This window comes from Salmo salar, chromosome ssa21 (genome assembly GCF_905237065.1).
Source record: "Salmo salar chromosome ssa21, Ssal_v3.1, whole genome shotgun sequence".
Lineage (NCBI taxonomy): Eukaryota > Metazoa > Chordata > Actinopteri > Salmoniformes > Salmonidae > Salmo > Salmo salar.
This window is the reverse complement of record NC_059462.1, coordinates 28,435,408-28,505,973: the sequence shown is the minus strand read 5'-3', so window position 1 is coordinate 28,505,973 and position 70,566 is coordinate 28,435,408. Positions and strand designations below refer to the sequence as shown.

Below are 70,566 nucleotides of genomic sequence, written 5' to 3'. Positions count from 1 at the left end.
CCTATCTTTCCGATTTGGTCCTGCCGTACATACCTACACGTACGCTACGGTCACAAGACGCAGGCCTCCTAATTGTCCCTAGAATTTCTAAGCAAACGGCTGGAGGTAGGGCTTTCTCCTATAGAGCTCCATTTTTATGGAATGGTCTGCCTACCCATGTGAGAGACGCAGACTCAGTCTCAACCTTTAAGTCTTTACTGAAGACTTATCTCTTCAGTAGGTCCTATGATTAAGTATAGTCTGGCCCAGGAGTGTGAAGGTGAACGGAAAGGCTGGAGCAACGAACCGCCCTTGCTGTCTCTGCCTTGCCGGTTCCCCTCTTTCCACTGGGATTCTCTGCCTCTACCCCTATTACAGGGGCTGAGTCACTGGCTTACTGGTGTTCTTCCATGCCGTCCATGGGAGGGGTGCGTCACTTGAGTGGGTTGAGTCACTGACGTGGTCTTCCTGTCTGGGTTGGCGCCCCCCCTTGGGTTGTGCCATGGCGGAGATCTTTGTGGGCTATACTCGGCCTTGTCTTAGGACGGTAAGTTGGTGGTTGGAGACATCCCTCTAGTGGTGTGGGGGCTGTGCTTTGGCAAAGTGGGTGGGGTTATATCCTGCCTGTTTGGCCCTGTCCAGGGGTATCATCGGATGGGGCCACAGTGTCTTCTGATCCCTCCTGTCTCAGCCTCCAGTATTTATGCTGCAGTAGTTTATGTGTCGGGGGGCTAGGGTCAGCCTGTTACATCTGGAGTATTTCTCTTGTCTTATCCGGTGTCCTGTGTGAATTTAAATATGCTCTCTCTAATTCTCTCTTTCTCTCTTTCTGTCTTTCTCTCGGAGGACCTGAGCCCTAGGACCATGCCTCAGGACTACCTGGCATGATGACTCCTTGCTGTCCCCAGTCCACCTGGCCGTGCTGCTGCTCCAGTTTCAACTGTTCTGCCTGCGGCTATGGAACCCTGACCTGTTCACCGGACGTGCTTGTTGCACCCTCGACAACTACTATGATTATTATTATTTGACCATGCTGGTCATTTATGAACATTTTAACATCTTGACCATGTTCCGTTATAATATCCACCCGGCACAGCCAGAAGAGGACTGGCCACCCCTCATAGCCTGGTTCCTCTCTTGGTTTCTTCCTAGGTTTTTGCCTTTCTAGGGAGTTTTTCCTAGCCACCGTGCTTCTTTCACATGCATTGCTTGCTGTTTGGGGTTTTAGGCTGGGTTTCTGTACAGCACTTTGCGATATCAGCTGATGCACGAAGGGCTATATAAATACATTTGATTTGAAATTTGATTTGACTATAAATAAATATTTCTAATTGGTAAAAGCTACTCAAATACAGTACCGAGAGTAGTTGGTGGGACTTGCCACAGCAAAAGTCCCATTCTAAATCTTTGTCATACTTTAGCATGCAATTTTTAGTACACAGTTTAAGCGGGAAATGTCATTCAAACTTTAAATTGTACAGACCAGTCTGGAATACGTTGCTTGTATACAACTTTTTGATATTGTTTATACTTTTTAAACTATTGTGCTTGCCCTCTTTGTTCCTCTTCATCTAATAATGGGATTTCTTCAACATTCTAAAGATCCCATGACTTCCAACACTCTATGCACTGTAAAATCTGCTACTTTTCACCACTTTCCCAACATCTTAGACAATAACTGAGAGTGCATGAAAACTTAGTCGACATCTCTGCTATTCATATCTGAAACCAGAACAGAAATAACTTCTACCAATCAGATGATACAGCCATTTTAGTAACTGCAGCAACTACATTTTCGTCCATTTTTACAAATAACTGATATTGACTACTTTCCAAAAAAGTTTGACAAACTTAGAGCGTATTAAATCTTTATCTACTTCTCTGCTTTTTAAATCAGAACACTTCCTCCACTACCACAAAAATACTTTAAGAGCTAAAGCAAGTCCCACAGTTTTAATTCATGTAAAATGACCATCTAGTTGTAATTAGTTACTTTAGAAGTCTGGACTGTCACGCTCTGACCTAGGAGAGCTGTGTTTTCTCTGTTTAGTTAGGTCAGGGTGTGATAGGTGGGTGGGCATTCTATATTTTTGTTTTCTAAGTTTTGGCCGGGTATGGTTTCCAATCAGAGGCAGCTGTCTATCGTTGTCTCTGATTGGAAGACATACTTAGGCAGCCTGTTTTTCCCTTTGTGTTTGTGGGTAGTTGCTTTCGGTTTAGTTTGTATTTACCTGACAGAACTGTCATTGTTTGCTTATTTGTATAAGTGTTTACTTTAATTAAAATTACAAAGATGAGCACTCAACACGCTGCGCCTTGGTCTCCGCTATATGACGGCGGTGACATGGACATTATATCAATTCCACACAATAGTCCAATCCACGATTGCTAATGTTTTTGTTTATCTAGCCACTGCCATTAAATTCTAGGTGAAATCATTCACTGACAATTTATGCAAGAGATGATTTGGACATGAATGTGACAAAGACAGTTTGTTCAAGAAAATGATAAGTATTTGTTGGTCGTGGACAGTTAAAAAAAAAATCGGAAAATTGAAAAACCTGAAGATGGAAGTCACTACCTGCTTTAAAGCCAGACTCAGTTAGTACAATATAAAATATAGCATTTTTAATTTTGGTTTATATCTCTAAAATAAGAGATTTGAAGTCTTCATTTTACTTGTTCAGTGCCTTGACGCCACAGCATTGGAAATACCAGAGCTTTTTTCCATTTACCCCTTCAGGTTTGTTTACATTTTGCAGCTGATTTCTCAGCCAGGCGACATGACATTGAGCTCGCGTAGCCAAAATGTAATCTTGCTCATGTGCTGAGTGATGTTTACTACTCAACTGTCACTGCCATAGTGCTAGTTAGCCTTGCAGTCAATCCAGTCAGATTATAGGCAAAGATACTGGTAAGAGTACTTTTTGGAATAAAACATTCAATTATTTTATGTAATTAGCCATCATCCGTTATATTGTACCATTTTTTATTAGCCATCATCCTTTATATTATACTTTGTTCTGTTTTGGAAAATAGCTTGTTTCTGCCAACCTGTTCTGCATGTTCTGTAGTGTTTAGCTGTGTTCTGCCTGTTGTTGGCTACACAAGGCAGCTACTAGTAGCTTGCTGGCTAAATTAGTTAGCTTGCTAGCTAGCAAAATAACTGTTAGCTAACCTTAAGCTCGTCGAAATCAAAAATCCTTGTTTTCATTTCATGTATTTGCAAAACATTGAGTATATTCATGTTAGCTAATTTGTCATGTTTGTCTTCCTTCCACAACATAAATCCAAAGAGCTAACGTTATCAGAAATGTCAGATCACGTCGAGGTAATATAGATAATATCTAATGACCATATGAATGTATCAAAAGTTGTAGCTAAGTTAGCTATCAGTCATAGCTAGGTCTATGAAATATTTACAGCAAATAAGATTACCATCTAATTGCTATTCTTACATAGAGTATATTTTCTGTCAATTGCTGGCAGCACCATTTCACCAGGTCAAATTTCTGACGCAGGTAAAATGTACTTGGCAGATAAAAGGTGATCCTGATTCTTGAAATGATTGCTTTTGGGAGAATCTGCTGCCTGAACATGGCACACATAGAGCCAGGGGCAGAGGTCCAAGGGTCCGTGGAGGACTACTGAGGCCCAGTGTCAAGACGGGCCCATATAGAGGGCAGGGCAAGAGGATCAAACAGGGCCAGGAGAGGGAACAGGGGGAGAGGTAGAAGGGGCAGAGGCAGAATCTGGGAAATATCCATGGCTGACAGGGAGAGACTTGATCATCATCCTCGAGATAGACTTGCACAGGTGAAGGTTTGTAAGCCACATTACACCATGTCTGATTAGTCTAAACAGAATCTAGAACAGATTGTCAACTCTGGTTCTCATGTCAACCAGGAAATATTACTTTAGGTGTATCATGAACAGCTGTTCGAGAGAAAGAGGCATGGTGTCTTGATGATGCTGGAGAGGACACCAGAAGCAGTTTGATGTGGTCCATCTCATCCAGGGAGGTGGTGGAGGTGCAGAAGGAGGCCATTTTTGGTACACCTGTTGGCAAGTGTCGAGAAATGCCAACTGACATGGAGAAGTGCTGTGGTGGGGGGCCAAATACCTGCATCAGTACAACACTGCACATACACTTACTGTCTGGAGGCTGGAAACATCAGGGTTGATAGTAATGATCTATTAGCTCTGGATGAGAGCACAAAACAGGGAGAAGACCATGCAGTGTACAGGCATACTGCCTATCAGCAGTTAATCTGTTGGCAGCATGGCATGCTTTCGGCAGGGCCACAGAATTGTTATTCCAAGCTATTGCGCATCAGAGACACTTTCCCTGACCCTAATGGCCAGTATAAAGGATTCACTCCTGGCAGACTGACCTAAAGAATTGTCCATGTATTTTGAACTGTTTTGTTTGGTTATTTTTGTATATGTGTTAGCTAAAGCACTGTTTAATAAAAACAACTGATGTTAGACAAAGGTTGAATATAGTGTAAGTGTACTTTTGTTTTTCCACAAATAGTTCAAAATGTTTATATGAAACAATCATAGAACAAATAAGACTAACTACATTTATTTAGACATAAGACAACATATATAAGTGACAAAGTATTCATAAGGTATATTTATAGGTGGTTTGAGTAGAGGCGACTGCATAAAACATTATCAATAACATGAGGTTATTTACAATTGCTATTAATAAGAACATTTGGTATATTTAATTGAGTAGATGGGACTGTACAATAACATAATGGTTATTTGTAATTGTTATTTACAAGAAACTATAGGAACTAATAGTTAGCTATTGGTATTCAGTGTGTATGGACATGGGGTTTCCAGTCATTGTAGCTGTTCAGATCCTAGGGAGAGGGAGGAAAAGATACATCTCGAAACACTCCGTTTGACCGTACTTTTTAAAAACACTATCGTATCACTCATACATAGCCCTCGGCTGACATGTGCCTGAACCAGCTCCTGGATGGGTGGTGGTGTAATGTTAGGGTGTCACGCCCTGACCTGAGAGAGCCTTTTTTATGTCTCTATTTAGGTTTGGTCAGGGTGTGATTTGGGAGGGCATTCTATGTCCTTTTTTCTATGCTTTGTATTTCTTTGTTTTGGCCTGGTATGGCTCTCAATCAGGGACAGCTGTACATGGTTGTCGCTGATTGGGAGTCATACTTAGGCAGCCTGTTTTCCTTTGGGGTTTGTGGGTAGTTATTTTCTGTTTTGTACATTTTGTGACCTGACAGAACTGTTGGCTGGCGTTCATTTTCTTGTTTTTGTTTGAAGTGTTTCTTATTATTTAATCCTTAATATGAACACTCACCACGCTGTGCCTTGGTCTACTCTTTCAGACGGCCGTTACACAGGGAGAAGGCCAAGATTACTTGGGTCACTGGCTACACAAGGGATGATCCTTGGCATTCCTACGCTGGATGCCAACTTCAGGGATGTAACTGTTGGGTTTTACTGGCCCTGCAAAAAATAAAATAATCTGTAGTAGCTGAGGGTATAGAACACAGAACAGCAAAGAAAGAGTAATTACTATTACAATATCAAGATATAACCAATAGGCAGTAAAATGTGCTGATGCACTGAACAAGTTTGGGCAGGTTTTGGTTCTGACTGGAGATGTACATAATATAAAATAATTTTTATTTTTCCAGAACATTAACCATGTGTGTTCTCTTGTTTTGACTGTTCTGTAGTTTCAACCCAATGATTCGTCTGACAAAAATAACTTTGCATACCCCAGGCCCAGGCATGGATCAAAGCTGGCGAGACGTTCAATGACATCATCAAGATATATGCTGGACCCTATGTCAGAGAGGTGTTTTTGGGACCACATCGTGTCTATTGTCCTGCTAATAGCCCTTGTGAAAAACAAGTGTTTGTGTCTTGGTAGGCCGTCATTGTAAATAAGAATTTGTTCTTAATTTACTTGCCTAGTTAAAATGCAATAAAAAAATTTATATAATATCTCAGGAATTTACCTGGAGTAGGAGTGATGCATTTGTTGCTAATGTGGATGAGGCAGCGGCTCAAGTGTTTCCACTGTACAAGATATCTGTGGAATGGTTACAGACAGTATACAGGTCAGAGGTCAAAAGTCTTATATGCAAATAACAGGATTGGGTTGTGCAACTGAAAGTGGCTCGCTCAATCTTTACATACATCCCTCCTTTCTCCCTCCCTAGAAGTAATCACTTATTAGAAATTACTAGACAGGTAAAAGCCATGTAATGGAGCCCTTGGCTTCACCTGCCCAATCCTGTCTAAGCAGCGATTACTTTAAGGAGGGAGGAAGGAGTTGCTCAGTAATTCATACCAAACATCTCAGTTCTCCCAAAGTGCACCTGTTCTCTGCATGAACAGGTAATATGGTGCAAACTCCTTTTAGGCCATGCATACGCCAATCTAATGCTTTTACATTTGTGGGGAATAGTGCATGTGTGTTGTGGCAGATGAATCAGAATTAGTTGGGTAACATAGATAATTAAGATGTTTTATTTGCATAATATGCTTATGTGAGATACTTGTCATTAGAATGTATCCCTTTGGACTTTGGTGTTGGCAGTTGTACTTTTCCCTTAGCTAGGGCTCAGTCACTTGGGGCCCAGAGAGGGGAGAGGTCAGGCTTGTCTTTCACATGTCCCTGGAGCTATGCAGAATATCAGAAAGGGAGAGGACAGAATGGAACATTGTCTTCATATGTGAATGTGTCTTTACCTATTCTTAAACCTTGTGAAGAGATGGCGTGATTAATGGGGAACCAATTACTTGTCTCCACAATGTCTGTGCGCACTTCACTCCCTCCTTTTCTATTGGGGGGAGGTGTATGGCAGTGTCTGGAACCATTGTATGTCTTCTCTCAGATCTTGCACTTATCCTGGGATAGTGTATGACCTAGAGGCTCACTCCCCTCAGTAAGCTTGTCCAGGAGTGGGGTCAAGAGGGGGTTTGCTTGAGATGGGAGTATCTAGAATTGACAATTGATATATGCCATTGGATGAGTTGGTGTTTTTGTACTATGAAGTACCAGGAACGAGATTAGAACCTCGTCATAGGGACCAAACTGAACGATAAGTTATAGCGAATGCTATCTGGCTATGGATACTCCTCTCTCAAGTAAAAGTCTTTCTTTGTGAACAGTTCCTAAATATCTGTGGTTTGTCATGTCAAAGGGGGGTGGATCTTTGCTATAAAAGATCTCAGTAGCCATTGTGTTGACACTCTCAACGGTTCATTAGAAATGGAGAATCGTTGAAAGTCAAGTGCTAATGCAACACTCTTATAATTAAAGATGTAGTTTAAGTATAACTCTGACTGGTGTGTGAAGTTTGTCTCTCCTCATTTGGTAATACAGAAATTAGCAACCACAGTGTCCTTCAGGAGAAATTAGAGTTTGATGGAATCACATGTTATAATGAATAACATGTGATTCCTTAGACATCCTACCAAATGATCTTATAATAATATATAGTCATGATACCGTCCTCTATACTCATGTATAGTCATGTTACCATAAGAATGACTTAAAATGAAATATTTCACTCACATATTATACTTATCCAAAGTATGTCTACATGAACATGCATAGTGAATGATATGTAGAATAAATGAGACATTTCAATTGTCAGGGATTGACATTTCCCCTCATCCCAATTCACATTTCATGCCTACATCATGTAGAACCTTTCCATTTAACTGCGTAGTAGGCCAGACAACATGGGACAAGTGCTGGGGAAAAACAGTCATGCTAGATAAACAATGATATGAGAACAAAGTTCAGCAGGATGTCATACTGAATATTGAAATGTAAGCCCATTTCCAAGGGGTCAAAGGTAAGAATGGGGCAAAATGGGCATAATGGAAAGTATCACCCATAAACAGAGACTGGATTCATTAATAGTATGTTTGTATACAGTTACGCTTTAAGACCAGCACATACACAGAAAAGATCCGGTTAATTTTTCAGTCATTAGTTTCAATGTCTCTGCCTCACACTGTCAGATCCTCAAGTTAGTGCTTGTTGTTCGTGAGCATCTTTAACACTGTATGAAAAGTTGTGGTTAGCCAATGACCTACTTTGACCAAATTGGAGAAAGAGCTTTTGTATATGCTTGACTTAAAGCATAATACATGACAAAAGTAACTAAATGTTTTCTGATATGGTCTACTACATCATCTGAGAATGGTCTTTGGTGGTGCTGCAGACCACCAAGGTAGCTGTCACAGGTGTCGTAATGTAGAGACCAAGGCGCAGCAGGTTGCGTGCTCATAATTATATTTATTATAGCGAACACGGAAAAACAATAAACAAAGAACGACAGCTAACAGATTTGCAGGCTATAACTACAAGCAGTGCAAATACAACTACCCACAAAATAACCAAACCAAACACACACCTCTATATAGGACTCTCAATCAGAGGCAACTAGAAACACCTGCCTCCAATTGAGAGTCCAACACCCAATCCTAAACATAGAAAACTAAACTAGACAGACCGTCGAAATGCATACACAACACAACCCCTCTGCCACGCCCTGACCAAAACTAATACAATTACTCCCTCTGCTGGTCAGGACGTGACAGTAGCAGAAAACATCAAGCTTTAATGTTTCTGCATATTTTGTTTATTTTTTATTTAGTAATTTTAGCAGACGCTCTTATCCAGAGCGACTTACAGTAGTGAATGCATACATTTCATACATTTTTTTTCTGTGCTGGCCCCCCGTGGGAAACGAACCCACAACCCTGGTGTTGCAAACACCATGCTCTACCAACTGAGCTACATTCTATATTCAGGACACTCTCCACCTATAACGTGATCTTCACTCTATCATTTGATCTAGCATGGATGACTGACTGCCTGCAATAAGACATTTTTCCAGCATTTTGTCAAAAGTGGATGATCTAGAATCAATTCAAATGTGGGAATGGACTTGGAATTACAGAGCAATCCTATTTGAATTCTTCTTGTGCCTCCGGCAGACCCTTTCAACACTCCCTCCAGTCTCCCACTAACCTCATTTACCACGTGATTTTCTTATTCAAGAAATGACATTTCAGGGATGTGAAGCTCTAAAATCTGTTACGTTCTCCAGCAAGAAAAACAAAAAAGTTGCTCAAACAGAACAGAAGGGGGAACTAACAAAGAGTCACTGACAACAACCAAAGTGAAACAGGGGGGGTTTTACGAGAGGTTCTGAAAAACACTCATGGGCTATCCACTGAAAGTTGACTAGCAACAACTGGAACCAGAAACCCACCATGAGCACCCACTAAATGTACCCACTAAGAGGCAAACAAAAGAAAAACACACATCAAACTTAAAGACAGGAAGAAAACCAAAAAGTTTGGGAAACCTAAAAACAGAGAAGATCTGACAAAGGAATGTTTTTCTAGAAATCAAATAGGGAAAGCCAACTAAACGGTGTTGACCCTCCACATCTCTCAAGACAACTGGATCACTGAGCCAGCCACTCTTAAATATCACTTCGCCAGCACAGGCAAAATACCTTTCAACTAACAAGATGGACAAGCCAGCACTGGTGTAACACATACTTACTAACAAGGTGACACCAATTGGTGCACCATACGTGCTAAAGTCCAAACTCAAAACAAATGGAAAAAACTAAACCTGTAACAATCTAAGTAGGTGAAATGCTTTCATTACACTACTGTTGAAATGTGAAGATAAGTCTTACATTTTAGACTGTGGGGTAACATACTTTCACTTCCAATTAAGTTGCCGGAGACTTTAATGCATGGAAATTTAAATCAGTTCTACCAAATTTCTATCAACATGTTAAATGTGCAACCAGAGGGAAAAAAATTGTAGATCACCTGTACTCCACACACAGAGACGTGTACAAAGCTCTCCCTCGCTCTCCATTTGGTAAATCTGACCACAACTCTATCCTCCTGTTTCCTGCTTACAAGCAAAAATTTAAGCAGGAAGCACCAGTGACTCGGTCTATAAAAACGTGGTCAGATGAAGCAGATGCTAAACTGCAGGACTGTTTTGCTATCACAGACTGGAACATGTTCCGGGATTCTTCCGATGGCATTGAGGAGTACACCACATCAGTCACTGGCTTTATCAATAAGTGCATCGAGGACGTCGACCCCACAGTGACTGTACATACAGGGGCGGAAATCCCGGGGGGGACGGGGGGGGACACGACCCACCCATCCTGGGAAAAATATGATTTGTCCCCCCAATATATCACTGAAACATAACTATGTAATTTAAATAACATTAATAATACGCAATGAAAGCAATTGTGCTGATATAGACACTTAATAGCGCATTTTTAAGTTTCAAAAGATTGCGACCCCCCCACCCTTTTCCTCACAATGGTTTGATCCACTGGCAAGGTAACAGAGGGGTCTTGTCTACTGTCTGAAAGGCACTCAATGAACGTAACTGACGTAAAGTTAATTCAGTCAATCGTGCACACACACTAGCTCAATATGCAGAGCTAGCGCGCAAATATTAACTATTAAGCTAGCTAGTACCTATTCCATTTATGTGGCCTCGTCAAAGATGGAATCTTTGCTATCGTCAATTTATTCCGAGATCAGCATGCAGATGATGTAAGTTAGTGCTTCAAAGTCCCTGTGATAAGGTTAGCGATAAACTGAAGTCCAAACTGAACAGAACTACACTCTTCTTCTACCATTGTCTTAAATATATTTAATGGTCTCGTTGCAAAAGCTAAATTGTCGCAAGGGAACTTTTATTTATTTATTTTATTTAACCCGGGTAGCAAAGATTATAGCAAACACCACTGAAACGGAATTGGTGCTCGCTTGCTTTGCAAATTCAGCTATTGTTGGAAGCTAGCCAATATGAAACAAACTATTAAAATTACAAAAGGTTGCAGCATATGTTGTGTAAATGGTGAACTCATACAGCTGTCAACTCTTGTCACTGCAATCCATTTCACATTTGCTAGCTACCTTTTAGATCGAAGCCCAAATAGAATGATAAAAGATAAGATGATAGAAGCCCATCTCCTACTGTAAATAACCTATGTGTGTGTAACCAGCCTGTGTGTGTGTAGCCAGCCAGCCAGGTAGAAAAATGGCAAAAAAATAAAAGACGGACATCAGAGTACTTTTCAGTACACCAAAACGCAAAGTAAGAACCCTAGTAGCCTAATCTCTCAAAGACTAGTTGATAAAATGTTCATAAGAAAGAAATGAAATTCTAATGGAAATGTTTCACAATGATGTCATTAGGCAGAGCAGGCAACAGATGGCACACAGACAGCAGAGTTGGGGACAGATATGCAGGGACAGACTGGCAGAGATGGAGTCTCAGGTAAGTTTGTTGAGTCTTTGTTTGGCAACATTATGAAAGGTTCTCAATTTTTTTTACTTGTAAAATAGGAACATAATTGGAAAATGCCATGGATTCCCCCACTCTCAACTTAAACTGGTGACTGAACTAAGATTTGTTAAAGGCAGTGGTATTGCTGTTGTGAGTAGTTGTGTAGTTTTGGGTACCGGTAGTTAGGAGTACGGCAAACACCTTATTTCTTTGGTTCCTCAATATACATTTACCATATTACAATGTAGGCTATGTGTTACAGCACTACTTTTGGTGTCCCCCTCAGAAATTGCTCTTGAGAAAATTTCATGTAATTGTCCCCCCCAAAGTTGATATCAGATTTTCGCCCCTGTGTACATACATGCCCCAACCAGAAGCCATGGATTACAGGCAACATTCGCACTGAGCTAAAGGGTAGAGCTGCCGCTTTCAAGGTGTGTGACTCTAACCCGGAAGCTTACAAGAAATCCTGCTAAGCCCTTCGACGAACCATCAAACAGGTAAAGCGTCAATACAGGGCTAAGATTGAATCATACTACACCGGCTCCGACGCTCGTCTTATGTGGCAGGGCTTGCAAACTATTACAGACTACAAAGGGAAGCACAGCCGCGAGCTGCCCAGTGACACGAGCCTACCAGATGAGCTAAATCACTTCTATGCTCGCTTCGAGGCAAGCAACACTGAGGCATGCATGAGAGGATCAGCTTTTCCGGATGACTGTGTGATCACGCTCTCCGTAGCCGACGTGAGTAAGACTTTTAAACAGGTCAACATACACAAGGCTGCAGGGCCAGATGGATTACCAGGACGTGTGCTCTGGGCATGCACTGACCAACTGGCAAGTGTCTTCACTGACATTTTCAACATGTCCCTGATTGAGTCTGTAATACCAACATGTTTCAAGCAGACCACCATAGTCCGTGTGCCCAAGAACACAAAGGCAACCTGCCTAAATGACTACAGACCTGTAGCACTCACGTCCGTAGCCATGAAGTGCTTCGAAACATTGGTAATGGCTCACATCAACACCATTATCCCAGAAACCCTAGACCCACTCCAATTTGCATACCGCCCAAACAGATCCACAGATGATGCAGTCTCTATAGCACTCCACACTGCCCTTTCCCACCTGGACAAAAGGAACACTTATGTGAGAATGCTATTCATTGACTACAGCTCAGCGTTCAACACCATAGTGCCCTCAAAGCTCATCACTAAGCTAAGGATCCTGGGACTAAACACCTCCCTCTGCAACTGTATCCTGGACTTCCTAACAACACATCTGCCACGCTGATCCTCAACACTGGAGCTCCCCAGGGGTGCGTGCTCAGTCCCCTCCTGTACTCCCTGTTCACCCACGACTGCATGGCCAAGCACAACTCCAACACCATCATTAAGTTTGTAGACGACACAACAGTGGTAGGCCTGATCGCCGACAACGACGAGACAGCCTATAGGGAGGAGGTCAGAGACCTGGCCGGGTGGTGCCAGAATAACAACCTATCCCTCAACGTAACCAAGACTAAGGAGATGATTGTGGACTACAGGAAAAGGAGGACCGAGCATGCCCCCATTCTCATCGACAGGGCTGCAGTGGAGCAGGTTGAGAGTTTCAAGTTCCTTGGTGTCCACATCAACAACAAACTAGAATGGTCCAAACACACCAAGACAGTTGTGAAGAGGGCACGACAAAGCCTATTCCCTCTCAGGAAACTAAAAAGATTTGGCATGGGTCCTGAGATCCTCAAAAGGTTCTACAGCTGCAACACCACAACACCACAGCCACTGCTAGCTAGCCAACTTTACCAACTAGCAGTACTGTAGAAACTAAATACATTACAACGGAATGTTTTGATTAGTGTAATGTTAGCTAGCTACATAGTTGTCTTTGTATCAAAGATAAAGGTAAGATAAAGATAAAGGTAAATGCAGCCATTGCTAGCTAGCCAACTCTAGCAGCTAGCAGTACTGTATCATTTTTAGTCAATAAGATTTTTGCAATGTAAGCTTAACTTTCTGAACTTTCGAGTTGTGTAGTCCACTTGTGTAGCTAGCAGGACTGACTTTGTGTTAGCTAGTCAACGTTTAATCACTTCTGCATTATGAAAGGAACTAGACACGGACACGTATGATCCACTGGTAGTTTGTTGTAACCAAGTATTGGTGCTAACATTGTTTATTGGTGCTAACCGTGTGTTATTGGATGCTAGCATGCTAGTTAGCTACGGAGTCATAGGACACGGTGCACTGGGTGGGTTTCACAGAAGAATACTGTACCAAGTTATCTAGCTGAATAAACTAAGTTTGAGCCTATTCCTGGAAACATTGAACCACTGTAGTTTACATCAATTATATTTCTAAAGTGGAAGTTGGAAAAGTTATATGAGTGTTTCAGTGAATAGTTAGTGAGGTAGGCCCTGCGCTCTCGCTCCCCCAGTTGTTTAGTTCATTTTCATTCCAATCTCCTTTGCATTAGCGTAGCCTCTCCTGTAGCCTGTCAACTATATGTCTGTTCTATCCTCTCTGCACAGGCCACACAAACGCCTCACACCGCGTGGCCGCTGCCACTCTAACGTGGTGGTCCCAGCACGCACGACCCACGTGGAGTTCCAGGTCTCCGGCAGCCTCTGGAACTGCCGGTCTGCGGCCAACAAGGTAGAGTTCATCTCAGCCTATGCTACCCTCCAGTCCCTCGACTTCTTGGCGCTGACGGAAACATGGATTACCACAGAAAACACTGCTACTCCTACTGCTCTCTCCTCGTCTGACCACGTGTTCTCGCATACCCCGAGAGCATCTGGTCAGCGGGGTGGTGGCACTGGAATCCTCATCTCTCCCAAGTGGACATTCTCTCTTTCTCCCCTGACCTATCTGTCTATCTCCTCATTTGAATTCCATGCTGTCACAGTCACTAGCCCATTCAAGCTTAACATCCTTATCATTTATCGCCCTCCAGGTTCCCTTGGAGAGTTCGACGCCTTGATAAGTTCCTTTCCTAAGGATGGCTCACCCCTCACAGTTCTGGGTGACTTTAACCTCCCTACGTCTACCTTTGACTCATTTCTCTCTGCCTCCTTCTTTCCACTCCTCTCCTCTTTTGACCTCACCCTCTCACCGTCCCCCCCACTCACAAGGCAGGCAATACGCTTGACCTCATCTTTACTAGATACTGTTTTTCTACTAATCTCACTGCAACTCCCCTTCAAGTCTCCGACCACTACCTTGTATCCTTTTCCCTCTCGCTCTCCTCCAACACTACTCACTCTGCCCCTACTCGGATGGTATTGTGCCGTCGCAACCTTCGCTCTCTCTCTCCTGCTACTCTCACCTCTTCCATCCTATCATCTCTTCCCTCTGCTCAATCCTTCTCCAACCAATCTCCTGATTCTGCTTCCTCAACCCTCCTCTCCTCCCTTTCTGCATCCTTTGACTCTCTATGTCCCCTATCCTCCCGGCCGGCTCGGTCCTCCCCTCCTGCTCCGTGGCTTGACGACTCATTGCGAGCTCACAGAACAGGGCTCCGGGCAGCCGAGCGTAAATGGAGGAAAACTAGCCTCCCTGCGGACCTGGCATCTTTACACTCCCTCCTCTCTACATTTTCTTCCTCTGTTTCTGCTGCTAAAGCCACTTTCTACCACTCTAAATTCCAAGCATCTGCCTCTAACCCTAGGAAGCTCTTTGCCACCTTCTCCTCCCTCCTGAATCCTCCTGCCCCTCCCCCCTCTCTGCAGATGACTTTGTCAACCATTTTGAAAAGAAGGTTGACGACATTCGATCCTCGTTTGTTAAGTCAAACGACAGCGCTGGTCCTGCTCACGTTGCCCTACCCTATGCTCTGACCTCTTTCTCCCCTCTCTCTCCAGATGAAATCTTGCGACTTGTGATGGCCGGCCGCCCAACAACCGCTTGACCCTATCCCCTCCTCTCTTCTCCAGACCATTTCCGGAGACCGTCTCCCCTACCTCACCTCGTTCATCAACTCATCCTTGACCGCTGGCTACGTCCCTTCCGTCTTCAAGAGAGTGAGAGTTGCACCCCTTCTCAAAAAACCTACACTCGATCCCTCTGATGTCAACAACTACAGACCAGTATCCCTTCTTTCTTTTCTCTCCAAAACTCTTGATCGTGCCGTCCTTGGCCAGCTCTCTTGCTATCTCTCTCAGAATGACCTTCTTGATCCAAATCAGTCAGGTTTCAAGACTGGTCATTCAACTGAGACTGCTCTTCTCTGTGTCACGGGGGCTCTCCGCACTGCTAAGCTAACTCTCTCTCCTCTGCTCTCATCCTTCTAGACCTATCTGCTGCCTTTGATACTGTGAACCATCAGATCCTCCTCTCCACCCTCTTCGAGTTGGGTATCCCCGGCGCGGCTCACTCTTGGATTGCGTCCTACCTGACAGGTCGCTCCTACCAGGTGGCGTGGCGAGAATCCATCTCCGCACCACGTGCTATCACCACTGGTGTCCCCCAGGGCTCAGTTCTAGGCCCTCTCCTATTCTCGCTATACACCAAGTCACTTGGCTCTCCTATCATTACTACGCAGACGACACACAATTAATCTTCTCCTTTCCCCCTTCTGATAACCAGGTGGTGAATCGCATCTCTGCATGTCTAGCAGAAATATCAGTGTGGATGACGGATCACCACCTCAAGCTGAACCTCGGCAAGGCGGAGCTGCTCTTCATCCCGGGGAAGGACTGCCCGTTCCATGACCTCGCCATCACGGTTGACAAATCCATTGTGTCCTCCTTCCAGAGTGCTAAGAGCCTTGGCGTGACCCTGGACAACACCCTGTCGTTCTCCGCTAACATCAAGGCGGTGACCCGATCCTGTAGGTTCATGCTCTAAAACATTCGCAGAGTACGACCCTGCCTTACACAGGAAGCGGCGCAGGTCCTAATCCAGGCACTTGTCATCTCCCGTCTGGATTACTGCAACTCGCTGCTGGCGGGGCTCCCTGCCTGTGCCATTAAACCCCTACAACTCATCCAGAATGCCGCAGCCCGTCTGGTGTTCAACCTTCCCAAGTTCTCTCACATCACCCCACTCCTCCGCACACTCCACTGGCTTCCAGTTGAAGCTTGCATCTGCTACAAGACCATGGTGCTTGCCTACGGAGCTGTGAGGGGAACGGCACCTCCGTACCTTCAGGCTCTGATCAGTCCGTACACCCAAAGAAGGGCACTGCGTTCATCCACCTCTGGCCTGCTCGCCTCCCTACCTCTGCGGAAGCACAGTTCCCGCTCAGCCCAGTGCTCTGGCACCTCAATGGTGGAACAAGCTCCCTCACGACGCCAGGACAGCGGAGTCAATCACCAACTTCCGGAGACACCTGAAACCCCACCTCTTTAAGGAATACCTGGGATAGGATAAAGTAATCCTTCTAACCCCCCCCCCCCCAAAAAAAAGATATATATGTACTATTGTAAAGTGGTTGTTCCACTGGATACCATAAGGTGAATGCACCAATTTGTAAGTCGCTCTGGATAAGAGCGTCTGCTAAATGACGTAAATGTAAATGTATTTCTGTTTTTTTATATTTCATATATTTGCAAAAATGTATAAAAACCTGTTTTCACTTTGTCAGGATGGGATATTGTGTGTAGATTGCTGAGGTTTAAAACCTCTTGGGGCTAGGTGGGACGCTAGCGTGCCACCTGTGGTGCACTCCATCAACAGCAGGTGCATTTCAAGAGCGGCAAATTTGAATCCAAATAAATGTCAAAATTCAAATTTTTCAAAAATACAACTATGTTACACCATTTGAAAGATAAACATCTCCTTAATCTAACCACGTTTTACGATTTCAAAAAGGTTTTACGGCGAAAGCATAAATTTAGAGTATGTTAGGACAGTACATTTACAAGAGTTGTGTGTAATGTTTTGTCAAGTCAAAGACAGGGTCACCAAAACCATAAAACCAGCTAAAATGATACACTAACCTTTTACAATCTCCATCAGATGACACTCCTAGGACATTATGTTAGACAATGCATGCATTTTTAGTTCTATCAAGTTCATATTTATATACAAAAACAGCGTTTTACTATGGCATTGATGTTGAGGAAATCGTTTCCTCCAATAACCGGCAGTCAAGTCAGCGTCAGAAATTAAATAATTAAAATTAGAAAACATTGGTAAAATATTATATTGTCATTTAAAGAATTATAGATTTACATCTTTTGAACGCAATCAACTTGCCAGATTTAAAAATAACCTTACTGGGAAATCACACTTTGCAATAATCTGAGCACTGTGCCCAGAAAAATACGCGTTGCGATACAGACTAGACGTCATGTTGGGGAGATCTAAAATCGAAAATACTATGTAAATAATCCATTACCTTTGATTCTCTTCATCAGATGTCACTTCCAGGTATCACAGGTCCATAACGAATGTAGTTTTGTTCAAAAAAGCTCATCATTTATGTCCAAAAATCTCCGTCTCGTTAGCACATGATGTAAGCCAGCCGGACTTCTCGTCATGAACGAGGGGAAAAAATATATTTCCGTTCGTTCAAACATGTCAAACGTTGTATAGCATAAATCATTAGGGCCTTTTTTAACCAGAACATGAATAATATTCAAGGTGGACGAATGCATAGCCTTTTATAACGTATTGGAACGAGGGTACCCAACATGAAGTAGCGCGCCAGGTGTCTAATGGGACATCACCGTTCCATGGCTCTTGTTCGGTCAGATCTCCCTCCAGAAGACTCAAAACACTTTGTAAAGGCTGGTGACATCTAGTGGAAGCAATAGGAAGTGCCAAAATATTCCTAAACCCCTGTGTTTTTCAATGGGAGAGGTTTAAAGTCAATACAACACATCAGGTATCCACTTCCTGTCAGAAAATGTCTCAGGGTTTTGCCTGCCAAATGAGTTCTGTTATACTCACAGACACCATTCAAACAGTTTTGGAAACTTTAGAGTGTTTTCTATCCATATATAATAAGTATATGCATATTCTAGTTACTGGGTAGGATTAGTAACCAGATTAAATCGGGTACATTTTTTTTATCCAGACGTGCAAATGCTGCCCCCTAGACCCAACAGGTTAAAACAAATCTATTTTAGAATAAGCCTGTAATGTAACAAAATGTGGAAAATGTCAAGGGGTCTGTATACTTTCCGAAGGCACCGTATATAGTGTTTGTTGAGATGTTCTTTTGTCACAGTATCTAACGAAGGTGGCACCCCTCCTCGGTCGGGCGGCGCTCGGCGGTCGTTGTCGCCGGTCTATTAGCTGCCACCGATCGTTGTTTCTGTGTCTTTTGGTTTTGTCTGTCTATCCCGCACCTGCTTTGTGTCTGTCATTAGTGGGGGGTTATTTAGTGTGTATTTTCAGTTGGGGTTCTCGTGCAGGATTGTTTATTGTCTACTCTAGACAGTTGCGAGTGTAGCTGTTTTTTCGCTGGTTATTGTCCATTGTATTGCCGGGCTGCGCCCCGTGCGCTTTTTCCAGAGTGTTTATTTTTGGGAATGTGTTTTCCCCTGGCGGACTTCGTCACGAGCCCTGTGCCCTACGGCTATTGCGTTTGCCATTATTATTAAAACACTGTTGCTCCGGCCCTCTGTCTCCTGCTCCTGATTCCACATCTCCACTGGTCCTAGACAGTCGTGACATCTTTGTTGACAAACGGAGTAAAACAAGCTTATATTTTGGGTTTGCAAGGGGTGTTTAACTGGCGGCAGAGAAGTCAGACGCAGGAGAGAAATAACTGTGTTTCCAACGGCGCAGTTTATTACAAAAATCCCACCGGAAAACATAATCATAAAAATCAATGGGTAAACATAACCCAATGCACACCAGTACAGACGTACACAAACACTTACAATAAACATTCTCCGACAAGGATATGAGGGGAAACAGAGGGTTAAATACACAACATGTAATTGATGGGATTGGAACCAGGTGTGAAGGAAGACAAGACAAAACCAATGGAAAATGAAAAATGGATCAGTGATGGCTAGAAGGTCGGTGAAGTCGACTGCCGAACACCGCCTGAACATTGAGAGGGACCGACTTCGGCTAAAGTCGTGACAGTACCCCCCCATGACTCGCGTCTCCAGCAACGCGTTGGCACCGACCTCGGAGACGACCCGGAGGGCGAGGCGCAGGGCGATCCGATGCAGACGATGGAAATATCGCAGCATAGAAGGATCCAACACGTCCTCCACCGAAACCCAGCATCTCTCCTCCGGACCATACCCCTCCCAGTCCACAAGGGAGGGGTATGGTCGTTGCTGCAGGTCGTTGCTGCAAATGAGAACGTGTTCTCAGTTAACTTACCTGGTAAAATAACAGATAAATAAAAAATATAATAAAACTGGAACGAGAGACACATGGAACGAGGGGTTAACCTGTTTAGGATAGGGGGCAGTATTTTCACGGCCAGATAAAAAACATACCCGATTTAATCTGGTTATTACTCCTGCCCAGAAACCAGAATATGCATATAATTATTTGATTTGGATAGAAAACACCATAAAGTTTCTAAAACTGTTTGAATGGTGTCTGTGAGTATAACAGAACTCATATGGCAGGCCAAAACCTGAGAAGATTCTATATGGGAAGTGCCCTGTCTGACCATTTCTTGTCCTTCTATAGCCTCTTTATCAAAAATAGAGGATCTCTGCTGTAATGTGACATTTTCTAAGGCTCCCATAGGCTCTCAGAAGGCGCCAGAACGGGGAATGATGACTCTGCAGTCCCTGGGCGAAAAACAGTAGGCGTTTTGGAAAGTGGTCGTTCTGAGAACAATGACACTGACGCGCGCGTGCATGTGAAGACTCCATTTTCTATTTTCAGTGTTTGAACGAAAATGAGGTCTCCCGGTCGGAATATTAGCGCTATTTTACGAGAAAAATCGCATAAAAATTGATTTTAAACAGCGTTTGACATGCTTCGAAGTACGGTAATGGAATATTTTGAAATGTTTTGTCACGATACGCGCCGGCGCGTCACCCTTCGGATAGTGTCTTGAACGCAAGAACAAAACGCAGCTATTTGGATATAACTATGGATTATTTGTAACCAAAACATTTTACATTTACATTTAAGTCATTTAGCAGACGCTCTTATCCAGAGCAACTTACAAATTGGTGGATTCACCTTATGATATCCAGTGGAACAACCACTTTACAATAGTGCATCTAAATCTTTAGGGGGGGGGGGGGGGGGGTTAGAAGGATTACTTTATCCCATCCTAGGTATTCCTTAAAGAGGTGGGGTTTCAGGTGTCTCCGGAAGGTGGTGATTGACTCCGCTGTCCTGGCGTCGTGAGGGAGCTTGTTCCACCATTGGGGTGCCAGAGCAGCGAACAGTTTTGACTGGGCTGAGCGGGAACTGTGCTTCCTCAGAGGTAGGGAGGCGAGCAGGCCATTGGGTGTTGAAGTAGAAGTCCTGGGAGTGCATTCTGACGAAGAACAGCAAAGGTAATCCAATTTTTCTTATAGTAAATCTGAGTTTGGTGAGTGCCAAACTTGGTGGGTGTCAAAATAGCTAGCCATGATGGCCGGGCTATCTACTCAGAATATTGCAAAATGTGCTTTCACCGAAAAGCTATTTTAAAATCGGACACCGCGATTGCATAAAGGAGTTCTCTATCTATAATTCTTAAAATAATTGTTATGTTTTTTGTGAACGTTTATCGTGAGTAATTTAGTAAATTCACCAGAAGTTTTCGGTGGGTATGCTAGTTCTGAACGTCACATGCTAATGTAAAAAGATGGTTTTTGATATAAATATGAACTTGATTGAACAAAACATGCATGTATTGTATAACATAATGTCCTAGGTGTGTCATATGATGAAGATCATCAAAGGTTAGTGCTGCATTTAGCTGTGGTTTTAGTTTTTGTGACATTATATGGTAGCTTGAAAAATGGGTGTGTGATTATTTCTGGCTGGGTACTCTCCTGACATAATCTAATGTTTTGCTTTCGTTGTAAAGCCTTTTTGAAATCGGACAATGTGGTTAGATAAAGGAGAGTCTTGTCTTTACAATGGTGTAAAATAGTCATATGTTTGAGAAATGGACGTTTTTGGATTTTTGAGGAGTTTGTAATTCGCGCCACGCTCTATCATTGGATATTGGCGAGGCGTTCCGCTAGCGGAACATCTAGATGTAAGAAGTTTTAATGCGGTAATCGGGGGGAAGCTGTAACCTGTAACATACCTCGTTCACTCTCCTCAGGACTTTAAATGGCCCCACAAACCGCGGACCCAGCTTCCGACAGGGCAGGCGGAGGGGCAGGTTTTGGGTCGAGAGCCAGACCCTGTCCCCTGGTGTGAACAGCGGGGCCTCACTGCGGTGACCCAGTCGTCCACCACAGGAGCCTCGGTCTGACTCTGATGCCAAGGAGCCAGAACCGGCTGATACCCCAATACACACTGGATGAGAGAAAGGTTAGTGGAGGAGTGGCGGAGCGAGTTCTGGGCCATCTCTGCCCAGGGCACGAACGCTGCCCACTCCCCCGGCCGGTCCTGGCAATAAGACCTCAGAAACCTACCCACATCCTGGTTAACTCTCTCCACCTGCCCGTTACTCTCGGGGTGAAAACCTGATGTAAGGATGACCGAGACCCCCAGACGTTCCATGAACGCCCTCCAGACCCTCGACGTGAACTGGGGACCCCGAACAGACACTATATCCTCAGGCACCCCTCCGCAGTCTGTAGGGCCGTAGGGAGACCGGGCAAAGGGAGGAGACGACAGGACTTAGAAAAACAATCCACAACGACCAGGATCGAGGTGTTACCCTGTGAAGGAGGAAGATCAGTCAGGAAATCCACCGACAGGTGCAACCATGGCCGTTGTGGAACGGGTAAAGGTTGTAACTTACCTCTGGTCAGGTGTCTAGGAGCCTTGCACTGGGCGCACACCGAGCAGGAGGTAACATAATCCCTCACGTCCTTAGCTAAAGTGGGCCACCAGTACTTTCCACTAAGACAGCGCACCATCTGACCGATACCAGGATGACCAGAGGAGGGTGACGTATGGGCCAAATAGATTAGCCGAATGCGGACAGCAGACAGTACGTACAGACGCCCAGCCGGACACTGAAGGGGAGCGGGTTCTGTACGCAACGCCTGCTCAATGTCTGCGTCCAGCTCCCACACCACCGGTGCCACCAGGCAAGAGGCCGGAAGTATGGGAGTGGGATCCATGGGCCGCTCCTCTGTGTCATACAGCCGGGACAATGCGTCTGCCTTAACGTTCTGAGAGCCTGGTCTGTAGGAAAGGGTAAATACAAAACGGGTGAAAAACATGGCCCACCTTGCCTGGTGAGGGTTCAGTCTCCTCGCTGCCTGGATGTACTCCAGATTGCGTTGGTCAGTCCAGATGAGAAAAAGGTTGTTTAGCACCCTCAAGCCAATGTCTCCTTGCCTTCAAGGCCTTGACGACAGCCAACAGGTCCCGGTCCCCCACATCATAAATTCACTCCGCCGGGCTGAGCTTCTTCGAGAAGAAGGCACAGGGGCGGAGCTTCGGTGGCGTACCCGAGCGCTGAGAGAGCACCGCTCCTATCCCAGCCTCGGACGCGTCCACCTCCACTATGAACGCCAAAGATGGATCCGGATGGGCCAACACGGGAGCCGAGGTAAACAGAGCCCTCAGGTGACTAAAAGCCCTGTCCACCTCAGCTGACCACTGCAAGCGCACCGGGCCCCCCTTCAGCAGTGAGGTTATGGGAGCCGCCACCTGACCAAAACCCCGGATAAACCTCCGGTAGTAGTTGGCAAACCCTAAGAACCGCTGCACCTCCTTTACCGTGGTGGGAGTCGGCCAATTACGCACGGCTGCAATCCGGTCACTCTCCATCTCCACCCCTGAAGTGGAAATGCGATACCCTAGGAAGGAGACGGACTGTTGGAAGAACAGGCATTTCTCAGCCTTGACGTACAGGTCATGCTCCAACAGGCAACCAAGCACTCTGCGCACCAAGGACACATGCTCAGCGCATGTAACGGAGTATATCAAAATGTCATCAATATACACCACTACACCCTGCCCGTGCAGGTCCCTGAAAATCTCGTCTACAAAGGCTTGGAAGACTGATGGCGCATTCATCAACCCGTACGGCATGAAGAGGTACTCATAGTGCCCAGAGGTGGTCCTGAAAGCCGTCTTCCACTCGTCTCCCTCTCGGATACGCACCAGGTTGTAGGCGCTCCTGAGATCTAGTTTAATGAAGAAGCGCGCCCGTGCATTGACTCTATCGCTGTGGCCATGAGCAGTAGCGGGTAACTATACCTCACAGTGATCTGATTCAGACCCGATAGTCAATACATAGGCGCAGACCCCCCTCCTTCTTCTTCACAAAAAAGAAACTCGAGGAGGCGGGTGAAGTGGAGGACCGAATTTATCCCTGATGCAGGGATTCGGAGACATATGTTTCCATAGCCTCCGTCTCCGCCTGTGAGTGGGGATACACATGACTCCTGGGAAGTGCAGCGTCTACCAGGAGGTCTATCGCACAATCCCCCCATCGATGAGGTGGTAATTGAGTCGCCTTCTTTTTTGAGAAGGCGAGAGCCAAATCGGCTTATTCAGGCAGAATGCACATGGTGGAGACCTGGTCTGGACTCTCCACCGTTGTAGCACCAACGGAAACCCCTAAACACCTACCTGAGCACTCTCGTGACCACGCTGTGAGAGCCCTCTGTGGCCAAGAAACAGTTGGGTTATGACAAGCTAACCAGGGTAGGCCCAGCACCACGGGAAACGCAGGAGAGTCAATAAGGAAGAGAATCATTCTCTCCGTATGACCCCCCTGCGTCACCATGCCCAGAGGCGCGGTGACCTTCCTAATCAACCCTGACCCTAATGGTCGACTATCTAAGGCGTGAATGGGGAAGGGCACATCCACGGGAACAATGGGGGTCCCTCAACTATGAGCTAACGCTCTATCAATGAAATTCCCAGCTGCGCCTGAATCTACGAGCGCCTTATGCTGGGAATGCGGGGAAAACTCAGGAAAAGTGACAGACACAAACATATGTGCAACATAGGGCTCTGGGTGAGAATGGTGCCGGCTCACCTGGGGTGACGCCAGAGCGCCCTGCCTGCTGCCTCGATTTCCAGAGGAACCAACCCGGCACCGACCAGCAGTGTGACCTCTGCGGCCACAGATGGTGCACGAGCGGGAACCCCCTCCGGTCTCCCTGTGCACCGCCCCTCCCAGCTCCATGGGTATCAGAGAGGGGGTGCGAGAGGATGGAACCACCAGACCCTGATCTGGACGTCTGCGAGTAGCCAGCAGGTTGTCCAGCCGGATGGACAGGTCCACCAGCTGGTTGAACGTGAGGGTGGTGTCTCTGCAGGCCAGCTCTCGACGGACGTCCTCACGCAGACTGCAATGGTAATGGTCGATCAGGGCCCTGTTGTTCCATCCCGCGCCGGCAGCCAGGGTCCTAATCTCCAGGGCGAACTCCTGGATGCTCCTCATCTCCTGCCTCAGATAGTAGAGGCGTTCACCCACCGCTCTACCCTCGGGCGGGTGAACTCCTCAAACTTGTCCAACGCCGCATCTCCCTCTCTCCACACGGCGTTGGCCCACTCCAGGGCTTTTCCGGTGAGGCACGAGACGAGTGCCGACACCCTCTCACGACCCGATGGAGCTGGGTGGACGGTGGCCAGGTAGAGGTCTAATTGTAACAGGAACCCCTGGCAGTTCACAGCCCTCCCGTCGTACTCCTGGGGCAAGGAGAGGTGAATCCCACTGGGTTCAGGCGGGAAAGGGGCACTCAGGGAAGACCCCGGCTCCCTGTCTCTCCCAGCGGTCCATTGTCTGGACAACGCGGTCCATGGTGGTGCCAAGATGGTGTAGTATTGCTGCATGCTCCTGGACGTGCTACTCCACTCCTATTGCCGGGGTACCGTCTCCTGCTGACTCCATAGTAAGGTCGGAGATTCTGTAAGGGGTGTTTAACTGGCGGCAGAGAAGTCAGACGCAGGAGAGAAATAACTGTACTTCCAACGGCGCAGTTTATTACAAAAAACCCACCGGAAAGCATAATCATAAAAATCTATGGGTAAACATAACCCAACGCACGCCAGTACAGACGTACACAAACACTTACAATAAACAATCTCCGACAAGGACATGAGGGGAAACAGAGAATTAAATACACAACATGTAATTGATGGGATTGGAACCAGGTGTGAAGGAAGACAAGACAAAACCAATGGAAAATGAAAAATGGATCAGTGATGGCTGGAAGGTCGGTGACGTCGACCACCGAACACTGCCCGAAAAAGGAGAGGGACCGACTTCGGCGGAAGTCATGACAGGGTTCTATTGAGGTACAACAGTTGAACTAAGGTCATGAAGCATTTATAACTTATATTCTTCAAGAATTAGTGGATACATATAATTAATTTATATGTCCAAAAATGGATGTAACAACTGCTGATTGCCCCCTTTAAAGTCTGCACATTAGACAAACGATCTATTAATGCCAATTGGAGACTACCCCACTGGAAGAAGAGGTCAACCACCTCAGCTGTCAACTGCCTGTCTCTGCCAACTCAGAAAAAGCAGTGCCTTGCCCACACTAAGGTAGTGACAAGGGAGAGGGAGGCAAGAACAACAGTCAAGATCTCGGTGGAAAACTGCTGGAAGACCATGCCAGAGATGCCTACAACAGAGAACTTCGAAACATAGGCCTATATTAAAATACTTACGCAATAAAAATTTAGCTTAAGCCATGATATTGGATAGCCTATTCTTATCAAGTATCTATTTGCATAGTGTGAATGATATAGAGTTACAATTGTTATCTAATTATTTATAGGACTCTGGAAGGTACCTGTAATGGTGTTCTGTAATGACTGTATTTATGCTCTGCAACTACATTCTCTGTGTCCACATTCATAGGTCATGGTCAGGGCACACCAGACAGGGCCCACCGGACCTAGAGCCATCTTGGGTGGTGTACACCCCAGACTGGCAAACCTGGATAAGGTGTTGTTTGTCCTTAATGTGATGTTCCCCAAGGTGACATTCTGAGTATATCCACCCTACTACCTGGTGATTTATTATGTCTGCATATCATCAGTCTACCATAATTCTATCTACAGTATAACTGCATAATATCCTACTAAAGCAAATTTGATGGGTAGCCAGGCTGGGACTCCCTGTTACAATCAGGCCAACAGCTTTGTTCAGGGGTGCAAACTAAACTTCTGGAGGGCCCCGTGTCTATTGGGTAATTTCCTTTGAATTTGTGTTAAATTAAGACCTAGAAAACCAGGCGAGAAGAGTTCCAAACGAATAATCCAACAGACACTCGCCCCTCCAGGAACTGAGTTTGACACCCCAGTCCTTACACCAAAAGGTCTGAGCTTAACAATATATTTTAAATGTCCGAATTCGGGATCAATTGGGCTTCAAAAAATAATATGGTCGCTGGGATAGGTTTATTTTGATTGCAGATTTTCCGAAAAAAATAAGTTATACATCTGAACAGCAGCTGTGCACCGATTTTAAGTCCCAATGAGGGGATTAAATTAAGCTGGCCCAGGTGCCCGGGGAGGGGGTGGAGATTTCACCGGGTGAAAAGTGATTGCATTTGTTTTGAAACTGGTAAGACAAGGGGTGAGGGTCTATGTATATTTGTAAACAACAGCTGGTTCACGATATCTAAGGAAGTCTCAAGGTTTTGCTCACCTGAGGTAGAGTATCTCCTGATAAGCTGAAGACCACACTATCTACCAAGAGAGTTTTCATCTATATTTGTCAAAGCTCAGGAGAATACCCAGATGCAGATAGTTTCGAAGAAGCAAAAGTGTATTACTCAAACGGGGGGCAGGCAAATGACAGGTCAAGGGCAGGCAGAGGTCAGTAGTCCAGAGCAGAGTCCAAAAGGTACAGAACAGCAGGCGGGCTCCGGGTCAGGGCAGGCAGAGGTCAGCAATCCAGGGTGGTGTGGCAAGGTACAGAATATTGTCATTCAAAGAATTATAGATTAACATCCCGTAAATGCTACCGCATTGCCAGATTTCAAAATAACTTTACTGGGAAATCACACTTTGCAATAAACGGGGTGCTATGCTGAGAACAATAAGCTAGGCTATACAGGTTAGCACCATCTTGGAACCATCTAATATCAATAATACTATTGTAAATATTCCCTTACCTTTGATTATCTTCATCAGAAGGCACTTCCAGGAATCCCAGGTCCACAACAAATGTTGTTTCTTTTGACAAAGTTCATAATTTATGTCCAAATAACTCCAAGTTGTTCCATGTTAGCGCGTTCAGTAGGCTCCTCAAAATGTAGGGCGGGGGGTGGGGGGGGAAAGTCACGACGAAAAGTACAAAAAAATCTATTTACGTTCGTTCAAACATGTCAAACGTTGTTTAGCATCAATCTTTAGGGCCTTGAGAACGTGAAACGGATAAATATTTCAACAGGACCTCTCCTGTGTCTTGATAAACGTTTGAAATACAAAGTCTCATCTCACATGAACGCGCATGTGCGCGCAATAATGAAGTGACGACATCCCAGGGACGTCAACTTCCCTTCCTTGTCATCCGGTCTCTGTTCATCATAGATGCTTCAAACAACTTTATAAAGATCGTTGACATCTAGTGGAAGCCGTAGGAAGTGCAAAATGAATCCTTTGTCACTGTGTGTTCTATTAGCAATGACTCGAAAATAGTACAGCCACAAAATGTTCATTTCCTGCTTGTATTTTTCTCAGGTTTTTGCCTGCCATATGAGTTTTGTTATACTTAGACACCATTCAAACACTTCCCTCTGCAACTGGATCCTGGACTTCCTGACGGGCCGACCCCAGGTGGTAAGGGTGGGTAACAACACATCTGCCACGCTGATCCTCAACACGGGGGCCCCTCAGGGGTACGTACTCAGTCCCCTCCTGTACTCCCTGTTCTCCCCTGACTGCATGGCCAGGCACGACTCCAACACAATCATTAAGTTTGCCGATGACACAACAGTGGTAGGCCTGATCACCAACAACGACGAGACAGCCTATAGGGAGGAAGTCAGACCTGGCCTTGTGGTGCCAGGGCAACAATCTCTCCCTCAACATGATCAAGACAAAGGAGATGACTGTGGACTACAGGAAAAGGAGGACCGAGCAGCCCCCATTCTCATCGACGGGGCTGTAATGGAGCAGGTTGAGAGCGTCAAGTTCCTTCACGTCCACATCACCAACAAACTAACATGGTCCAAGCACACCAAGACAGTCGGGAAGAGGGCACAACAAAACCTATTCCCCTTCAAGAGACTGAAAAGATTTGGCATGGGTCGTCAAATCCTCAAAAGATTCTACAGCTGTACTATTGAGAGCATCCTGACTGGTTGCATCACTGCCTGTTATGGCAACTGCTCGGCCTCTGACTGTAAGGCACTACAGAGGGTAGTGTGTACGGCCCAGTACATCACTGGGGCCAAGCTCTCTGCCATCCAGGACCTCTATACCAGGCGGTGTCAGAGGAAGGCCCTAAAAATGGTCAAAGACTTCAGCTACCCTAGTCATAGACTATACTCTCTGCTACAGCACGGCAAGCGGTACCGGCGCGCCAAGTCTAGGTCCAAGAGGCTTCTAAACAGCTTCTACACTCAAACCATAAGACTCCTGAACATCTAATCAAATGGCTACCCAGACTATTTGCATTGCTCCCCCCCCTCTCCCCCCTATTTTACACTGCTGCTACTCTCTGTTTATTATCTATGCATAGTCACTTTAATAACTCTATCTACCTACTCTATGTACATATTACCTCAATTACCTCGACTAACTGTGCACCCGCTCATTGACTCTGTACCGGTACCCCCTGTATATAGCCTCGCTACTGTTATTTTACTGCTGCTCTTTATTTATTTGCTACTTTTGTTTCTTTTTTTGTTGCCATTTTTCGGGGTATTTTTTCATAAAACTGCTTTGTTGGTTAAAGACTTGTAAGTAAGCATTTCACTGTAAGGTCTACACCTTTTGTATTCGGCGCATGTGACAAATAAAATTTGATGTGATTTGATTCGAGAGTTTTAAACCAATGCATCAACCATACCCATTGTTTACAAGGCTAGAATACATCTTGGACATGTTGTGGTGAGAGATGAATGACTGTTTGCATTTCATCATTAACCCTACAACACAATATAACACAGGGTGGCACTGTCTGCAACACTGTTCTACACTTTCTTGCCATGCACATATAAAAATAAGTGTGACAATGTTTTGAAGCTGCAATATGTAACTTTTGGGCAACCTGATCAAATTCACATAGAAATGTGAGGTCTATACTGAACAAAAATATAAACGCAACATGTAAAGTGTTGGCACAAATTTGTTTACATCCCAATTAGTGAGCATTTCTCCTTTGCCAAGATAATCCGTCCACCTAACAGGTGTGGCATTTAAAGAAGCTGATTAAACAGCATGATCATTACACAGGTGCACCTTATCCTGGGGACAATAAAAGGCCTCTCTAAAATGTGCAGTTTTGTCCCATAACATAATGCCACAAATGTCTCAACTTTTGAGGGAGCATGCAATTGGCATGCTAACTGCATTGAACGTACACCAAAGCTGTTGCCAGATAATTGAATGTACATTTTTTTACCAATGTCATTATAGAGAATTTTGCAGTATTGCATGTCCAATTGGCCTCACAACCGCAGACCACGTGTAACCATGACAACCCAGGACCTCAACATCTGGCACCTTCACCTGCGGGAACATCTGAGGGCAGCCAACTGGACAGCTGATGAAACTGGGTTTGCACAATCAAAGAATTTCTGCACAAACTGTCAGAAAACGTCTCAGGGAAGCTCATCTGCGTGTTCGTTGTCCTCACCGGGGTCTTGACCTGACTGCAGTTCAGTGTCGTAACCAATTTCAGTGGGCAAATGCTAACCTTTGATGGACACTGGCACACTGGAGAAGTGTGCTCTTCACGGATGAATACGGTTTCAACTCTACCGGGCAGATGGAGAAGTGCGCTCTTCACGGATGAAACCCAGTTTCAACTCTAACGGGTAGATGGAAGACCGCATGTACGTCGTCATGTGGGCAAGCAGTTTGCAGATGTCAACATTGTGAACAGTGTCCCATGGTGGCGGTGGGGTTATGGTATGGGCAGGCATAAGCTACGGACAATGAACACAATCACATTTAATCGATGGCAATTTGCATGCACAGAGATACCGTGACAAGATCCTGAGGCCCATTGTAGTGCCATTCAACTGCTGCCATCACCTCATGTTTCTGCATGATAAAGCACAGCCCCATGTCGCAAGGATCTGTATGTACACAATTCCTGGATGCTGAAAATGTCCCAGTTCTTCCATGGCCTTCATACTCACCAGGCTTGTCACCCATTGAGCATGTTTGGGGTATCTTTAAGGTAGTTGTGACCAACAGATGCATATCTGTATTTCCAGTGATGTGAAATCCATAGATTAGGGCCTATTGAATTGACTGATTTCCTTATATGAACTGTATCTCAGTAAAATCTTTGAAATTGTTGCATGTTTCATATTACATATTGTGTTAGTATAGATCTGTCATTCTCATTGAAAGCAAGTCTAAGAAGCAGTATATCTGTTGTGTGTGCTATTTCTATGCTTCCCGTTCTTAAGTTTCCTTTTTGCATATTTTACTTTTGGTTTTGTACACCAGCTTCAAACAGCTGAAAATACAATACAATTTTGTTTGTAGAAAGTATATTTCACAGCGGTTTAGATGGTGCAATGGTTTTCTATACAATTACTGCTCGTTTTGTCACATAAACTGAAATTAGGCAAACAATTAGAATTTTTGCAACCAGGAAATGGCAGTGATTTCTGCATATTGCTCCTTTAATGTATGAAAGTATATTACCTAATAAGAAGGCAATGTTTTTAGTTTAATTGTTTTACTCTTACTGTACATTTGAGTGTAATTCCATAGCCAGAGGAGAGAGTAGGTTTACACACATTCCTAATTTATTTACATAAATAAGGTCTTTATGAGGTATAGGTGAATTCACTTTAAAGGGGAAATCTGCAGTAGCTTTGTCAATTTATACATTTGTGATATATACCCATTGATTCTTGAAGAATATAACTTATAAATGCCTCATGAACTTAGTTCAGCTGTTTTACCCTATCAGAACTCGATATATAAGAATATTTTACTCCAATGTTTGCAAACAAACTAAATGTAAACAAACATGGTGCCTCAAAACATGGTGAAAACTATAATTGTTATATAATCAGTCCTTGCATCCATAGCTCTGTCCAGGAATTTGAGAGTGGTTACATTTCTCCAGCCCCATCCTTCAGATTTTTACCAAAACAGGTGGGGAGTGATTTGTTATTGATTCAACTTCTGATTGCTTCTGATGTGTTCAGTAATGTCCGTAGACTGAGTTGAATCTTTCGAAGTACTGACTCCGCTGGCGTTGTGCTCTTTGGGCAGCGTGACCTTGAGATGGGGCATTGCTCTCCTGGAGAGAAGAGAGGTGAGCAGAAGAGAGGAGTGAAGGAGAGAAAAATGAAGATAAGAGATCAATGAGAGGTGAAAAGAGGGGATGAAAGGAGGGAGTTAAAAGATGTAAGACAAAAACAGAAGTTAATGTGACAACGTGAAGAAACGTGACAACATGTGAAGCAACATGTGATAACAAAACTACACATGACAACATCTTAGCACATGTGAGAACATGATCTCATGTGAAATAAACAACATGACAAAACAGGAGGCCAAATTTCAACATATGATCCCATGAGTTGGATACTATTTTTACAGCTAAACTAAGGTGTTAATACTGAAGGACAGTATGCTGCTGTATAATGTTTACCAGGATTTGAACTAACAACTTCTTGGTTGCTAACTACCTGAAGTTCCAGCTGTGCCACCAGGTCTGTGGACATAATGGTGATAGAGTATATATTTATTGGCAACAATACATTTCTGCGCTTTGCCTAAAATTCCAGTAAAAATAAAGTAAATATATACAAAAACATGAAGGTGTTATTTCTTTAAATTAACAGTATGCTACTGTATTCTGATTTAAATTACTATAAAATCTTGTACTGTGATGACAATTGGGATTTAACTTCTTGGTCAATAGCAATCTATAATGTCCTGCTACTGTGCAGCTCCACCACCAGATCTGTGAAAGTAAAAGATATAAGGGCCACAGACTTATTGGAAACATCTAACTGCATCTGGAAGTAACGTCAGCACATTAACTTTGTGAGATGGGAATAGCCGCACACAAGCCTTAGATTACCATGTGCAATGCCAAGCGTCGGCTGGAGTGCTGTAAAGCTTGCCGCTATTGGACTTTGGAGCAGTGGAAACGTGTTCTCTGGAGTGATAAATCACTCTTCACCATCTAGCAGTCCAACGGACTTATCTGGGTTTGGGGGATGCTAGGAGAACGATACCTGCCTTAATGCATAGTGCAAAATGTACAGTTTGGTGGAGGAGGAAAAATGGTATGGGAATGTTTTTCATGGTTTGGGCTAGGCCCCTTAGTTCCAGTGAAGGGAACTCTTAAAGCTACAGCATACAATGATATTCTAGACGATTCAGTGCTTCCAGCTTTGTGGCAACAGTTTGGGGAAGGCCCTTTCCTGTGTCAGCATGACAATGCCCCTGTGCACAAAGCGAGGTGCATACAGAAATGGTTTGTCGAGATCGACGTGGAAGAACTTGACTGGCCTGCACAGAGCCCTGACCTCAACCCCATCGAACATCTTTGGGATTAATTGAAACGGCAACTGCAACAATGTCCCAACATCTAGTGGAAAGCCTTCCCAGATGAGTGGAGGCTGTTATAGCAGCAAAGGGGGGACCAACTTGACATTAATACCCATGATTTTGGAATGAGATGTTGGATGAGCAGGTGTCCACATACTATTGGTCATGTAGTGTATATTCACATGTCACCAAAAAGTTGAATAAAACATTGTTTTGCAATGAAGGCCCACAGTAGCCTTAACAGCACTCTTCGGGGTAGCATCATTGTGTAGCCGGAGGAAGGCTAGTTTCCATCTAACTCTGGTTACATTGACTTGAATACAAAACCTAGGAGGCTCATGGTTCTCATCCCCTTAGACTTGCACAGTAATTATGACAACTTCCGGAGGACGTCCTCCAACCTATCAGAGCTCTTGCAGCATGAACTGACATGTTGTCCACATGTTGTCAAAGGATTAGAGAATTAATCTAGTACTAGCTAACACTGCAGTGCATAAAATGTGGTGAGTAGTTGACTCAAAGGGATAGAAAGACTATAGTTGAACAGTTATGAACAAATAGATTTCTTAAAAAATGAAGGAGAAGCAAGAGCAAAATTGAGAGAGAGAGAGAGCTAGCTATGTTTTGATGTATTTTTTCCACTTTCACTTTCACTTACTTAGCTAGCGAATGCAGCTTGCTAGCTTAGCCTTATCAAACACCCCGGCTCAAACAGACAGGGATGCTATGTTAGCTAGCTGGCTATGGCTATCCAGCACCGGAATTCTTCCAAGTCAATGTAAGCTTTTGGTTTTATTAATTTATTGCCACGGGACCTGCCAGTGTAACTGCTAAACTGCTTTCTGCCTGTACACTGTACTGCATGATTGAAGCGCGTTTACTAACATACTGACCACACCGCTTCCGTCACGTGCTCGAGCACCGGGTGCGCGAGCGTTGCAAAATACATTTACACATAAATGTTATTCAGTCATTGCACCCATGCTGATCGCTAGCGTCTGCGTAGCCAGGCGCTAAAATAGAACTTGGTTTTATTTGTGACGCTTGACGCACTGCAAGTCCCGCCTCTCCCATCTCCTCACTGGTATTTAGGAGCATATACCCATGTGGGTGATTGAAAGATGAACTGAGGTCCATACTCAAGTCCAGTTGGTGGTGGTAATGCGCCTTAAAGTTGGTTGCCAACCGCCATATAAAATCCAAAGACTGCTATTGTTATGTGGCTGCTATGAAAGTAACCATCTGAAGGCACTGCTGAAACATTAATACACTCCAGGCCAAAAGGTTGCAAGTTCAAATCCCGACAGCATTTATGCACACTTAGGGCTAGATTTTAGCGGACAAATCAAATTGTATTTGTCACGTGCGTCGAATACAACAGGTGCAGGTAGAACTTACACGGAAATACTTACTTACAAGCCCTTAACCAAAAATGCAGTTTTAAGAAAAATAAGTGTTAAATAAAAAATACAAATAGTTAAAGAGCAGCAGTAAAATAAAAGTAGCGAGGCTATATACAGGGGGTACCGGTACAGAGACAATGCGCGGGGGCACAGGTTAGTCGAGGTAATTGAGGTAATATGTACATGTAGGTAGAGGTAAACTGACTATGCATGGATAATAACCAGAGAGTAGCAGCAGCGTAAAAGAGGGGGTGGGGGAGAGGGGCAATGGAAAGTCTGGGTAGCCATTTGATTAACTGTTCAGGAGTCTTATGGCTTGGGGGTAGAAGTGTTCAGAAGCCTTTTGGACCTAGACTTGGTGCTCTGGTATCACTTGGCGTTCTGTAGCAGAGAGAACAGTCTATGACTAGGGTGTCTGGAGTCTTTGATAATTTTTAGGGCCTTCCTCTGACACTGCCTGGTATAGAGGTCCTGGATGGCAGGAATCTTGGCCCTGGTGATGTACTGGGCCACACGCACTACCCTCTGTAATGCCTTGCGATTGGAGGCCGAGCAGTTTCCATACCAGGCAGTGATGCAACCAGTGCAGCTGTAGAATCTTTTGAGGATCTGAGGACCCATGCCAAATCGTTTCAGTCTCCTGAGGGGGAATAGGTTTTGTCATGCCCTCTTCACAACTGTCTTGGTGTGTTTGGACCATGTTAGTTTGTTGGTGATGTGGACGCCAAGGAACTTGAAGCTCTCAACCTGCTCCACTACAGCCCCGTCGATGAGAATGGGGGCATGCTCTGTCCTCCTTTTCCTATAGTCCACAATCATCTCCTTTGTCTTGATCACATTGAGGGAGAGGTTGTTGCCCTGGCACCACACGGCTATGTCTCTGACCTTCTCCCTATACGCTGTCTCATCGTTGTCGGTGATCAGGCCTACCACTGTTGTGTCGTCTGCAAACTTAATGATGGTGTTGGAGTCATGCCTGGCCATGCAGTCATGGGTGAACAGGGAGTACAGGAGGGGACTGAGCACGCACCCCTAAGGGGCCCCTGTGTTGAGGATCAGCTTGGCAGATGTGTTGTTACCTACCCTTATCACCTGGGGGCTGCCTGTCAGGAAGTTGAAGAGGGAGGTGTTTAGTCCCAGGTCCTTAGCTTAGTGATGAGCTTTGAGGGCACTATGGTGTTGAACGCTGAGCTGTCGTCAATAAATAGCATTCTCACATAGGTGTCCCTTTTGTCCAGGTGGGAAAGGGCAGTGTGGAGTGCAATAAAGATTGCATCATCTGTGGATCTTTTGGGTGGTATGCAAATTGGAGTGGGTCTAGAATTTCTGGGATAATGGTGTTGATGTGAGCCATGACCAGCTTTTCAAAGCACTTCATGGCTGCAGACATGAGTGCTGCGGGTCTGTAGTCATTTAGGAAGGTTACCTTAGTGTTCTTGGGCACAGGGACTATGGTGGTCTGCTTGAAACATGTTGGTATTATAGACTCAGTCAGGGACAGGTTGAAAATGTCAGTGAAGACACTTGCCAGTTGTCAGTGCATGCTTGGAGTACACGTCCTGGTTATCCGTCTGGCCCTGCGGCCTTGTTAATGTTGACCTGTTGTAAGCTCTTACTCACATCGGCTACGGAGAGCGTGATCACACAGTCGTCCGGAAAAGCTGATGCTCTCATGCATGCTTCAGTTTTGCTTGCCTCAAAGCAAGCAAAAAAATAATTTAGCTCGTCTGGTAGGCTTGTGTCACTGGGCAACTCACGGCTGTGCTTCCCTTTGAAGTCTGTAATAGTTTGCAAGCCGTGCCACATCCGACGAGTGTAGGAGCCAGTGTAGTACGATTCAATCTTAGTCCATTATTGACGCGTTGCCTGTTTGATGGTTCGTCTGAGGGCATAGTTGGATTTCTTATAAACATCCGGGTTAGAGTCCCGCTCCTTGAAAGTGGCTTCTGTACCCTTTAGCTCAGTGCGGATGTTGCCTGTAATCCATGGCTTCTGGTTGTGGTATGTACGTACGCTTACTGTGGAGACAACATCATCGATGCACTTATTAAGCCAGTGAATGATGTGGTGTACTCTTCAATGCTTCTGGAATAATCCCGGAACATATTCCAGTATGTGCTAGCAAAACAGTTAGCATCTGCGTCATCTGCACACTTCTTTATTGACCGAGTCACTGGTGCTTCCTGCTTTAGTTTTTGCTTGTAAGCAGGAGTCAGGAGGATAGAATTATTGCCAGATTTGCCAAATGGAGGGCAAGGGAGAGCTTTGTACACATCTCTGTGTGTGGAGTAAAGTTGGCCTAGAGTTTTTTCCTCTGGTTGCACATTTAACATGCTGGTAGAAATGAGGTCAAACGGATTTAAGTTTCTCTGCATTAAAGTCCCCAGCCACTATGAGCGCCGCCTCTGGATGAGCGTTTTTCTGTTTGCTTATGGCCATATACAGCTCATTGAGTGCGGACTTAGCATAGCAGTTGTTTTGGCGGTGTCGGAGGTGGAACTGCGTTAGAGCTATCAAATCAACAAGCAGCTCCTGGCATTATACTGATAGCAGACATTGTCATTGTCTATGATTGGAGAAAACTGAGGATGGAACAACAACATTGTAGTGACTCCACAAGAATAACTTATAGGATGAATGCAAATACACAGAATAAAAATATTCTTAACTTCTTCGGGGTAGGGGGCAGTATTCCGAAGTTTGGATGAATGAGGTGCCCAAAGTAAACTGCCTGTTACTCAGGCCCAGAAGCTAGGATATGCATATAATTGGTAGTATCGGATAGAAAACACTAAAGTTTCTAAATCTGTTAAAATAATGTCTGTGAGTATAACAGAACTGATATGGCAGGCGAACACCTGAGGACAATCCATCCAGAATGTTTTAGCTCACCACTGATTACAATGCCTTTCTATGGAAATATAAAATAAATACCATATTGCAGTTCCTATGGCTTCCACTAGAAATCAACAGTCTTTAGAAAGACTTTCAGGCTTGTTTTTGGAAAAATGAGCTAGAAATTGTTGTTTTTCTAAGTGGCTCCTAGGTCTGTGAGAGCCGGAATTCTTAATGGTTGGAAGGTGATCAAATACTTATGTCATGCAATAAAATGCAAATTAATTACTTAAAAATCATACAATGTGATTTTCTGTATTTTTGTTTTAGATTCCGTCTCTCACAGTTGAAGTGTACCTATGATATAAATTACAGACCTCTACATGCTTTGTAAGTAGGAAAACCTGCAAAATCGGCAGTGTATCAAATACTTGTTCTCCCCACTGTATGTCTGCGTATTGGAGTGTGCCCCTGGCTATCGGTAAATAGCAAAAACATCTGGTTCGCTTAAAAGCAATTTGAAATGATTTTCACTTTTGATACTTTTGATTTTACTAGGCAAGTCAGTAAAGAACAAATTCTTATTTTCAATGATGGCCTAGGAACAGTGGGTTAACTGCCTTGTTCAGGGGCAGAACAACATATTTTTACCTTGTCAGCTCGGGGATTCGATCTTGCAATTTTTCACTTACTAGTCCAACGCTCTAACCACTAGACTACCTGCCGTCCCGTACTTAAGTATATTTAAAAGCAAATACATTTAGACTTTTACTCGAGTAGTATTTTACTGGGTGACTTTCACTTGAGTCATTTTCTATTAAGGAATCTTTACTTTTACTCAAGTATGACAATTGAGTACTTTTTCCATCACTGGGGAGGGCCTTGTATGCTTGCTTTATCATCTACACACCTACTCACTTATTATTGATATCTACGTAGTCCATTGATGTGAATCACACTGCTCTCTCATTTAGCTATTTGCACCTTACGGATTTTGGTGGTTGTGGATGGCTGTTCACAAATCTAAATGTGTATTTGAACCCAATAATAATGGAATTCAAGAAGTTTAAGCTGCCTATCAATCATTGTTTTTTAAACCACAACACAAACAATACCTCACAGTGATGGGGTGCAAAGAACTGGACTAAATAGTGTGTGATAATGACATACAAGTGTGTGAACAGGTGATTAGAATTCAGGTGATTGGGATCTGGAGAGTGAGATGCATTCAGGGGATCTAGCTGTTTGAGGGTGTGAGTTGGAAGCAGATGTTACAGTACCCCCCCCTCCATGGGCGGCTCTTGACGGCCTAGGAAGCTGAGCAGGGGTCCTTCACCTGGGGCGTGGAGCTGGGTGGTCAGGATGGTTACGGTGGAAAGCCAGGATCATGACTGGGTCGAGGACATCCTGGGTGGGGACCCAGGACCGTTCTTTCGGTCCGTACACCTCCCAATCCACCAGATAGCGGATGCAACCAGCCAGGTGCTTGGAGTCAAGGAGGGCTCGGACGGAATAAGCCGGTGCACTGCCGACGTAAAATGGAGGGGGTGCGCCACAGGAGGATGGAGAGGGCTGTACCTCACAGGCTTGAGAAGGGACACATAGAAGGATGAGGAGATCCAGTAATGGCGGGGCAACTGGAGACGGTAGGTGACAGGATTGATGCGGTGTGTTATTTTGAAGGGACCAATGAACCGAGCACTGAACTTTTTGCAGGGGTCATGAAGCCGGATGCCCAGGGTAGAGAGCCACACACGTTGCCCAGGGTGGAAGAGTAGAGTAGGTCAGCGACGCTGGTCAGCAAACCTTTTCTAGGGAGAGGGAAGCTTGATGGAGGTGCCGATGTGCGGTCTCCCAAACCTGCTCGCTCCGTCGAACCCACTCGTCGACGGCAGGCACAGTTCCGGGCTCTGTCTCCCATGGGAACACAGGGGGTTGGTATCCGAGGACACACTGAAAAGGAGTGAGATGGAGTGAGGAATGCAGCATGGAGTTCTGTGCGTATTCGGCCCAGGCTAGATAGCGACTCCACTCGTGTAGTTGGTGGGTGCAGTGTTGGCAAAGGCACTTCCCTATTTTCTGATTCAGGCGTTCCGTCTACCCGTTGGTTTGGGGATGGTATCCATAGGATAAGCTGATGGAGACCCCCAGTTGGTTGCAGAAGGCTCGCCACACCCTGGAGACGAACTGGGGTCCCTGATCCAAAACAATGTCTTCTGGGATCCCATAAGGACGAAACACCTGTTGGAACATGCACTTGGCCATTTCCATGGCATTGGGTAGATGCAGAAGGGGGATTAGTTGGCACATCTTGGAGCACCGGTCCACTACAACTGAAAAAGTCGTGAAGCCTGAAGAGTAGTCGTGAAGCCTGGCAGATCCGTGAGGAAATCCATGGCGATGTGGGACCATGGTCTATGTGGTGTAGGTAAAGGTTCGAGCTAACCGGTAGGTAGTTGGCGAGGGCTCTTTGCCCAAGCACAGACAGGACAGGAAAGAATGTAATCTCGGATGTCGGCTGTTAGGGATGACCACAAGAACTTGCTTGTCTGTAGGGGTCTGACGGACGCAGGGACATAGGTCTTCTCGGAGTGAAGGAGGCCAATCTGAAGGGTGAAACTTTCAGTCATGCAAGTCACAAGACCAATTCCGAGAGGTTGTCCATCCAGCGCATTAATCCTAAAGGGAGAATTAACAGGGATTAGCTTGACTCGTAACTGTTGTGCCAATTGTTCATCAATGAAATTTCCTGCAGCTCCCAAGTCCCTCCACAAACTGAGTGACCCCATTAGCAGAAAGAAGAGCCGGGATCCCAAACTGCCTTTTGGTAATGTTCAAAAACGTAGAGGTGCTTACCTGGGCGGAAGTGGAGGGGTTGTGGTCACCCCTTCGTGGGGGGCGAATCAGACAGCTATTGAGTTAGGTGGTTACTCTCTCCACAATAGAGGCACAGATTCACGTAACCTCCGGTGTCTCTCGGCAGGCATGAGAGGGGCGTGGCCGAGTTGCATGGGTTCGGGGCTATTGGACCTTGTTGGACGAGAGAAGGGTTTGGAAGACTTGCAGGCCATGGATGACTGTATAGGTCTGCGGTCCACCAGCAGGTTGCCAATGGATATGGACATCTGGATGTATTAGTTTAGTTTAGGTTCACGACGAAAAGTAAAAAAAATTATCTATTTACGTTCGTTCAAACATGTCAAACGTTGTTTAGCATCAATCTTTAGAGCCATTTTTAACGTGAAACATCAGTAATGTTTCAACCCGACCTCTCCTGTGTCTTGAAAAATGTATTTGAAAAATGTATCGCATCACATGATTGCGCAGGTGCAGCCAATAATGAAGTGACGACATCCCAGGGAGGTCAACTTCTCTTCCTTGTCATCCGGTCTCTGTTCATCATAGACGCTTCAAACAACTTTATAAAGATCGTTGACATCTAGTGGAAGCCGTAGGAAGTGCGAAATGAATCCTTTCTCACTGTGGTATCTAATAACAATGACTCAAAAAAAATAGTACAGCCACAAAATTATTTTTTTTTCTCAGGTTTTTGCCTGCCATATGAGTTTTGTTATACTTAGACACCATTCAAACAGTTTTAGAAAATTCAGAGTGTTTTCTATCCAAATCTGATAATAATATGCATATCCTAGCTTCTGAGTTGGTGTAGGAAGCAGTTAAAAATGGGCACATATTTTTTTCAAAATTCTCAATACTGCCCCCTAGCCCCAACAGGTTAACTTCGTCCCACCTACATAACAGCCAGTGGAATCCTGTGGCGTATTATTGAAATACCTTAGAAATGCTATTACTTCAATTTCTCAAACATATGACTATTTTACACCATTTTAAAGACAAGACTCTCGTTAAGCTAACCACACTGTCCGATTTCAAAAAGGCTTTACAACGAAAGCAAAACATTAGATTATGTCAGCAGAGTACCAAGCCAGAAATAATCAGACACCCATTTTTCAAGCTAGCATATAATGTCACAAAAACCCAGAAGACAGCTAAATGCAGCACTAACCTTTGATGATCTTCATCAGATGACACACCTAGGACATTATGTTATACAATACATGCCTGTTTTGTTCAATCAAGTTCATATTTATATAAAAAACCAGCTTTTTACATTAGCATGTGACGTTCAGAACTAGCAAAACCCCCGCAAACTTCCGGTGAATTTACTAAATTACTCACAATAAACGTTCACAAAAAGCATAACAATTATTTTAAGAATTATAGATACAGAACTCCTCTATGCACTCGATATGTCCGATTTTAAAATAGCTTTTCGGTGAAAGCACATTTTGCAATATTCTAAGTAGATAGCCCGGCATCACAGGGCTAGCTATTTAGACACCCAGCAAGTTTAGCACTCACCAAAGTCAGATTTACTATAAGAAAAATGTTATTACCTTTGGTGTTCTTCGTCAGAATGCACTCCCAGGACTTCTACTTCAATAACAAATGTTGGTTTGGTCCCAAATAATCCATTGTTATATCCAAATAGCGGCGTTTTGTTTGTGCGTTCAAGACACTATCCGAAAGGGTAAAGAAGGGTGACGAGCATGGCGCATTTCGTGACAAAAAATTTCTAAATATTCCATTACCGTACTTCGAAGCATGTCAACCGCTGTTTAAAATCCATTTTTATGCAATTTTTCTCATGAAAAAGCGATAATATTCCGACCGGGAATCTGCATTTAGGTAAACAGACGAAAGAAAATAAAGCATGGGGTCGACTCGGGCATGCGCCTAAGCCCATTGTCCTCTGATCGGCCACTTGCCAAAAGCGATAATGTGTTTCAGCCAGAGGCTGCCTCAATATCATTCAGCTTTTTCCCAGGCTTTGAGAGCCTATGGGAGCCGTAGGAAGTGTCACGTTACAGCAAAGATCCTCAGTCTTCAATAAAAAGAGCCAAGATGAACAACAACTTGTCAGACAGGCCACTCCCTGTTCAGAATCCTCTCAGGTTTTTGCCTGCCATATGAGTTCTGTTATACTCACAGACACCATTCAAACAGTTTTAGAAACTTTAGGGTGTTTTCTATCCAAAGCCAATAATTATATGCATATTGTAGTTACTGGGCAGGAGTAGTAACCAGATTAAATCGGGTACGTTTTTTATCCGGCCGTGTCAATACTGCCCCTACCCCCAACAGGTTAACTTCTTGCGGATCAGTGGGACGCTAGCGAAATTGCAGAGCGCCAAATTCAAAATAAATTACTATAGATATTAAACTTTCAGAAATCACAAGTGCAATACATCAAAATAAAGCTTAACTTGTTGTTAATCTAGCCGCCGTGTCAGAGAGTCATTATTGTCTTTACTGGAGAAAAATACCAAATAACGCACTCTCATTCACACGCTTGGAAACACTAGAGCCAAAATGGGAGCCACCTAGAAAAACGACAATTTCTGGCAAATGTTTTCAAAAACCAGCCTGAAACTATTTCTAAAGACTGTTGACATCTAGTGGAAGCCCTAGGAACTGCAATCGGGCACGATTTCGCCCTATTATAAAAGTGCCAGCCATTGAAATCAGTGGTAGGATGATTTTTTTGGGGGGGGGATGGTTTGTCCTCGGGTTTTCGCCTGCCATTTTAGTTCTGTTATACTCACAGACATTATTTTAACAGTTCTAGAAGCTTTAGAGTGTTTTCTATCCAAATCTACCAATTATATGCATGTCCTAGCTTCTGAGCCTGAGTAGCAGGCAGTTTACTTTGGGCACGCTTTTCATCCGGACGTCAAAATACCGCCCCCTATCCCAAAGAAGTTAAACCTCTGCAGGCCAGTTCGGTCTGTAACTCCCGATTAAGACCCCTCCGGTAGACTGTAAGGAGAGCTGGTTCACTCCATCCGCTGCCGGCAGCCATGGTACGGAACTCAAGGGCATACTCAGTGGTGGAGCGACGGCCCTGTCGCAGCTCACATAACAGGTCCCCATTGTGACGACCTGAAACTGAATGGTTGAACACTTCCTTGAAGAGGGCGTGGAAACGTGATTCAGAGGACAGATCAGAACTTTGAGCGGGCCACAGGGCTGTGACCCAATCCAGAGCTTTGCCTGTGAGTAGGGAGATGATGAAGTCCACCCTGTCTTTGTCAGAGGTGAAGTCAGCGGGGTGATGGTCTATGTACAGGTTACACTGCATGAGAAATACTTGACATATTAGGCATGGATATGGGGGGAGATGAACGAGAGGAGGCTGTGGCATCTGATATGGGGAAGCAGGAATGGACTGGCGAAGGAGATTGCAGAGTGCATCGATTCGTTCCTTTTGTCGGGCCAGACGTAGCTGCAGCTCCGCTGAATCCATCTGTCGTTTTTTTGGTGAGGTTTCAAACACAGGGCGCAGCAGGTTTATTGCAAAGGACCACAGGCTGAGGCAGGTAGCTTGATCCAGGGGCAGGCAGAAGGTCATACACAGGGGGTCCAAAAGGGCAACAGTACAGGCAGGGTAAAGGCTAGAGGCCTCGTTAGTGAGGCAGGCAAAAACTATCATACACTGGAGGAGTACATCACGGGAAAACCAGCACTCTGAAAGACGTGTGTCACAAAACAAACAATACCTCACAGTGATGGGGTGAAAAGAACTGAACTAAATAAATAGTGTGTGATAATGACATACAGGTGTGTGAACAGGTGATTAGAATTCACGTGATTGGGATCTGGAGCGTGAGCTGCGTTCAGAGGATCTCTCCTTCATAACTGTTTGAAAAGCATTCACTGGGAAACTTGTTGAGAGAATGGAAAGCGTGTGCAAAGCTATCATGAAGGCATAGGTTGGCTACTTTGAAGAATCTCAAATATAATATATATTTTGATTTGTTAAACACTTTTTTGGTTACTACATGATTTCATGTGTTATTTAATCGTTTTGATGTCTTTATTATTATTCTACATTGTATGAGTAGGTGTGTCCAAACTTTTGACTGGTACTGTATATAAAGTGTAATATTGGGATGCATACTTAAAATGTTATACATTTCATCTCTATATCTGACATGGTACAGGTGTCTTCTTTTTTAGGCCCATAACCATGTGTCTGAGGTGTATACTTTTGTTTCAAAGTAGATTTCAAAGTAGATTTCTCTGTGTGACCTTGATTTATCCCACTTCAGTATAGGGTTTTATTAATGACACTGAATTTAAATCGGCAACCACAAGAAAAGCATCCTCCGGATGTAAGTTATCCTCCTTGTTTATAGCCTCGTACAGTTCGTTGAGTGCCAGCTTGCTCTTTTTCTTGTCCTGAGATGGAATGTACAGTGCATTCAGAAAGTATTCAGACCCCTTGTCTTTTTCCACATTTGGTACATTACAGCCTTATTATAAATGTAATTAAAAAAGAAATAATCCCTCATCAATCTACACACAATATCCTCCTAATGACAAAGCAAAAACAGATTTTAAAGTAAAAACTGAAATAACATATTTACATAAGTATTCAGACCGTTTACTCAGTACTTTGTTGAAGCACCTTTGGCACCAATTCCAGCCTCGAGTCTTCTTGGGAATGACGCTACGAGCTTTACACACCTGTATTTGGGGAGTTTCTCCCATTCTTCTCTACAGATCCTCTCAATCCTCATTTCACAAGTGAGAAATCACATTATTTCAAGTGAAATTTCACGTTTCATGTGTTTTTGTAACACTTCACATGTGAAAACGTGTTTCTGGAAAACTTCACGTGACATTTCAGATGTGAAATCATGTGAAAACATTTGTTTTATGAACACTTCACGCAACATTTCACATGAAAACGTGTTTTTGAAACACTTGATCATGTTTTCATGTGTAATTTCATGTGTTATTGCTGTTCAGCTAAAACACTAATGCAGTATCCTATTACTGTAGAAATGTACTGTAAAATGAAAAAAATATCTCAAAATTAACAGCAATGGCCAACTGCGTAGTTTCATGTTATCGTGAACGTTAATGTGAAATTTCACATGTGAAAATGTGTTTTTGTAACACTTCATGTGACATTTCACTTGTGAAAATGTGTTTCTGGAACACTTCATATTTGACATTTCATGCGAAATAATGTGAAAACATGTTTTTGGAACACTTCACGTGACATTCCACATGTGATGACATGTTTTCATGTGTAATTTCATGAGTTATTGCTGTTCAGCTAAAATATGACTCCACCTTTGATTTGAACTCATAACCTCTGAATGTGAAGTACACTGATCTTTCTGCTGCACCACAAAGACTGTAGCATTCTTCTACACATGAATTACCTATAATACATCTCTGCACTTAGCAAAAGAGTGCCATCTGCACTGCTATTTTAGCCCAGAATATAATCCGATCAAGGTCATAGGCATTGCAGCTTTTAAAGGCAATGTTTCTGTGTTCCTGGAGACTCCATTCACGGTAAATGCTGCATATGTCAGCTCAATCGGATATTACTTTTGGATTTCTATCGCAGAATCTGTTACGTTTCAGCAATAACAGATTGAATGGAGACCTTAGTTATCCGTTATTCTGACTATTCTCTCATCATTGATTTCTTTGACTTATTTCTGTAATATTAAAGTTTTCTGTATAGTTGTCTAATGTTGGTGGTGCCTATTATTCTGTTTTAATGTTACTCATGAATCACTATGATAAATACAATTGTTTTTCTTTAGTGTATTTTTAACAAAGCTGAGATTTACTTTGATGTCCAAAGTGTAGGACTACAAGTGAAATCAGTTATTGACACAGACATGGTGGTGTAGCAGGAAAATTGGGATTCCATGAACCAAGAGGTTGTGAGTTCCCATCCCAGGTAAGGACATGTTTAATAATAATGAATGTATAAGCTGATTAAGAGAAGACAACATCCCTGGTTTTAGGCAGAGGCTGTGCAAACTTGTGTTCATCCAGCCCCCAGGATGACATTTCCCATTTTCTAAAACTCCTTACATTGAAAGGCACTCACTTTTTTTTTAAAACAACATAAACATAAGTAGGATGTGTAAAGGTTTAAGTGTGTAAGGAAAACATGAAAAACAGGAGTTTGAGAAGATGTGAAATGGTGTCCTGGGGGCAGGATGAACACAGGTTGAGCAGCCATTCCGTTTAGAAAAATGATCAAGTGCTTTCAGCTACTGACCTCTCCTCGCCTTTCACAATGACTTGTCTGTTCTTTTTTTATTTTCCTGCAGAAACAAGATAACATGTATTAGGGCTGGGATTCAATCCAATCGTGCTGTGTGGGCGTTGCACCTTTTAAAGGCACTCTTTCAGTATTAGTGGAGCCCACTATCACAGTAAATGCTGCATATGTCGGCTCAATCGGAAATTACCTTTTAAATGTCAAACGTGCTATAACGTGGATCGACCAATGATCAGATTGAGCCCTTAGATACACTTCTTTGAGTTACTCACCTACACAGCCAGACCATACAGCAGATACCAATGAACAGAGCCACTCCTCCAATAGCAGACGGAATTGTGAAGACCAACAACATCTGTAGGCCATTTTCAGCATTATCTGTGTTAAATCAAACCGACAAAACAAAATTGGGATTATCAGAAAAGTCTCAAAGATCTAAAATGAGTGTCATATTCCTTTGCTTTACAACAATATATTAAATTGGGGGAATAACATTCAATATTAATTGTTTGCAATAATTATCACAATAATGTCCACACAACAACATCTGATTGGTAAATTGAACACTGTGGCTGTTCAATTTTAACACTTTTGAAGTGTTTATATGAGAACCACCAGAAAGTGTTGAATTTACACTTTGCAACATAATATTTTACACGAACTCTTTGTTAAAGGTACACTGTTATGGTGTTCCCTACTACCTTGTATTTAACACTTTAGAAATAGATTTATACAAGGTCAGTGTTAAAGGTACACTGTTATGGTGTTCACTGATACCTTCACAGCAAATTCTCCAGTGTTAAATTAACACTGGTCCTGTGTCTAATTAACACTGGTCCTGTGTCTATAAGGGTACACACTTTTCAGTGTTAAATTAACATACTGCTTAGTGTAAAGCCTTATTTGCATATTTCCCAGAGTGCCTTTCAATGTGAAATGTAGAGTTACCACCCATGACTGTATTTGTTAGTGACAAGACATGGTTGTTGCATTCGTCCATTTTCAGTCCTGTGGCCTTCAGGAAGTGAGATCCTAAGTGAATGTTATCATTACAATCTAATTGTTTAACACAATACCACAGGTACTTCATGAGACCTTATTATGATGGCCTAGTTTTACCCTAATACAAAGGCCTGCAAGTCACATTATGCTGGTTTGCAAAGTGATGTGTAATTCCTATTGGAATCCAGCCGGAGTGGGGATAGCCATCATAGGCTGTCATTGTAATTAAGAATGAGATCTTAACTGGTTTGCCATGTTAAATAAAGGTTAAATGTAAAAAATAGCCTACCGTTGGAATTGTATTCACCCGTAACCCGCATTCAGAATGACTGTTTGTTTTAAAAGACTAAGATATGAGACTACCTTCAGCATCTAAACTGGAACAACCATTTCAGTAAAGGGGAGCAATAAATCCATATAACAGATTGGATTATCTTAGAAAAATGTATCTTATTTATATAAGCATAAGATTAATCAATCAATATACATGCAAAAACATAGATAGTGAAACAAACGATTCGAAAAAATGCTGGAAAATATGATAATGATGTTCGTGGTTTTGGTTTAACACCGGTTATTAACACCAACACTGGGGTTCTTTTACACCAATGAGTGTTAATTTAAGACTTACAGAGTTAATTTAACACCTGAATCAAAATGACAAATATTACACAGAAAAATCTACATTAGGTAATACGGGCCAATTTAACACCCTGATATGTTTTTACACCAGCATAAAAAGCAACACCAGCTGGTGTTCAGTCCATTCAGAGTAACAGAAAGTAACACCAAAACCATATCAACACCAAAACTGCTAACACTAGGATATGAACAATGACGATTTTCCTGGGCAGTTTTGCTCATGTCACAATTCCTGTGCAGTTTTGGTCATGTCACAATTCTACTTTACTTTATATCTAGTCTTACAGAATACGGTTTCTTCTCCACGTTTTACAGTATCAACAGAAAATCACAATCATTACCTATGAGGTTATCTGTGATAGTCAAATTCCACTCCATTGTCTTAACACCCCTTCGATCTGTGACAGTACAGTTGTAGGTCCCGGTGTCAGTTAGCTCTACAATAGATATAATAAGCTCTGTAGGAGTAAGAGAGTCAGCACTCATCCTGCCTGAGGTGAAGTTTCTGTGAGTTCTTTTCCCCTTGGAATGAGAGAGAATAAGAACCGTGTCCTTTCTCCAGATGACTTGATTAGTTGTGTTCGTCATGGATTCATTGCACACCAAATAAACATCTTCTCCCAAAGAAGCTGATTTATTTGTTTTAATTTTTGTCACTGACTCTATGGGAGAGAAAAGAACAAAGACAATGTTTACAGACAGACAGGCAGGTAGGCAGATAGACAACAAGGTGATCAGATATTAAACAAGAAGGTCTGAATTCATTATTACTGTGTAACGCCCTGGCCATAGAGAGGGGTTTTTGTTCATTATTTTGGTTAGGCCAGGGTGTTACATTGTTCCTTTTTCTATGTTTTTGTATTTCTTTGTTTTGGGCTGAGTAGGGTTCCTAATCAGAGGCAGCTGTCTATCGTTGTCTCTGATTAGGAATCATACTTAGGCAGCCTGTTTTCGTTTGGGATTTTGTGGGTAGTTGTTTCTGTTGTGTGGTTTGCACCGGCAGAACCGTTGGCTTTCGTTTTCCCTGTTTGTTTTTTGAAGTGTATCATTAAAAATCATTATGACCAGTTACCACGCTGCATCTTGGTCCCCTCTTCCAGATGATTGTTACAGAACTACCCACCACAACTGGATCAAGCAGCGTGCTCGGGAGGAGATGGACACCTGGTCTCATCAGGAGTGGATTGGGAGGAGAGACTGGACTTGGGGCCAGGTGATCGACAGATATCGGAGCCTACCCGGGAAGAACGAGAGGCAGCCCCCAATTTTTTTGGGGGGGGCCACTGGTAGTTCGGCTGGACCAGGGGTGAGGCCTGAGTCAACTACCCATGCTTTTCAGGTGCCTGCCTCTCGCACTCTCTCTCTCCAGTACATCCTGTTCCTGCTCCTCGCACTAGCCTTGTAGTGCCTCCTCCCAGGGCCAGAGCCGCCAGAGCCTCCCGCCAGTCCGGAGCCGCCAGAGCCGCCCGCCAGTCTGGAGCCGCCAGAGCCGCCCGCCAGTCCGGAGCCGCCAGAGCCGCCCGCCAGCCTGGTGAGTCCGCCAGCCCGGAGCCGCCCGCCTGTCCGGAGCCGCCAGAGCCGCCCACCTGTCCGGAGCCGCCAGAGCCGCCCGCCTGTCCGGAGCCGCCAGAGCCGCCCACCTGTCCGGAGCCGCCAGAGCCACCCGCCTGTCCGGAGCCGCCAGAGCCACCCGCCAGCCTGGTGAGTCCTGTGCCTGCGCCAGGCCTCCTTCATGTCTCACCAGCCTGGTGAGTCCTGTGCCTGCGTCCAGGGCCAGGCCTCCTTCATGTCTCCCCAGCCTGGTGAATCCTGGGCCAGAGCCGCCAGAGCCGCCCGCCAGCCCGGAGCCACCAGAGCCACCCGCCAGCCTGGTGAGTCCTGTGCCTGCGCCTAGGGCCAGGCCTCCTTCATGTCTCCCCAGCCTGGTGAGTCCTGTGCCTGGGCCCAGGGCCAGGCCTCCATGTCTCCCCAGCCTGGTGAATCCTGGGCCAGAGCCGCCAGAGCCGCCCGCCAGCCCGGAGCCGCCGGAGCCGCCCGCCTGTCCAGAGCCGCCAGAGCCGCCCGCCTGTCCGGAGCCGCCAGAGCCGCCCGCCTGTCCGGAGCCGCCAGAGCCACCCGCCAGCCTGGTGAGTCCTGTGTCTGCGCCCAGGGCCAGGCCTCCTTCATGTCTCCCCAGCCTGGTGAGTCCTGTGCCTGCGCCCAGGGCCAGGCCTCCTTCATGTCTCCCCAGCCTGGTGAATCCTGGGCCAGAGCCGCCAGAGCCGCCCACGAGCCCGGAGCCGCCGGAGCCGCCAGAGCCACCCGCCAGCCTGGTGAGTCCTGTGCCTGCGCCTAGGGCCAGGCCTCATTCACGTCTCCCCAGCCTGGTGAGTCCTGTGCCTGTGCCCAGGGCCAGGCCTCCTTCATGTCTCCCCAGCCTGGTGAATCCTGGGCCAGAGCCGCCAGAGCCGCCCGCCAGCCCGGAGCCGCCAGAGCTGCCCGCCAGCCTGGTGAGTCCTGCGCCTGCGCCCAGGGCCAGGCCTCCTTCATGTCTCCCCAGCCTGGTGAATCCTGGGCCAGAGCCGCCAGAGCCGCCCGCCAGCCCGGAGCCGCCAGGGACGCCCGCCAGCCCGGAGCCGCCAGGGACGCCCGCCAGCCGGGCGCAGCCAGAATCGCCCGCCAGCCGGGCGCAGCCAGAATCGCTCGCCAGCCGGGCGTAGCCAGGGTCGCCCACCAGTCCTCCGGCGCAGCTAGGGGCGCCACCTAAGTGGCCGAAGCCAAAGGTAGAGCGTGGAGCGGGGTCCACGTCCCGCACCGTAGGAAGGCCCACCCAGACCTTCCCCTTCAGAGTCAGGTTTTGCGGCCGGAGTCCGCACTTTTGGGGGGGGGGTACTGTAACGCCCTGGCCATAGAGAGGGTTTTTTTTCTTTATTTTGGTTAGGCCAGGGTGTTACATTGGGTGGGCGTTCTATGTTTCTTTTTCTATGTTTTTGTATTTCTTTGTTTTGGGCCGAGTAGGGTTCCTAATCAGAGGCAGCTGTCTATCGTTGTCTCTGATTAGGAATCATACTTAGGCAGCCTGTTTTCATTTGGGGTTTTGTGGGTAGTTGTTTCTGTTGTGTGGTTTGCACCGACAGAACTGTTGGCTTTCGTTTTCCCTGTTTGTTTTTTGAAGTGTATCATTAAAAATCATTATGACCACTTACCACGCTGCATCTTGGTCCCCTCTTCCAGACGATCGTTACATACTGAAACAAGGCCCTAGTGGTAAATATAAACATCCAGTCCATTTAAAAAATTGGAGGCCCCTTACACTACAGTGTTGTGATGCATAAATTCTAGCAAAGTGTGTAGCCCATAGAATTAAAAAGGTATTGTTGGATATTATTCATCCTAATCAGACAGATTTTTTTACATGGACAATACATTGAAGATAATATAAGACAAGTACTGTAAACAACAGAACATTATGAATAATCTGGGAAACCCGGCCTGGTATTCATAGCTGACTTTGAAAAGGCTTTTGATAAAGTATGACTTGCATTATAAATGCATAGAACATTTCAATTTTGGAGAATCTCTTATATAATGGTTAAAGTTATGTATAGTAACCCCAGGTGTAAAATAGTAAATAATGGCTACTTCTCAGAAAGTATTAAACCGTCAAGAGGAGTAAAACAAGGTTGTCCATTATCGGCATATCTACTTATTATGGCCATTGAAATGTAAGCTGTTAAATTAGCTCTAACAATAACATCAAGGGCCTAGAAATCTAGGGCTTATAATCGAAGGTGTCATTGTATGCTGATTATTCATGTTTTATTTTAAATCCACAATTTGGATCCTTCCACAGTCTCATAGATGATCTAGATACTTTTTCTAACCTTTCTGGATTACAACCGAATTATGATAAGTGTATTATATTACATATTGGATCACTAAAAATATTACTTTTACATTACCGTGTAGTTTACCAATAAAATGGTCTGATGGTGAAGTGGATATACTCGGAATTCATATATCGAATGAAAGAAATGATCTCACTACAATACATTTTAATAGAAAGTTGGCAAAAAAAGATAAGATCTTGTTATGGTGGAAAGGAAAATACCTGTCTGTTGAAAAATCCCCATTATTAACTATTTATTCATATCTCAGTTTACCTATTTGCTTATGGCTTGTCTACACCTAGCGACTTGTTTTTTTAATTATATGAGCAAAACATATTCAATTTTATTTGGAACGGCAAGCCAGATAAAATTAAATGGGCCAATTTATATAATTAATATGATTTCGGAGGGCAGAAATGTTGAAATATTAAAGCATTAGACCTCTCACTAAAGGCTTTAGTCATACAAAAGTTACATTTAAATCCAAACTGGTTCTCTAGCAGATTAATAACAATGTCTCACCCCATGTTCAAGAATGGCCTTTTCCCCTTTATTCAGATTACAACCTCTCACTTTCGGTTATTTGAAAATGAAATGATCTCTAAAATATTGTTAATTTTAAAACAAGCCATAAAAAGTTGGTTGCAATTTCAGTTTAATCCACCAGATAAAAACTAATATTTTTGGAATAAAAAATAAAAAAGGTATAATCTTTGTAAATTATATTATAAATAGGACTGGTGGAGTTATGTTACACATGCAGCTAATAAAAATATATGGAAATGTTGTCACGTTCTGACCTTAGTATGAGGTCATTTTTCCATAGTAGATTGGTCAGGGCGTGACGGGGGTGTTTTTGTCTATGTATTTTGGGTTTTCTGTTTTCTATGTGGGTTGTCTAGATTGTCGTTCTATGTTGTATTTTCTATGTTGGTGCCGGGTATGGTTTCCAATCAGAGGCAGGTGTTTTTCGTTGTCTCTGATTGGAAGCCATACTTAGGCAGCCTGTTTTTCATGGGGTTTTGTGGGTGGTTGTTTTCCGTTTTAGTCTTTGTACCTGACGGGACTGTGATGGTCATTTTTGTTATTTTGCAAAGTGTTTTCATTAAAAGTAAATTATGAGCACTTCACACGCCGCATTTTGGTCTCCTTTAGACGACCCCCATTACAGAACCACCCACCATGATTGGATCAAGCGGCGTGCCCGGGTAGATATGGACACCTGGTCAGTGGAAAAATGGTGGGAAAGGAGAAACTGGACTTGGGGCCAGGTAATCGAGAGATTTCGGAACTTACCTGGAAGAAAAGGGAGGCAGCCCCCAAAAAATGTTTTGGGGGGGCACACGAGTAGTTTGGCTGGGCAAGGGTTGAGGCCTGAGTCAACTACTCGTGCTTTTTGTAGCGAGCATGTGCCTGCCTCTCGCACTCTCTCTCCAGTGCGCCTCTGCAGCACAGTATGTCCTGTGCCTGTTCCTCGCACTCTTCCTCTAGTGCGCGTCCATAACCCGGTATGGCCAGTGCCTGCTGTGAGCACTCGGCCCTTAGTGTGTCTCCCCAGTCCGATGAGACCGATTCCTGCTCCTCGAAAAAAGCCTCCAGTGATAGTCGATGGTCCGACGCCCGTAAGGATTATCCTTGGCAAGGAACCTATTGAAATGGATCCCAGATCCTCTAGCGGCGGCTTGGAGGTCGGAACCTCCAGTAGTGGACGTTGTGACAAATGTCTGCTCTACTCAAAATTACAACTGACTAATTGCGACATTACCGCAAAAATGGAAGCGGCAAGTGGAAGGGGAAGAAAATAAGGAACTTATCTGTCATCCTTGCATTAAAGACCAAAATTGGCTAAAGAAAATTGTGATAAATAAAAAAGTATACCAGTTTCATTTAAGGACCAAAAAATGTACAGCTGTGTCATATAGATTGCAAAATAGTTGAAAAGATATTTTCGATGTACCGATTCCATGGCACATGGATTATGATCTGATACACAAAACACCGCTGGATTCAAAACTTTGTTTTTCAAGTAATGCGATGTTATATACATACCAGTCAAAAGTTCAGACATGCCTACTCATTCAAGGGTTTTTCTTTATTTTGACTATTTTCTACATTGTGGAATAATAGTGAAGACATCAAAACTATGAAATAACACACATGGAATCATATGTAACCAAAAAAGTGTTAAACAAATCAAAATATATTATCCCAGTTTTGTTGTGACAAGGTGGGGGTGATATACAGATGATAACCATATTTGGTAAAAGACCAAGTATTAGGGAAAGAACAGCTCAAATAAATGAAGAGAAATGACAGTCCATCATTACTTGAAGACATGGTCAGTCAATGCATAAAATTTCAACAACTTTGAACGTTTCTTCAAGTGCAGTCGCTAAAACCATCAAGCACTATGATAAAACTGGCTCTCGTGAGGACCACCACAGGAAAGGAAGACCCAGAAGTACCTCTGCTACAGAGGATAAGTTCATTAGATTTGTCAGCCTCAGAAATTGCAGCCCAAATAAATGCTTCACAGAGTTCAAGTAACAGACACACCTCAACATCAACTGTTCAGAGGAGACTGCGTGAATCAGGTGTTCATGGTAGCATTGCTGAAAAAAACACTACTAAAGGACACCGATAATAAGAAGAGACTTGCTTGGACCAAGAAACACGATCAATGGACATTATGGACTGGTGGAAATCTGTCCTTTGGTCTGAGTAGTGCAAATTTGAGGTTTTGGGTTCCAACCGCCGTGTCTTTGTGAGACACAGAGTAGGTGAACGGTTGATCTCCGCATGTGAGGTTCCCACCATGAAGCATGGAGGAGGAGGGGGTGTGATGGTGTGGGGGTGCTTTGCTGGTGACACTGTCAGTGATATATTTAGAAGTCAAGGCACACTTAACCAGCATGGCTACCACAGCAACATTTGTTTTTCAACAGGACAACCTCCAGGCTATGTAAGGGCTATTTGACCAAGAAGGAGAGTGATGGAATGCTGCATCAGATGACCTGGCCTCCACAATCACCCTACCTCAACCCAATTGAGATGGTTTGGGATGAGTTAGACCGCAGAATGAAGTAAAAGCAGACAACAAGTGTTCAGCATATGTGGGAACTCCTTCAAGACTGTTGGAAAAGCATTCCAGGTGAGCTGGTTGAGAGAATGCCAAGAGTGTGTAAAGCTGTCATCAAGGCAAAGGGTGGCTACTTTCAAGAATCAAAAATATAAAATATATTTTGATTTGTTTAACACTTTTTTGGTTACTACATGATTCCATATGTGTTATTTCATAGTTTTGGTGTTTCACTATTATTCTACAATGTAAAAATAGTAAAAATAAAGAAAAACCTTTGAATGAGTAGGTGTGTCCAAACTTTTGACTGGTACTGTATATGGCGGATACAACCATCCCAGCTCTGCAGATTTTTCTGCGAATAGATAGAATCATTAGAAGATTTTGGTACTGTCCATATGTAGCTTGTTTTTGGTCGCAGCTTCAGGAATGGCTGAAGAATTGCAGCATTTACCTGGAGCTAACTCTGCAAATTGCACTGCTGGGTGATTTAAAAAGTTTTAGTCAATCAATAAATAATATAGTAATACTCTTAGCAAAAATGTTTATCTTTAACTTACAGTATGTAGAATCAATGAGAATAGAAAGGTTCAGAACTTTTTTGAAACATCACAGCACAATTGAAAAATATATGGAGAATATAAATAAAAACTGGATGGTGTTCAGCAATATATGGGAGGGGCTGAGTGGAGCTGAAGGATGGGACTAAAAACAAACAAAAGATAAGTATTGTAAAATATACTGTGTCCATAAAATTAATATAGTATGTATAAGCTGGAAGTGGAAGCCTAATTGTTATTGTCCTTTAGTTTACTCCAATAAGGGGAGGGATGGTAGGGTTAAGGGAATATATATTTTAAAATCTCTATATATATTTTATATAATAATACAAACATATATGGGGGATTGGAAATGATGCAGACAATTACATTGATGGAAGCTACAATCTATATGCAATATTAAAGCTGATCTACCCCCTAAAAAAGTAGGCAGATAGGCAGGATTGCTGGCACGCACACACACACTCACAAACACACACACACACACACACACACACTCACAAACACACACATAGTACTGTAGTTTACCTGTGTAGACAAGGAACAGCATGATGACCACAGAAACCAAATCCCAGGACAGGAGAGTCGCCATGAAGACCCTGGACGTGACTGACAGAAAGAGACGGACAGAGTGGAGTGGAACTTTAGAGTTAGTGATCAGTGCCACAGCTAGCTAACCAGGAACCATACCACTGTTTCGGATGAGGAAGACGGCGAAAAGAGGAAGTGGTCGTCTTAGAGAGAAGCATAGAGATGTTTAAAACCTCGCAACCATGGAGCTCAGAGACATCACACATACCCATTCAGCAGCGATTACTGAGTGATTGACTGTGTGCTCAGAGTTTGATTTCAAAGTGGAATTAACATCCAAAACATCCAAATTAATTTCATGCCCCATCAATGTCTGTTAAGAAGTGGTGTAACTGGTCGAATTCGTACCACATGATCAACTCATGAGTCGGCGACCCAGGAATTACCATTTGTTTCAATTTCTGGATATTTTGTTAGTGTATGACATATGCAAATACCCTATGTGTTTGGACACCTGCTCGTCGAACACCTCATTCCAAAATCATGGGCATTAATATAGAGTTGTTCCCCCCTTTGCTGTTATAACAGCCTCCAATCTTTTGGGAAGGCTTTCCACTAGATGTTGGAACATTGCTGCGGGGCCATTCAGCAGAGGTGTTGACTCGATTCACATGACCGTACTCGAGTCAGACTCGAGTCACAAATATGATGACTTGCAACTCGACTTTGACTTTGACTTGAGCCTTATGACTCGACCTGACTTGATACCCTCCCCAAGCCCAAATATTAAAAATGGTGCTATTAAAAAAAGTGTGCAGTGCATCAACTCTTCATTTAATGGATTACAGTTTGAATCGGACTGCAGCCAATAAAATTGTGCCAACTGAGAAAAAGTTGTGAGTGGCAGTGCAGAGGAACGTCAGCGGGTGAATTCAGACGGAGCCCTTGGAAAGATGATACCCAAAATTATTATTTTCGGATATAAAGACAACACTATCAACAAAAAATTGATTGCAACTTGCAAAACATGCTGGAAGAAAATTACAGACGTAGGCGCAACAATTTCCAACTTTGTTCGACATTTGAAGCTGCACAAAGAATGGTAAATCGTGGCTAATATAGCCGACAGCTATATTTTTTATTACTTTACTAGTGTATCATGTAGGCTAGCGTAACGTTAAATCAATGAGCCTCCACACAGTCAGTCAGTGCGGGAATGTGATCATTGCACCCAAGATTGAGCTACAACTGGTTAGGCAGTTGGTAGCCTAAATCCTACCTGATGTTCCTAAAACAAGTTTGGGCGATTGTGTACAAGTCTACATCGCCCGATTGCGCCCCATAGCGCCCCATAGCGATCTTCAATAGTCGATCACTATTGGGGAGGGGGTGTCTTTCTCATGGTTACCCATGTATTACCATGGAAATATAACGTTTATTTGGAAAGTAATAAATATATAGGTATTTTTAAAAGCATTCATGATTTGCGTAAATGTAATATGCTAACTATTACTCTTGTTAAAAATATGAAATGGTGAACATTTGAAATGGTGAAACATTACATTTGGTGAAGAGCACGCATAGCACATTCATCTCCTGCACATCTATCACTCCAGTGTTTTATTGGTATATTGTAATTACTTCGCCACCATGGCCTATTTATTGCCTTACGTCCCTTACCCTTCCTCATTTGCACACACTGTATATAGACTTTTTCTACTGTATTATTGACTGTATGTTTGTTTATTCCATGTGTAACTCTATGTTGTTGTATGTGTCTAACTGCTTTGCTTTATCTTGGCCAAGTCGCAGTTGTAAATGAGAACTTGTTAAAGGTGAAATAAAAAAATATAATAAAGTCACACCAGCTCTGTTAGGAGGAATGGGACAACATTCACCCAACTTATTGTGGGAAGCTTGTGGAAGGCTACCCAAAACGTTTGACCCAAGTTAAACAATTTAAAGGCAATGCTACCAAATACTAATTGAGTGTATGTAAACTTCTGACCCACTGGGAATGTGATGAAAGAAATAAAAGCTGATATAAATCACTCTCTACTATTATTCTGACATTTCGCTATCTTAAATAAAGTGGTGATCCTAACTAACCTAAAACAGGGATTTTTAACTAGGATTAAATGTCAGGAATTGTGAACAACTGAGTTTAAATGTATTTGGCTAAGGTGTATGTAAACTTCCGACTTCAACTGTACATAAGATACAGATGTTGAGAGACAGCCATGCAAAAGAGTGGGAGGCTGGAGTGTGGGTGTCAAACTGATACAGGATGTGTTTGGTCTTGAATAGAGCGAGAGGTATGGAAAGAGGAAATGCCACATCCTGTAACTGTGAGGTGCTGTTTTGAACATGCACTCATAAATTCCATTATATTTCTTAACGGAGAGTTCAGAAAGTTCAGCTCATGCTGATAAGATCTGTTCATCTCCTGCTGTTATGTGGAGTGGGTCTGATACTGTTTGTAATTTTGGAATGTCTTCTTTGGGAAAGGCTGCTACAGCTCTCTATGTCCTTCTTTTCTAGCATTGACCACTGTAAATGTCAAATTATTTTGATTTCCTTGATACAACCCCCCGAGGTTGATCTAAATTCCATGATAAATAAAATTGCCGTCTGGGACTGCGTTTTTTGCATGGGTTAGGTCTCAACCTACCACATCCGCCGATGTCTGCCTTTCGCAACTGCGGTGAAAGGAGGTGGAGCTACAGTTGTATTTGCCAGACCATAGGCGTCATTTATAACCTTTGCGTATATTTCCCGCCAAATTTCTGCTTGTCACATTTCTGAATAGTCTGCGCAAATACAAAAATATAGAGATTTATAAACTTAGCGCACATCATACATACACGTTTCACGTTATAAATCAGAACTCAGGCTGGAAAACGCCTTCCATTTACCTTTTATGGTGACAATAATGCCCTTTATTTGAGGTATAATGTAGAACTATTGGCATTAGGCCACGGCATGCATAATACAAATTGTTGTTAAATATTTAGTTTATAAATAGGTTATTGAGTATATGTCCTACCTTGGTATAGGCTCTGAGATTAAATTTGCAATTATATTGCGGTCCTATCGCACAGCAATACTGTAGCCTACCCCTACTGTCAAATATTTTACATAAACTACCAGCCTATTTACTGTGTTGGCAGAATGTTTTCATCTTTAGAAGTGATTTTTGCTGTATCTGGAAAAGGACTGTGTCAGTTTCTGGAAAAGAAAACAATGACAAATTGTCGTGGATCTGTCAGCAGCACGTTTGAATTCATCAACTTTTCCCCCAGCAAATTCTGAAACATTGTAGGCCAGGCTACAAAAAATAAATAAATGCAATCACAGTACTTGTAGATTGTTGATGATTAGTTATTTGAGAAGGAGACAAGTCAAGACGCTGGACCGGGTGATTCAGTTTATAGTAAGGCAGTTTATTATGAGACAAAGATATTTGGCAAAGCGTGCACGGACTCCTTCGTTTAGCTCATAGGGAACTAGCGGAAGAGAGCCCCGAAACATAGTATACATCCAATTTATACAATGAAATAACAGTGTGTTGACGTTGAGTCTAGTAGGTCCGCTCTCCTGACTGGTCGATGAGTGGAGGGACGGTCCACTCTCCAGGTGGTGTCGACTTCCCATTGGCCCTTGGCAGTGTCCTTTGTCCTCGGAGTCCAACACACCTAAGTGTGTGTGTGTGTGTGTGTGTATTTCTGGTAATTCGTGTCTGAGTGCTTGCGATATTCATGGAATGTTGTTCTTTACACCAGTGGTCAGTTCGTGTGGCTAGGGCTTAAGTCAGCCATCTGTCTCTGGGTGTGGTCGTGATTGGTATCAGTTGGTCGCTCAATATGTCTCTGGAATTTTGTTGTGTGCTGTTGTGAAACATGTTGTGCAAATGCCCTCCTTATATATCATTAGGTAAAACGTTAGATTATCTTTATTACAAGATCCCCCTCTTCACGTCTGCAAGACGTGACAAAAAGAACAATCTGCGGCACAGTGGGAGTGAAAACAAACAAACGGAAGTCAGAGACAAATTTTGTGAGTCCCCCTCTTCACGTCTCACCTCAGCAGATAGCTTGTCAAGTCTCAATAGGGATTAAAATCATATCATTTCCATTACAATCCACCCGTTTTGCTAGATATTTCACATACATTATAACACATCTATTTTGATTGGATTCAGAAATTTCACACAAATTCAAACTAATTCATGCATCCCAATAGATGGTCTCATCTAACATGTGCTCGTCATATTTGAATGAATCCTCCACCTTGCTCGGCGGTAGGTACTTGTCATCTCATTGATCTGAACTTTGACTCGGTCCGTAGCTCACCATCTGCTCCGTTATCATCTCTCTAGAGTTCTGGTGATTAAACCTCTTGCACACGGGACCAAACAACAACCACACAACCCAATCACACTCATACAGGTGAAAGCAGCCCATAATACAGTTCTTGCAACACTTTTCCATTTCCCAAACATGATCTGTGTTATCAAAAATGTACGTACAGCAATGAACCTAATCATTCTACCTACACCATCCTCTTTGCCCGTAACCTATCGAGAGTCAGTCTATTTTACCAGGTCATGAGGGAGGTGGCGGATAATTGGTCAGAGAACCTCTTTACTGCATCCCCTGTTTCATTCATGAATCTCTGTTGATTAAAATATGTCATTAATTCAATCCACATTATTATTTATTGTCAACTACCAAAATAATGTAGTGTTAAAGCCTTCACATATTTGATTCATAGCTTTGTATTCATCTGGAACTTCCCTGAAGATGCCAATAGCATCCATCTTGTAAAGCTACTCCCATCCTGGTCAAAACTCCTCCTGTGCCTACTTTAGCCTCCTATAACTGGCCTCTGATGACTAACTCGAACTGGTTAGACCAATAACCCCAGGGCGCAATTCCTAACCACCCTTTGTGGTAATTTCTGTCGTATGCGTCCTTTGCTGGTACTAGCCCACCCTTCATCAGTTATAGGTGCTATGAGGTTACACATTTTCTCCTGTGCTTTCAAACCTAAGTCAGTCATATTAACAATTACCTTTCCAGCCATTAAAATCATCTTAATTCTCGGTGCCATTTTTGTATCTATAACACTGGTATTCATCCGGAATTTAGGTGAACCGAGGTGGGTTGGCTGAGTACTTCAATCTGGCCAACCCATATTCCTGTACAGTTGTCTGCTTCCCCAGGAAATTGTTTAATGTTTACCTTAAATTCTACATCTTGATCTTCTTTGATTCCTTATTCTGTACGTCACTCATCAGTGTATTATATAGTTTATCTTTTACTTCTTCTCCATGACAACGGTAACCTATGTTTAGTACCAGTAGGTGGTGGATCTGAATATATCAGAAAGATTAGACTATGATGCAGCTCAGAGTTTCTACTCTTCCCAAAAACCGTCAACCCTCTCCTGCCCTTAGTCTCTCTGCTTGGTACCACCCCATACTCACACCTCTAGGAGCACACATGAACGGTCGGAATAGGGAATCTTCGTTAAGGAGGTAACCCCCGGACCCTGTTGGTATCGGTTCTTCTCCTAACTCTGTGTGTGATCAGCAGTGGTCATATGTGTACATACCTCCTTGCAGTGGGTAACGTGGACCCAAGTGACTCTCTCAGCTTTTCTAATGGCAAAGGCAATGGTTTAACAGCACCTGGTATGGGCCTTCCCCACGGGGCTGCTTCCCGTCTTTTCTCCTCAGGGACTGGATCCACACCCAGTCTCCTGGTTGGATTGAGTGAATCACCTTCTCCTGTAATTCACCTGTTGAACACAAAATCTTGGACATACGGGTTTGGTTAACAAACAGTCTTCTCATGTGCTCTGCTAGTATATCTTTAACTTCTATGTCTACCTGTTCTGGTATCTCTATTCTCCCTAACTCTGGCATTCTATAGGCTCTACCTGATTAGCTAAACTGTCATCCATCATTTAAAGAGATAGATCCCAGTATCAACACTAGGGATTATATCTTGTCCTAATATTCTAGCTACCATAATCATGTCCACCAAGTAAGTTGGGAACACTTCTACCCATTTGCTATACTTATCTGTTATTGTTAAACACCCCTTCTTCCCCTTAATTCTGAATAGTTCAATAAGTCCATTTCCAAATGTTGGAATGGACATTCTACAAAAAATGTTTTTGTTCTAGTAGCATCCTATCCTGTTCTATCGCCTGCTCTACCATACTCCCCCTATTTATACATGGCTCAAGCCATGTATCAATTTTGCTGCATTTCTTAATAATGTCTTTTGTAAGGTTAGTAAATTATCCTTATGTCAGCCCTTCTCTTGTAGGATTGCCCCCTTTCATATACCACATGTACAATTCTCCCTGGGGCATTCATCCTTAGCTACCCTGTGCATTTCTCTATCAAGTGTCCTATCTTCTTTAAGATTGAACAACTTCTTTCAACTAAATTATCATATCTTTTCCTAGCGAATTTTACCAAACATAACTTAAAATCATAACTATAATACATGCCTATGGAGCCGATAGTCTCTCCATGTATTAATATCCTAACTAAATGAACCTAACATCTTCTATTCTTATGTCTTTTCTGTCTCTCCAGTGTTATTTCTGTCCTCACCTGTTTATAATTTAACTATGCTGGTCTCCACTCACTAACCGTTATCTAATTCTTCTATGTTACTTTTATCTTCTCTTCCTTGTTTATGCTCTCCTCCTTCTACTTCCAACCCATCAAGGTCTCAGCAGTGCAGGGGAGTACTAAATGTCTCATGGTCTTATTACATAGCTACTTACATTTATCTCGATACCCTCAATAATCCTGGATTCCCTACAGATGTCATATATTCCTGTCCTGTTGGCTTAAGTCTACCATTATTAACCTGTTTTATCAACAAAATATAATATTACTATTATATTAATTCCACAGTCTTGTTGTGTTAAATCTCTTCCACTAAATACAACCACAGCTGACTTCCTAAGGGAAAATAAACTTATCTAGATAATGTAAAAAAGTACCCCTACTTATCAAACGATATTCACGTAACATAATCAGATCAAAATGACTAATCTGAACTACTCCCCAAAGAAAAATTATTGTACCCTTTTCGTCATTTTGTCTTCTCATTGGTTCAAATTATCAATTGTGTCTAAGAACTTTAACTCCATCATAATTATCAGTTCTCCTAGCTTCCTTAAAGTTAGTATCCCAAATTACCTTAAATTCACCATCCAATGGCTTTTCATTGCGGCTGATCAGACCACAAAAGGAAAAGTCACCAGTGGGGTCAAAAAAGTCATAACCCCTTTTCAGAACCGTTTTTTCTTTCTTACTACATTAGACAAATGAAAGCTAATAACCTTATCTACATTTTGTATCTCAAGTTCCCAGAACATTCCCTATCAAAAGAATTTCACGTGTTTAATTAAAACTCAGAAAATAAAACTTTAAAATGCCATGTGTGTCTACCCCTTTAAGATATCCTGTCCCTAGGAATTTTTTCCCCAAAGAGCTAAGCGCTCCATATTCCATAAAATAACCACTTGGTCAGCATTTCCTCATACTACACCGATTCAGAAACCCAAAAGTTAACTACAAACAAAACCTAAAAATGCTTATACTTCCATTGTACTCCCCCAATCATTAGTTTTAAACTTAATTGAACATGCGCTACCCTTGGATACAATACTGTACTTCAATCTATGAAACCCCATATTTTAACGTACTATTTAACCAATTTGACCCAAGATTGCTTAAAACCCTAAAACCCTTTCAGTTTGTCTGCAAACCAGCCCATTCTGTTTGCTAGGAATACCCTGCCATTATACACAACTGTGTTTAATGTGCACCTTCCCAGTTAATTATAAAATTAACTCCACCTGTAATTCACCTTAATGACTTGATATTTTTCCTTGCAATGTTCAATTCACTGGTGTTACTAAACAATCAATACCACGAATCAATAACCAGAATTTATCACAAAACAAAACGCTTCTTTCCCGCCAAACATAGCCCAGCGATTACCTCTTTTCAAACAGCGTTCTGCCTTTCCTCTATCACAAGATTAAAACCAATATTACAACTGTATCTCTCTTTCGGCTTCACACTTATGAAATGTCTATGTCCTTATATGTACCATGTAAATCGCCATACTTATAAAAATAACATCATTCAACTCTTTCTCTGTATGCCATTTCCAGCAACAGAGAACGTATTATATCAAAATTCTCTCGCTATTATTTTCTAATTAGTTAGCCTTTCAATTTAAACTAATCAAGCTATCAAAACGTTACATTTATATCTTAAACAAACGCTAGCAACCGTATCTCTCCAGGCAAAACATATCTTCTTACATTTTAGTCCCATGGTGCATGGGCTGGGATCCGAACCCGGGCCTCCCGCGTGGCAGGCGTGAAAACTAAACTATTCGAATGCATACTCGGGTTCAGTGTCTTCCACCTGAAGCAAAGGAAACATTAGGCCCCTATCAGCCTGACCAGGGTCAATAGCGGTGGTGATCAGCCTAGTAGTGTACACTCACAAAAATAACAAACAGGGGAGCTGATATCCCCAGCCTCTCCCAGGGAGGGATGTACCCCGACCCTGGGCGTGGTGCCTTAGGTCGTGGAAACGGAAGCCATTGTCCCATTTTCCCCAACTAAGGTTTCAGTGGTTGGAATCGAATTTATGTAGGGCGCGCAAATCGGCCTTGGTTTCAGTCAAAGTTCTGGAAGGGGTTGGGGCTGGAGTGCAATGTGTAAGGTGGTGCCAAGGTGCTCCTGATTTACCTTTGACCTGGACAGAGTGTGAAGTAACTTCCTTCACTTCGTACAGCCCAGTCCACCTGGGTTCCAGCCACTTTCTCTTGTGGACTTTGACCCTCACCCAGTCCCCAACTTTTACCTTCAGTGGTGGCGAGTCTCCCAACAGCTCCCCCTCTTTGACCTTGCGGATCTGTGTGGAGAGAGCTGCAGAAAGTTCCGTCAGTTTTCTCACATACAGACATTACAATTTGTTGTACATCAAGGGCGGGCATATGACCTCCCTCCCTTGGTGGACCAGGCATATTCAAACCTGCACATACCTTAGCTATTTAGCCTTAAGGGTTTGAGTGGCGCGTTCCACGAGGCCCTGAGATTGGGGCCTGCACACCTACCCAAATTTGTGTACAATCCCGAATCTCTCCTCCACCTGTCTCAGGTGCTTGTTACTGATTTGCAGCCACTTTATGACTGACTTGGCCTCCTCTCGTGCCTTTGGTATTGCTCTGGTACTACTGTTACCCACCCAACAAACCTGTCTTTCACTCCCACCAGGTACCCCCTTTCCACTTGCCACGTTATCTGGGCCCCTGACGGTGTCTTCCTTTTCTCTGTTTTTTTTTTTTCTTCCTTCTTAAACATGTGGTTCCTGTTTCTGTCCTTTTCACTTTCTATTCCCTTCTCAACTGCTTCCTTCAAACCTTCCTCCATCACTACCTTATTGCTTTATAATGTTCCTTTCCCCCCCGCTCTATCCTGTATCTTCTGATCTAAATATTCGCTAAATTTAAGTTTAATTGGTTGGCTTGTCGCCATTATGTTTTAACGATTCTAGTCCTTTTAACTTTGTAAACTTAGCCCGTCGTTGGTTAAGACCAACGATGTATTCTCGGTGCGGACACTGACTTAACTCTGGTGCCCCACCCTCGTAAACAAAGTGTTACTACTTGTCTAATTTCCCAGGCAATACCCACGGCACGGCGGCCTTTTCAATTTATTATCACAATTATGTGGACCAAATTAGGCTCTAACTTAGTGTTCGGGGTCTCAAGGAACGGACCCTTATGTTACATACAATTACTCGACAGGGATTATACACTTTCACAATTGGGTATACAAATACAATTAAAACAAATTATGACACCTTCACTGACTACCGGGCAGCAAAGAAATTGACTGACATCCGGGACGGGGTTAACAATTATAGTGTCACGTCAGAAGGAGCCCCCGGGCAGCGACTAATTCGCTGACATCCGGGACAAGATTACACAGTTGTCAAACCGAGCAGTAACTATTTTACTGACATTCGGGACAGGGCTAAACAATTATAATGTCACACCGAGCAGTGAATAGTTCACTGACATTCGGGACAGAGCTAAACAGTTATAACAATATTATTCTATTTTTAAATTCATCCGACTTTTCATTGGTGGTCCCGGCAGGTTGCCACTCCAGCCGTCCTCCAATGTCACGAATTATTATGCTATCAAAAGTATGTCACACAGACTCTTTATCTACTTTTAATTGATCTGAATAATATGGGTGGACTCAACTGGTTGCCACGTCAGTCGTCCCCCAAGTCAACAGATATATTCTATCAATGATGGGCCCACACAGGCCGGGTCCACACAGGACGGGTCCACACAGGACGGGTCCACACAGGACGGGTCCACACAGGACTTAACTTAAAATCTATTCAGTCAAATATCTTTGTGTTCGGCCTTAACATTTAATTATAGTTATTACAATTTCGACAACAATTCATACTCACGCCCAGTACTACTGATCAGAATTTGGATGAGACTATAATACAATATGCAGATTTTGTTTTAACAGGCTCTGCTTACCTTATTTAGTGGAGCTCGTTGATCAGTTTCCTGGGGCGGGCAGAATCGCCGATGTCTCCTGCGAACAGGTCACCCGTCCTTACGAGATTGTCCCGGACTTGTCTCCTCTCACATCAACCATTAATGGACCGAATTCAGGAGTTTGAAACCATCCTCTGCTACCAATTCTGTTGATGATTAGTTATTTGAGAAGGAGACAAGTCAAGACGCTGGACCGGGTGATTCAGTTTATAGTAAGGCAGTTTATTATGAGACAAAGATATTTGGCAAAGCGTGCACGGACTCCTTCGTTTAGCTCATAGGGAACTAGCGGAAGAGAGCCCCGAAACATAGTATACATCCAATTTATACAATGAAATAACAGTGTGTTGACGTTGAGTCTAGTAGGTCCGCTCTCCTGACTGGTCGATGAGTGGAGGGACGGTCCACTCTCCAGGTGGTGTCGACTTCCCATTGGCCCTTGGCAGTGTCCTTTGTCCTCGGAGTCCAACACACCTAAGTGTGTGTGTGTGTGTGTGTGTATTTCTGGTAATTCGTGTCTGGGTGCTTGCGATATTCATGGAATGTTGTTCTTTACACCAGTGGTCAGTTCGTGTGGCTAGGGCTTAAGTCAGCCATCTGTCTCTGGGTGTGGTCGTGATTGGTATCAGTTGGTCGCTCAATATGTCTCTGGAATTTTGTTGTGTGCTGTTGTGAAACATGTTGTGCAAATGCCCTCCTTATATATCATTAGGTAAAACGTTAGATTATCTTTATTACAAGATCAACTTTAATATTTCAGATAGATTGTGGGTTCTATCAATTTAAATGTCCACATAATTTCCAATCCCCCTAATTTTTTCGCCCTTTCCTCTATACTTCCCCCCACCCTACTGTACCTACGATCTCAACCCTTCTTGCAGCCTGGTCTCATAGGCTAGACATAACATAGTAAACGTAAAAACGGGACCCTCAAATTAGTATGAAATGCCCCACCTGTTTTGAGCCCCACCTGTTTAGCTAAAAAAATATATATAAAATACAAAATTATTGCCTGTTTTGCATGTTATTTGGGCATTAATACGTGTCACATATCAGTTTGCAAACAATGTAAAAAAAAGAAGAAGAGTGAGTTATTGAACAAACATGGTCTCTTTTTTGCTTTCTTGAGTAAGGCAGCTCCAAAATGTTGTTTCAGCCTAGCTCAGTGACTTCTGTGGTGGAGGGGCAGCCAGTGGAAAATACAGTGTAGGCATTGGTAATCTTCTCTAGTTGTGCCGTGATTGGCTCAGTGTTCTGTCACTCATGGGGACACTACATCACCACATAATCTACAGGGAGAGCTAGGCAGTTCAAACCCCCTTGGGTACTGCCATAGATTTACATTAGAAATGCCCATCCAAGAAGGCTCAAGGTCATGGCCACAGATAAAATGCCATCAAATCACGTTATGCAATAAGACCAACAGCCATGAAGATAGGTAAAGAAATTGCTGAACTTAAAAGATTGAGGGAAGAGAATCTTGTTAAGAAAATACTATCTTTAATCTCTATGGAGGACCTTGATGAAGAAGGAAAGGGTCAGTTATTTTCTTTAAAACTGGAAATGGACCGAATGTATGAAGAGAGAGCAAAAGGAGCATTTGTAAGATCAAGAAGGAGATGGTTGGAGGAAGGTAAAAAAAACACAAAATACTTTTACAATTGAGAGAAAAAAAATTTTTTTACTGCTATTCATAAGCTTAATATAGATGGGAAATCTTTACACCAGTAATGCCTGTCCTATTAGTGACATGTCTGCCTTTCTAGACTCTGTCAAAGACTATGCAAAATTCATAGATGAAGACTTCCAAAAGTCTTGTGATTCATTTATTTTAATCGATGAAATAACATTTTTTTTTATCAACAAGTTAAAAGAGAACAATCTCCACGGAATGATGGTATAATTTGTGAATTCTCTAAATATTTTCAGGAGGAACATTTCTGGAGGCAAATGATTTAGGGGTGCTGCCTGTTTCTATGAGACAAGGCCTCATTTCTGTAATCCCCAAACTGAACAAAGATCCCTGCATCCCACTGCTGGCTTGCTTCTGAAGCTAAGCAGGCTTGGTCCTGGTCAGTCCCTGGATGGGAGACCAGATGCTGCTGGAAGTGGTGTTGGAGGGCAAGTAGGAGGCACTCTTTCCTCTGGTCAAAAAAAACTATCCCAATTCCCCAGGGCTGTGATTGGGGACATTGCCCTGTGTAGGGTGCAGTCTTTTGGATGGGACGTTAAATGGGCGCTCTGAGGTCATTAAAGATCCTATTGCACTTAACCCTGGTGTCCTGGCTAAATTCCCAATCTGACCATCATGGCCACCTAATCATCCCCAGCTTACAATTGGCTCATTCATCCCCCTCCTATTCCCTGAAACTATTCCCCAGGTTGTTGCTGTAAATGAGAATGTGTTCTCAGTCAACTTACCTGGTAAAATAAAATCCTATGAAGTTAGAAAATTGGAGACCAATCACATGAATGAACAATGATTGAAAGCTACTTGCATCCATCTTTGCAGAAATACTTAAAAAAGTTATTGACCAAATCATTGATGATACCCAGTCTGGTTTTATGAAGGGCAGACATATATGTAATAATATTCAACTAGTATTGGACTTGATAGACTACAATGAGCACATTATGGAAGATAGCTTCATTTTATTTGTGAACTTTTACAAGGCTTTTGATAGAGTTGAACATTGTCGAGACTTCGATTTTTGGGTTTTGATCAATATTTTCAAACTGTAATTAAGACACTTTACAATAATAAAAACAGCTCTGTTAAGTTATCCCATAGAACTTCACAAATATTCAATATTAGACACGGAATTAAACACGGATGCCCAATTTCTCCTTTCTTATTTTTATTGGTCACACAAGTTATGGCACTTCATATTAATAAGGATAGTTTTAGGGGTGTTCAGATACTCGATAAAGAGAGAAAATGTTCACAACTGGCTGATGACAACACCATTTTTTTAAAAGATCATAATGAAGTCAGGAAAGCTATTGAGTGTATTATTGCCTTCTCACATGTATCAGGTTTATCTCTGAATATTAGGAAATGTGAATCATTTGCATTGAAAATATGTGACTTAAACGCAATATGTAATATCCGTGTAAAAGATGTGATCACATATCTTGTTATTAAAGTTTGCAAAGATCAGAAAGAAAGGGGCAATTACATATGTTCTCCTTTTGTAGAGAAAATAAGACAGATATTTAACTCCTGGTTATTATGAGCTCTTTCTTTATCTGGACGTGTACGTTTGTCAAAATCTGAAGGTCTGTCCAGATTAGTTTATACCTCCATTGCCTTAAATGTTCCTCTGTCAGTAACTAAAATGGTTGATACTAAATTATTGAACTTCATATGAGGAATAAACCTCTTTATTTAAGAAAAGCAGTAATATGTAGCACCCAAAGCAAGGGAGGGTTGAATGCTCTGGATTTTAAAACCTCTAATACCATCTTTAAGATCAAATGGATACAAAACTATTTAAGAAATAAGGATTGCATTTGGAATATAATCCCTAATTTAAACAATTATTGAGTAATGATGGACAACGATATGACTATTCAGAATTCATGAGAACCCACAATGTTACAGTCACTCCTGAGGAGTTTCAAATAATTGTTTGCGCTGTCCCTGAAGGTGCTATTCTTCTTTTAGGAGAAAATAACAGTACTCCAAGTGCAACTGTTGAGGATTTTGTAGCTTCAATACAGCTAGAAGGAATTGACATTTTAAACTATAAATGTAATAGCATGTATATAAGAAAACTATGTCAAAATGTTACTATTCCCTCTGCTAGAATATACTGT

The 70,566-nt window shown here is 43.3% G+C and overlaps 1 protein-coding gene across 2 annotated transcripts; it reads right to left on the bottom strand.

Annotated features, from left to right (window-relative positions):
* Positions 1 to 31,200: 31,200 nt before the first annotated feature.
* Positions 31,201 to 56,301, bottom strand: LOC106582051 (uncharacterized). 2 transcript variants are annotated; one of them, XM_014164743.2, is made up of 5 exons: positions 56,105 to 56,301; positions 48,410 to 48,730; positions 46,697 to 46,802; positions 46,422 to 46,467; positions 31,201 to 31,803 (listed from the first exon to the last, which is right to left on the bottom strand). In XM_014164743.2, the coding sequence occupies exons 1-5, from the start codon at positions 56,166 to 56,168 to the stop codon at positions 31,705 to 31,707; spliced, it is 636 nt and encodes a 211-aa protein (XP_014020218.1). In that variant the 5' UTR covers positions 56,169 to 56,301; the 3' UTR covers positions 31,201 to 31,704. The 2 variants fall into 2 exon arrangements, with proteins under 2 accessions (XP_014020218.1, XP_014020219.1); XM_014164744.2 differs by lacking the exon at positions 48,410 to 48,730 and having other exon boundaries at positions 56,105 to 56,300.
* Positions 56,302 to 70,566: the final 14,265 nt, after the last annotated feature.

Coding starts and splice junctions, on each gene's coding strand:
- LOC106582051 (XM_014164743.2), bottom strand. CDS start 56,168: ATGGCGACTCTCCTGTCCTGGGATTTGGTTTCTGTGGTCATCATGCTG. Junction 46,803..48,409: donor TATCACAGATAACCTCATAG/GTAATGATTGTG, acceptor GATTTAACACAG/ATAATGCTGAAAATGGCCTA. Junction 31,804..46,421: donor ATTGTGAAAGGCGAGGAGAG/GTCAGTAGCTGA, acceptor TCTTCTCTCCAG/GAGAGCAATGCCCCATCTCA.